Genomic DNA, 72,089 nt, shown 5'->3' on the forward strand with positions numbered 1-72,089 from the left:
ACAAGTTATCCAAATTAGAAGGAGGACTGTGACTTACCACTTTAAATTGGTTGTTGTCATCATATTATGTCCTCTCTTCATTTGACTAGGCTAGAGCAATGCACTTTCTCCTTTGTCTCTTCTAATACTCATCTTCGCGTGTAGTTTTCCTAGTTATCTTCCCTTTTGGCTTTTGCACTTCTTGAACCTTCTTAGTTGTAGCCCTTATGCTGGACTTGGTGGTAGGAACTACAGGCTTAGGTTGTGTAGGTTTTACAACCTTCTTTGGTTTACTGACTACTAGAGCTTTAGCTTTTCTTTTCTTTTTTTCTTTGGCTACAGGTACTTTATTGGCCTCTTCTCCCTCGACACCTTCATCAAGCTTGACTTCCTCTTCCCCTTGGTCTTCTCCTTGACCTTGAGTAATGGCCAATAGTGCTTGCATAGGTGCATCTTCACCTTCATCATCATCATCGTCATCAATTTTCTTCTTCTTCTACTCCTTCACCAAATTTTTCTTTGAGCTTCTTAACAATTTTGTTCTTTTTCCTTATTATAGAGGTTATCTTCAAATCCATGGTTATCTTTAACTTGGCTACATCATAATTACCAAAAGTTGTAGCTTCTTTACTTCTTTAGCCAATAAAGTGGTAATTGTTGCAGATGCCTCATCCACATTTATCTCATAACCTAGAGGCTTTAACCATCTCACCATTGGAACTACAACCTGTACATATGTGAAATCAGTATCAACTAGAAAGAAAACATAATTGAAATGCTTTTCAACTAGTGACACTAGAATCCTATGTCTTTGTTTCATTGACTTCTTAAAGTCTTCAAAGTAGCTAGTCATTATAGACTAAAAGCTTTCTCCAAGTTGCTCAACGTATTCTCCTATCTATACTGCAATAGATCTATTTCTCTTCCATGCAACTTTACCAAAAGAAGGGAATATGTTCTGCACATAGAAAAATATACATACAAGTATTGAACCAAACTTGCATTGGGCACTCTTGGTTTTCCTCATGGTTTCCAAGTTTTCTAATAATTGTTGTAACTACAACTTGGCAAGGTCACAAGAATGATCCTTCTTGACTATGTTGTAGCCTATGTCAACAAAAATGCAAGGTACATTGTTCAATCTACTTGATTGAAAGAATTTATGTGCAATTATCCTTACTACAAAAGCAATTAGGGGACCTATGATGGTGTCAATTGTCATTCCTCTCTTATTCCACATTGCCCCTGTGTTTTTCTCAATTTGCATCAATTCTCATGGTCTTAGGTCTATCTAGGGTTGGATACCCTATTACCCTCTGCACAATCCTCTTGGTGATTTTTATAGGGCCATCCTTCAACCATACAAAATTGTCATGAATTCTACTAAGAACAATCTTAATCATTTTATTTTGAACATGTTTGGAAAATCTAGGGCATGAGTTAACCCTTTTCTCTCTAAAACCTTGAATTCTTATTTCAATACACCGTTCTCACACAATTTCCCATAGATGTCTCTTATCTCCATGTCACCTATGCTACCCACTTTACATGTGTAACAACATCATACATCTTGAATCATTAAAACTTGTGGTGGTATCATAGATAACACACTAGACGGGTCTTGTTTGTATGCAATGTTAGGAATTTCTTTAAAGTTTGATTGTCTGATCTCAATGATGATTAATTGAACACTCAAAACTTCCTTTCCCTCTTTAATCTTAGAAGCATAAGAACTAGATGCCATATTTGATACCTAGGATTTGCACAAATTCAAACAATGTAGCTCGACACACAATAAATACCTTCACAAATCTTATGAATGGTGTTGAATAGTAATTGAATTTAGTCTGCAAACACTTGGAATGATCTCTCTAATTTTCCTCTTGTGCTCTCATCAATCTTGAATAATTACAAATGAATCAAAAAATCAACTATATAGCCCTTAAAACTTCATAATTAATGCTTGGTGCTTACACAACTATAAGCTCGACTCTAGTAGTGATTCTGACTCACTCGGCCTCCATATAATTTCCTTCATGCTCGACAACCACTATGAGCTTGGCCAACACTATCACTTATGATAGCTTGGCATCAACTAGATTTCACTCGAAAACTTAGGTGAAACTTTTCATGCTCAACAACAACATGAAAACTTATAGATTTCTAAGTTCTAACCAATACTTTGCATCTTACTTCATGTGTACATAATATTTTTAGAAAGAATCCTTGAAACTGATGCATGATATATCATTTAAATATTAGTCCCACACATACCTCTTAATTGCATGGTTGGGGATGGTGTGATCACTTGATCCATTGAATGAAGTGATCCCATCTGAACTTGATGTGTTGTAATCTTCCTTCTTCTTCCATGTCTTGTTCATTTGCACTTTGACTTCTTCAGCATATGCCTTTCCTTTGCCTTTGTTGAACTCATTGCTTGGTGCCTTTAACTTTGTTAGACAATGTCTACTTATGTGACCAATCTTTAAGCAACTAAAACATGTAGTCTAGCTTAACCATCTACTGCAATTTCTTTTGAAGTGTGTTCTTATGTAGTTCTCAAGAACATGTCCATATTCTTGACAATAGTGACAATTATACCTAGTATTATAATCCCAATTATAAGAGTTGTCACTGTGCTTTACCTTTGTTTGCTTGTTTGATGACCACTTGGGCTTGAATCTACACTCATATGCTCTTTGTCCATACTTCTGACAGTTATAACAATATCCTTAAAATCTTTGTGTGCTTATGGTCTTGGTTCTACATTCATGTGCCTAATGTCCTTACTTGTTGCACTTATGACTGTGACCCATGAACTTTTGCTTAGGATTCTGATTTGTAGTCTTGCTTCTGCAAACATTAGTAGTATGTCCTAATTTTCCACAAATATGACAAGTAGGTTCGAAGTTCTTACCATTGATATTCCTTTGTTCACCACTTTTAGATGATTCTCCTTCTTCAGTAGTGGTGTAACCCAATCTAGTAGTAGCAATGTTTGGTCTAGGAGATCTCATCAATTCCTCAAAATACTTGATGACTTCACTAGGTCTATTGAAACTTTTAGCAAATTCTTTTTCTCTTTTCAGACCATTTCTCAGTTGTTCATTGTACAACTTCAGTTTTGTGATTTCAATATCTTTTCCATCCAATTCATGATTGGTAATCATCATTTGATTCAATGTTTCCAATTGCATGTGAGTAATCCTATTCACCTCTGATGTCTTCTCTTCCAGTCTGTTGGTCACTATCCTTTTGTCATCCTGAATCGTGACTTTGTCTCATTCAACTTTCTTTTTCTACTCGATCACCTCCTATAGCAATAGTGATTGGAATTCTTGTTCTATCTTGAGATTTCTAACCTCTTCAGTTAGGGCTCCATTATTTTCCATCAGATCTACAATTTTTGCATCAAATTCACTTGAATTTCCATCTGCAAATAATTCAGTAGTGTCAATCTCTTGGTAATGTGTCTCATTCTCTCCAATAGCTATTTCTTTCCTTCTCTTCAATGATCGCTTCAACTCATCTCTTGCTTCATTCATCTGATGTAGGGCAAGTTTTTTTTCAATCTTCTAATTATCAATAATCTTTCCCAACTTGTAGACTTCCATCTGCAAGATCTTTACTCAAAGATGCAAACCTTTCCTTTTCCAGAGAGCTATGCTCGGATACCAATTATTGGAAATACAATATGGAAAGTAAACTTTGAGAGGGGGGTAACCATAAATTCATTCACCACATATCTATCTCACAATTTGCATATAAACTGAAATAACTAGCTAAACATATTCATCCATAGTATGAAAGAAAATAACACTCAACACATGTATGACACAAGATATTTGGTTACCTAGAAACCCTCCAATGAGAAGGTAAAACTGGGGTGGGCATAACACCCATAAAGCTCCACTACTGCAGTAATAAAGTGTATCTAATGAAGGTTGCAATGTTTGATCATGCAACATGATCTACCTTGTGAAAGGTCTACCCTATTAAAGGCTTACAAGATTGTTAGATCTTACCCTGTTAAAGGATTTTAACACCCTGTTAGAAGTGTGTCTGATAAAAGGACTTTAACTTGTAATAAAGTAAGCACCCTTTTAAATGATTTACAACAACCTATTAAGACTACTCTATTAAGAGATTTAACTGATTCACCTATTAGAATGTCCTAGTAATGATCCAGTGGTTACCACTCTGCTGCTAGATAATAGATCACCTCTTTGCATATATTCTTGATCCTCCTTTGATCAAATGTATCTCTTCTATCCTCCAACCTCTTTTCTCTTTTCTCTTCTAACTAATTATGCAATATATCTCAATTCACAATACCTTAGCCACCATGAATGCTCTGTTTGTGCATGCAAACTTCTCTCTTCACTCCTTCCACATTTCTTAAAAAGTTTAGGGTTTGTCCTCCTTAACAAGACCTAGCTGACTTAGGGTTAGGTATGAATCAATGATCATGATTCACCCATAGTGCCACTTAATCCTTCCCTTTTCCTGATTGATTGCATGTTCTACATAGGGATTCTCAATTAAGATTCATTTTTATCATCTAGGATCGCAAAACAATCCTCAAGTCAGCTCCAAAATGGTTTACATAGTAGTTTGTTCTATTACAAACAATTACATCAAAACTAGTCCTTGATGCTTGACATCAACTGCAACTTCAATGTTGTAACTCAACATCTAAATGACTCGACATCTAGATCACTCGGCATCATCTGTCTAGTCAACACTTGAGTGACTCGACACTAACTGTTTACTTGACACATACTAAGTATCTTACTCGGTATGCACTATCTGACATGTTATACTTGACATGCATTACTTGTTCGACATGAACTAAGTGCTAACTTGTAAATGACTTAAGTGTATAGACACTCATATGTCAAAACCAATATGAGATTAACAATTAAACCATTTTACCAACAATAATGTTTATTATAATATACTCTTGATTATTCTAATGTGTTTGTGAATCTATCTCCTTTAGGCTCTCAAAGTTGGATATCACCATCTCTACATGAAAGATCTCACTTGGAACCTTAAAATTTTGTGAATGAGACTCAAGCATCCCATATTATTACATAAATGCACTTGATTTCTCCTACTTTATTTATCGAGCCATTTTTTGTACTGTAATAAGGGATAATATAATTGTCCACATCTCCTTCCCTTGGAGTATTTTTCTCTTGGTCATCCTAGATTAAGGCCATTCACATGATGCATTTCCTATTTGTTCTTTCCTTGGAAAAGTCTCCATTAATATCCTTCATTTTTGAAGCCTCCTTCTAATGGAATGTCTAATTCCTCTCAAGATCCTATATCTAGGTCTATAATTTCACAAATATTTGTAGAGAAACTACTAAGAGTATCAAGTGTCCATATCAATTTCTATGATACCCCTTATCTCTTCTCCAATATGTCTCAATGCACCTTTGCACCAATACTTAGTAAGGAGGTTATCTAGTTGAAACCACATTGGAATGTTGTTCGTATTTCCCTTTAAGGGCTCAAAGTTTGGACTCCATTTTTAAACAAAAAAATCCAATTGTTCCATCATATTAAATTCATTTATCGAAGCTATCTTGTGTTTTGGAGAATTTCATCCAATATCTTTTTTTTTGGGAAGGCCCTAATATCCACTTTACCCTTACCTTTTGCGAGCCACCAATATGTAATCTTGAACCTATCAAGTCTTCTTCTAGGCCATTTGGTGTAAAAAATTTCTATTTTAGAGTTGTTCCTTTATCGATTTTAAAATGTATGAAGGGACAACAATCACCTTTCTTTCTAGCATCTCCATTTATCCATACCATTTCCTACTCACCATACTCACTATTTTTAGAATCCTCTCATCCCCAAGTCCATTTCTATTTTGAAATAGATGATGCATTGCATTATTTTTCCCTAAAGGCTCTAACATCCTATTGGCTATGAGTGAGATACGATTTACACCCTTCAAAAATAATAAACTCTTAGTTATCAAGTTTACCATTCCCCTTATAGTCCAAAGGACTCACCTTCACCATATCTTATCATTTATCTCTACATCTACAAGTTGTTCCTTCTTTGCTACTTTTTCCCCAACAACACCTTCATGTTAGTATAACACATTTTCTTATTGTCATGGTTGTTTGATCTTTTCACTAGATTTAGTTTAGGACCTCTCTAAATACCATTTAATTCAAACTATAAATTTTAGGTTAAACTATAGGGTAAAGGAACCAATAGTGAATTGAGATCCAATAGTCATTCACTTATTTTTAATCATTTATTTACCAGTAGTGTATGATTTGTATACTATTAGTTGGCCATTTTTAAAGCTTTTTTGACCCATGATTGGCTCTTTTTTGCACCACCACCATTGATTTATGAACTACTACTAGAGATCTGTGAATCGATACGAATGATTTGAGTGAATAATTATTAGTGCAATGAGGTTGAAGTATCTATCAACACTTTTTTGGACCACTTTTTGGCTCTTTCATGCATAACATCTGTTGTAGAGTGCATTATTATTAAAATAAAAAAGCTAGAATCTTAGCTTTGTGCAATTAAGTCACATACATAAAAAATAAAAATAAAAATCAAAATGTAATAATGTTTGATACCTCAATTCAACACACAAACCTAGCTATAATCACTATTGGTCCCTTTCCCCTGATACATTATTGGAAATAAAAATACCTAAAATAACATCAAACTCAACACAAGATCACATGAAGTCTCAATCATGGTTAAAATTGAGTAGTGCACTGCATGGAAAAATTTAATACATGCTATCCCTAAATCAATATCTATATCATTATATGAGTGATACCTTAGTTGAATACACTACTAAGAAGGTCGTCTTTAAATGCCTAGGTTAGGTCAATGATGCAACACCTATTATTGTATTTTTTGATATTGATAGATGGGAGCAAATGAATGCATAGGTTATCCAGGTTGATAGATAAGGATATTAGATCATAGTATGTTTTACTAAAACCATTACTTGGGTTTTCTTCTATCTCATGTAGTAGTTTTCAACAAATACTCAGGAAGACATCCATATGTGATGTATGTAATATTAGAACAAAGAGAAACATATATTATAGACAAAGCAAGTTACTTCGTAATATTTAAATCCTCTATGCATCTTAATTAATTAATTTAAATTGAATATATATTTTTGTCTTGTGTATGTATCTCCACTTTACAAATGAATTTTTATTATAACTTTGAATATTGTAAATCAAAGTTAAATTTTTTCCCTAATCACTTTATGAGGGCTACATATTTTTCTTTTTATAATTTTCTTGTTTTAGACGATTATCATAAGCATGAACAACATTGATTTTTGCAATGGGTATTTGACTCACCTCCAAAACTTGAGACCCATTATTTTGGAGGTCTATAAGAGGATCAATATTGACCTATATATTGTAAATTTTTTATATTCTTCAGTTTTGCCTCAATGTACAAAGTCTATTACCAACTCAAGAGTGCCAATCCATTTATACTTCCTTACTTCACTTATTTCGTAAGTAAGATAAATTATAGAAAAAAATCTTCTTTTTCTTCTATTCAATTTTTTTCTACATTCCCAATTAAAAGCAAAACATAAATTAAACTAAATAATATCCTCTAGATCCAATGCCACTCCAAAAATTAAGAATATTGTCCACATTCTAAATTGATGTTCGTCATTGTATACAAACCATACATTTGAAAAATCAAATCATGTATTTTAATTTATTAAAAATAAATTTCAATTTTTATAAAACTAGTTTCTATATATATTTATATTTAAACTTATTAAAGAATAATGCAACTCATAAGCCCTTTCTAAAGTTTTTGATGTCCCCATTCCAACTTACTTTTTATAACTAATTAACCTACAATTTATATTAACAATCTATTGTCCATCTTCTTAATAATCTTTTGACTTTTTTTATATATTTAATTTTTTCTACATTTCCAATAAATAAAACACAAATTTAACTATAAAATCTTTTAGGTCACATTATATAAAACAATGTTCACACAAATTTAACTATAAAATCTTTTAGGTTACATTATATAAAACAATGTTCATTACTTCATAAAAACTACACATTTTGAAAATCATATCATTTATTTTACTTTTTCAAATCTTTTTTATATTTTATAAATTTAAAACAACTTCATTTTTGCTCATTTGCATTTTAAGGTGATTTTTTTTGAGACAATCCAACGTATTCTAGAAATTTAACATTTCGACCGCCTCCTTTCTTATTCTTCACATTGTATCTGCACTGCTCATCGCTCAAGTTTCTGAACTTATTTTGTCAAAAGAAATCGGCTGTCCAGATCTGAAGCGGCAACTTTTAGGGTTTAAATATAGCTAAACCCTGCATTTAGAGATTGTTTTAGGGAAAAAGCCATTGGGGTTTGGTGAAAATGGTGTACCAAATGCAGTCTCAGGGAATGCAGTCCATGCTGAAGGAGGGACACAAGCTCCTTTCCGGCCTTGACGAAGCCGTGCTAAAAAATATTGACGCCTGCAAACAGCTCTCCGTCATTACGCGCACTTCGCTTGGTCCGAATGGTAAGCTTTAAATCGTTGTTTAAAATTGGAAAAGTTTGAACTTTTTTTTACTGCGTTTCGAAAATATTAGGTTGAGGTGCCAGTGCCGAGAATCATACGATTCGTAAATTCACCCGAGACTTGGACACCACCTGTTTGTCGGGTTATGCCGCACATAACGGGTGGGACGTGGCATGTTACAAATCTAAACAATTTTATTGCCCCTCCTGATATGTGCACCTATGATTGCATCCGGGAAGCTCCGATGCTTTAACTATTTGAGGTCATCTTGTTTGATTAAAATTTAAGATTTAACTTTAGGACAAACTTTGTAGTGAACTTTAAGGTCTGCAGAAAACCCTTTTTCAGTGGGCTCGTTTGGCTTGCAAAAATGATTTAACATTTTATCCATCTATTAAACGGAGACGTATTTTTTTCATTTTCGTTTGTTCTTTTTCTTGTATATGTATATATGTAGGGAGTAGTAGGTTATATTTAAATTTTGAAAAAAATATGATACGAGTTAATTTAATATCGTGCAAGGAAATCGAAGTATCCTCTTTGTAGGGGTTATCGAACACCTGCATTTGTTTTTAAATTAGTAAGCTGCAGCTCTAGGCTGCTGTATTTCGAGTAATCAATTTTTGCTGCCACATATTAGTCATCCATAAATAGACAGCAATAGATTTAGCTATATAATCGTGGATTTAGCATTCCTTTTGAATATTAAAGTTTTAAGTTTGTCCATTGGTACAAAATCCAGGGGACCCCCTGCTTATAAAAGATCCAAAAAGTTCTCAGCACACCTGTTAAGATATATTAGGAAATAGTAAATACCCTTAATAGGATTGCATCCCAAGTTTCTCTTTCTGTTAGTTTGATAGCATCCAGGTAATTTGCCTTGACTGAAGCTATCTCGACAAACACATTTTAAACTTGCTCCTTGCTTGGCTTAGCTAGTGAATTGATTGTGGCTACTCAGTTAGTTAAATGAGTTCTATTAAATCTTTTAAAATCTGAACATCGAGCTCCTTTATGAAAACTTTAATTGGTTTACCACTACATTCTGACAAACTTTAAAATATTGAATTATTACACTCCATTTAGAATATCCTCCTCCTTCCTTTTCTGTATATAACTTATCGCTTGTTCCATTATTATTATTTTGTATCTTATTATATACTTATTTTAGCTCAAAAGTTATTAAAAATTAATATTGTTTTTAACAAATATCCTATTCAATAATGTGTGGAAATATTTGGTCTAGGAGTGCAACTCTCTTAACCTGTGGTTTTATGCTGCTTATTTTGAAGTTTTTCCTCTGATGCCATGGTTTCTTGTGACGTGGTGTAATGTCCCTTTTCTAATTTGCCCTAGAACTTTGCTCTAAAATCACATTTGCACAAGATTAGGCTTAAGGTTTACTGTAAATAAGGTTTCTTCAATTGTGTAACCCATAATTTGAAATCCTGCAACATTGTTAGTGCTCACTTGTAATCATAATGCCATGGTTAGATTCCTTTTAATCTCAATAGATTGCTAGAATTACCTTTTAACATATACAGGAGATGTAAATTGAATCAATAGATTGCTAGAATCAACTTTAATGTTATTCAACTTTAGAGATGACAAGGTAAAATGACTTAATGAGGTGTCCCAAAGACCTCCTACCCTAGGCTCAACAGTAAATATACCATCCCTCTTGGTCTCATGTGGCCTGCGCATGAGGTGGCGTACCTTGTGTGGGATCTTATCACCGTCTCTCTTTATCTCACCAAATCAAACATGTCTCTGATGATTGAATGCCCATTCACCATGATAGGTATTGCGAGGAGCGTTCACAGCAAGGTTCCTAAAAGTCTATCCTTCCTAAGCCCAAAGGCATTCTACCTTTTCCCTCTTTGGCCCCATGGAGACTCCCTGTCACAACCATGAGGTGGCATCCTTAGAAGGCAATCTCATCGCCGTTTTACCAATTGGAAAATTGATTACAGTAATCAGGGATAAAAACTGGAATAGGGTCCAAATCACATATTCTATATGCTCACATATAAAGCAAGTCACAGAATATGAATCAGTAATATACTTATTGTGCTATGGCTAATAAATTCAAACAAGGATGTATTTAGCCTCAGAAATATGTCACTTTATATCTATGAGCAGTATAAACAGTCATTTGCAAGTAAATCATAATCACAAGAAGACATAGATAAATCCACAATGCTGTTGAGATGTTCATACCAGAGATTGCTGAGTATATGTAAATGTGCCAATAGATTGCTGAAAATATGAATGCGCTGATATAAGTCTTCCTTTCTGTTGATATCTGTGTTTTTCCTTCTTATTCGATGATTGAATGAATGAATGTGGGTATAATAGGGTGACTTGATGTTTGAATGATGAATTGATTAATTTGATGGACATTTGATGAATTATTTCTGATTCCAAGATGTGAATTGATCGGTGATGATTTGATTGCTTGTTTATTCAATTTGTTGAATTGATCTTTTGTAATTGATAGACTGTGATATTGCTATTAGGGTTTAACTGTGTGATTTTGAGTCAAACTCATTGACCCATGTTTCATGAGTAGTGATTCAACATGAATCCATCTCTCATGAGAATAAATGGAACACTTAGCACTCATTGGATCTAGGTGATGCTCACAGGTGTGAAGCACCGGGACTTCTTGGGAGGTCACCCATCCCAGTGCTACCCCAGCCTGAGCGCGCTTAACTACGAAGTTTCCTCCATAGTCAAACCCAAAGCTTGCAACTCCATTTGCAAAACCTTCGCCAAGTGTTGTGCCTTATGAACCATTCATTATAAAGCCTCTTAAGCTCATCAATTGATAAGTAGGAGATAATTTCCACAGCAAGTCAAATTGTGATATTGCTATCAGGGTTTACCTGTGTGATTTTGAGTCAAACTCATTGACCCATGTTTCATGAGTAGTGATTCAACATTGAATCCATCTCTCATGAGAATAAGTGGAACACTTAGTGCTCATTGGATCTAGGTGATGCTCACAGGGGTGAAGCACTGGGATGTCCCGGGGGGTCACCCATCCGGGAGGTCACCCATCCCAGTACTACTCCAGCCTTAGCGCACTTAATTACGGAGTTTCCTCCATAGTTAAACCCAAAGCTTGCAACCCCATTTGCAAAACCTTCACCAAGTGTTGTGCCTTATGAAACATTCATTAGAAAGCCCCTTAAGCTCATCAATTCACACAGTTAAACCCTGATAGCAATATCACAATTTGACTTGCTGTGGAAATTATCTCCTACTTATCAATTGATAGATTGTCTGATTCAACCTTTGCTGATTCATAGATTGCTTGATTTTGTGATGCATTGATGAGTGATGATGTATTGATGTTGCTTTTAATGATCTCTCCTTTGTAATCTAAAAGTGAAAGGATCACTACCTTTCACAAGATTTGGGTTGCCACTTTTCAGTGTGCCTTTGAGAATAATATATTATTCTCCCAATTGATCTCCCTTTTTGATTCCATGCCCTTCTTCAATGATTCTTCTCTTTATATCTTCTTTGAGCATATGGGGTCCCAACCTTTCATTTGTTAATGTCCATATGAAAAGGTCATACCCTTTGGTTACGGAAAGATACATTTATTTGACAACAACTGTTTCCTCCTTCACTTCTTATTTCTTACTTCTCAAACCTGTCTTTTACTCCTTTTCAAATCTGTACATATCCTAGTTTGGATCTGGATATCTTCTTCTAGATCTACATATATTATTTTCTTCTTCCTTTCTCAATTCGGATTTCAGATCTCTCCTTATACTTCTGCTCTGAATCTGCTATACTTCCTTTTCTCCATTCCATCTGATCCTTTGTACTCATTATATCTTTCGTGAGGAAGCGTCTCATCTCTTCACCATGTCTGCCCTTTTCAATGGTCACACCATTTCAAAATCACCTTGGAAGAATCACGATCCTTCATCTTTTGAAAGAGTCACTTCGTTATCTTCTTCTCTTCCCTTCTCTTCCCTTAATTTTTCCTTAATTCCTATGCTCACTCTTCTTCTTACCTGCTTTTCCTCAAATGAAATTCTTTTCTCAAACTTTTATGCGTCATGTTTGAGGGAGACACAACTCTTCCCTTCATATCTTTTGACCCTTTTTTCAACTTAATTAAATGTTAATTATTGTTTAATTTATTCTTTTATATTTTAATTTAATTTATTATTGCTTATTATTGTTTTAATTTAATTATTATTGTTTATTATTTAATCCTGTTTCAAGGGGTCATGGCACACACATTTTATTTGGTAAATTAGATTTTAGGTAGGATAGTTTGGGTAATCTGTCTTCATCTAAATTTCTATTGAATTAAACCAGGATTTGCACCTGCTCTCACGTCTTGGTCTGTGCTACTTAACATGATTTGAATGTGATGTCTTACAGTTGACCTTATTATAAGTTATCCCACCTCAAGCTATTGCGCTGGCCACTTCAGGGTGCCCACTTTTGAGAATGGAACCTTGGCCTATAGTGAAAACACTTTGCCTTTTTACTGTAAATCATTTGAGCAACTTATGAATCTGTTTATTTTTCAACATTTTAGAGTAATGCATGTACTTTATTAAATTGCTTTGATTCTTTATTTTAGTATAAGCCTTTATCTAATCTTGTTTTAGAGTGGGAATTAAATTTTTAAAAAAAGTGATTTGTTTCATGCATTATGTGGAAATATATCCAGGTTATGGCTATGCTTTTGTGAATCTGCATTTTCTATGTTATTTTTTTGAACATTTAGTTTTTCAATGTTCTTTCTATTCATTTTTTGGCCTTTTTAAATTTTATTTAGTTAAATTCTTCTTCTGAGGCAAGAACTGGCTTTGTGACCTAGATTGAAGGGCATTTGTTATCTCAAATTTAACCTCATCTTAAGTAGGTTGGATGCTGTATTCCACAAATTTCAATGCTTTGTCATATATTTTGAGTTGTGAAGAAAGTTTTTTCAAGAAAGTTTCAATGCTTTTACCACTTGAGTTCAAACCATTTTGTTATGGTGTCTAGGTCTCTGTTATTAACACAGACCAGATGATAAAAATAATCTCTAGAACATCAACAGAGATTAGCTTTTTAAAGACAAGAAGGTTTTTTAATCATTTCTGAATAATAGACTTTTGAAACTTTTAGGGTTGAATTTCCTTGCTGTTTAATGATTCACAGTCATTATTTTATATTATTTTGATGAAAGTCATTTTGTTAGGTGATGAGGGAAACACTATGTAGATGACAGAATGTCAAATGCAAGAACTAGAGTTTGAAGGCAATTTCCTGGGACTTACATTCAGCATGCTTTGTGGCGAACTGCTGAATCCTTAATCCTTAATCTCTACATAACCTTTTAATGTAGAATTCTGATTGGGTTTGTATTGAGGTCATTTCCATAGCAACTCATGCCTTTGCCACTAGACCTTCGATCAAAACCAAAGGACATTTTCTAAATTGCAATTGTTAACTTACTATTAGAAGTTTTGAAACAGTTCCTTTGTGCATTCAATCAGATTTTTCTTTCAATTTGAGTTGTTGAAGGTCCCTTTGAAATCCTTTTGTTTTCTTCATTGTCAGTCATTAAGAGTCAAAATGATGTCTTTAGAACAAACATTGGTATGCAAGAACTTTCCTATATGGCAGTTGCTTCCATTTTACTACTAAGTGCTGATCGACATGATTTTTTGCAGTTTCAGTAGGATTTATTTTTGTGTTGTTAAGGTCTCTTTGAATTCATGTATTATTCTTGATCACTGTTCATTAATACTTAAATTCATTTGTTTAGAACATAAAGTGTCTAACTGAGCCACCCTAAGATATTCTTCATTTAACTTATACTGCTTCCTGTCTTGTGAGGTCTTGTACAAGGCTCATTGAGTCATTTCGATACACATCTATAAATGCACTAAATTCGGGAGTCTATTGATATGAAACAAATTTAATGTTCATAGTAAATGTACAAAGTAAAGTCTATAAGATAAATTTGTCAAGGAGCTGTAAGATGCTTTTGCTGTTTTCTTTGAGCTACTCGCAAGATTTGCAATGCTCCACCAAGTATTGCTCTTACTTGTCTTTTGTCGCAAAGTTGGTATCATTTATTTTTGAGGGCGTAAAAGTTAGTTAATTAGCAAGAAATGAAACAATGTACAAGGCCACAGGCCCAGAAAGGATCAACTAAAATCTGACAACCAGAACCCCAAGAGAAACATGAAGAAAGGGACCAGCTACACACTCCCATCTTTAGAGCTCTTTGGAGACAAAGCTCCCAAATCACCAACATCCAAGGCCTATTTAGCCAGACAATTAGCTACTCTGTTCCACTCTCTAGGAATATGACTAAAGGAAATTGATTCCAGAGAGTGACTTGAGCCCAAAATTTGTCTATCACCAGAGCTAGCTGCCAATTAGCCCCATTCAGCCATTGCTTATTTAATCTATCCACCACAATCTGGGAGTTGGATTCACTAATAATCATTTTTCATCCAAGAGAACAACCTCTTTACACAGTATACAAAACAGCAAGGGCCTCCATGAAGTTATTCGTAAAAGTGCTGTTATAAAGTTTGGTATCATTTAACCTGATTGCAGCTAGGCATTATATTGCAGGATACCTGTGTTACCAGGTTTGGACCCTGCTGCCTGGATTTGGGTCTGGGTCCACGCAAGTCCGGATTCGTGTCCGAGTTTGCTGGAGGTCCAGGCAGGGTATGGATTTTTGACTGTGGATTCAGCCGGGCTGTGCTGGAACAAACCCAGAAGAACCCATGGCAAACCCGGGACAATAGGGTTCAAAATGCGAAATAAAACAACTTTAAAGAGTTTTTTTAAAAATATTTTTTTATGCAACCCTAAAGAACCTAACAAAAATTATTACACTCATCTAATCTCTCATGTGAAGTAGGAGGTGGATGATATAGGAGCATCTGGGACTATTGGAACCGGTATTGGGTTCCAATGATACCGATCTAGATATAGTTATAGCCGGGGATGAAGCCATTGATCTCTCATCTTTTGATGAGCCATTTGACTCTTGAAGGGCATTTGATACTATGATTATTGATAAATTACTAAACACTTGTCATTTATCATTATGTTTCAAACTTATTATTTGATGAACTAGTCCATGTTTTGCAATTTAGTAATTCAATGTATGATTTTCTTTAGAATCATGAAGATAGATTAATGAGCGAATACTTAATGTTTATCTTTGACATTTGGCATTGAGCAACGATCAAACAATATATATTCATACTGTGAAATGACTTAGCGTGCGCGCGCACACACACACACATATATATATTCACGAACCCAGATGGGAATCTAAATTTGCCTGAACCCACAAACCCGAATCTGTACCCGAACTTGAATCGGCAACTTGGCAGAATACTGATATTTGTGATGCTCAGGAGTTGAATTTTGTCCTACAAATATCATTCCAACCCTGTCTTGGTCTGCCTCAACATACACACACTGTTATTGAAAGCTATTTTATTACGAGAATAACTGCAGCTCTTTTGGAGAATAAATGCCATGTTACCTTCTGCCTTGACAGCAGAATCTGTAGCTCACCGTGTGTTTAGCAGCAATGTTAGTTTTATTTGTTGAGGTTATTCCACTTATGTCCTCTTCAACACTTTTAAGTTGTGTTTCTCCTATAGCACTGCCAGAGTTAAAGATTGCAGACTTCAATTTTAGGAGTCATAAAAATTGTAACTGATTCTGCATCTCTTATTGACTCTAGAGCATAGTCAAATGTCATTGCATAATAGTCCTATTAAGAATTTATGGCTGATGAAATTAATAGATAGTTAAAGATGTATATCTCTCAGGAAACTTGTAAGCAAATCATTTTTTCTTTAAATTTTGAGTGTTTGAGGAGAAAGAATAGGAAATTTAATGTCAATGTGAATTAACTATTGAAGTGATTTTCTGTGAAATTTATATACTGTAATAGAGCATGGTCAAATGTCATTGCATAATAGCCCTATTAAGAATTTATGGCTGACGAAATTAACACATAGTTAAAGATGTATATCTCTCAGGAAACTTTTAAGCAAATCATTTTTTCTTTAAATTTTGAGTGTTTGAGGAGAAAGCATAGGAAATTTAATGTCAATGTGAATTAACTATTCAAGTGATTTTCTGTGAAATTTATATAGTGTAACAAACATATTGTTAGAGGTGTCTAATTTTATAGGACCAGTCAGGAACTTATTAATTAGTCATTACCATATAGGATGATGTGAATTATCTTTTAAGGCCAAAATTGTGAGATACCATGAAAAATGATATTTGTGTAAGAATCAAACTAAAGCCTGGGAGGCTAGAACTATTGTTTTTGGTCCCAGATGCTTGTACTGCTGAACATGGCAAAGGTGACAAACTATACTTCTAAAGTTGAAATTATTAAGAGGGTGCACTTAAGGAATTGATTATATAGCTACGTTTGGTTACAACAAAAACTTTTTGAAAATTTTCAGGTATGAATAAAAAGGTCATTAATCACCTGGACAAGCTTTTTGTGACAAATGATGCGGCTACCATAGTTAAAGGAATTGATTATATAGCTACGTTTGGTTACAACAAAAACTTTTTGAAAATTTTCAGGTATGAATAAAATGGTCATTAATCACCTGGACAAGCTTTTTGTGACAAATGATGCGGCTACCATAGTTAAAGAACTTGAGGTACAACATCCTGCAGCAAAGCTCCTAGTGCTGGCAGCTACAGCTCAACAGGAAGAGATTGGAGATGGTGCCAATTTGACAATATCATTTGCAGGAGAGCTTCTTCAAGGAGCTGAAGAGCTCATTAGAATGGGATTGCATCCCAGTGAGATAATCAGCGGCTACACAAAAGCCATAAGCAAGGTAGATATTTTTCTTGCATGCAATCAGATAACAAATAAAACTCCAAGATATTTTATTTCTTTGGATTTACTTTTTATTAAAAATTAATAATACCTTATTTACTTTGTTTCTTGTATTGTTTGTTGGCAATAATTTTTCTTTTCTGTTCAGGCAATTGAGCTTTTAGATGAATTGGTAGAACCAGGTTCAGAAAAGATGGATGTTAAGAATAAAGAGCAAGTGACCCTCAGGATGAAAGCTCCTGTTGCCAGTAAACAATTTGGACAAGAAAGCATTTTGTGTTCCCTTGTTGCAGATGTATGAGATCTATTTCAGCATTTCTAATTGTTGTTAATGGTGACAATGACATCATTCTAATGAGGTCTTTTTTGCAGGCCTGTATTCAAGTTTGTCCCAAGAATCCAGTGAATTTCAATGTGGATAATGTGCGAGTTGCTAAATTGCTGGGGGGAGGACTGCATGACTGCACTGTGGTTCAGGGTATGGTACTGAAAAATGATGCTGTTGGAACCATCAAGCATGTGGAGAAAGTCAAGGTGTGGTTCTAAGTGGATGTAATTGCGATAATTCAAATACAGCTTTTGATCTTAATATTCTTTATAATCGAACATGGTTGCACATGATTGTGAAGTTCTCTTTGGTTTATGTGCAATCACTAATGTTTATAAATTTCAAAAGAGCATGCTGTCTTGCTTTTTCAACCTGTTTTAGTTTTTGATTGTTTTTCAGACTTTGTCCCAAGAGGCATCAGTTTTCTGAGTGATTTCATGTCTTCCCTTCCTTGCATGTTACAAAAATTCAATGGTGCTACCTTGTTTTCTCCTGTTGAACAGTCTTGTTTAATGATTTAAACTTGTAAGTTTTGAATTAAACTCATTAGATTATTGCTGGGTATTGCCAAATACCTGTCATATACAAAACATAAACAGTAGTACGCTTCCCGTCAACTATCGGATTGTATCTACGAGGAATGATTGTCTAACACAGTATGGCATAGAATAGTAAGAATTGCTTATTGTGAGGGTTTTGCAAATGGGATAGCATATTAAGTGGGCTTAACCTTGGAGGAAACTCCATGGCTAAGCACACTTGAGTTGGAGTAGTGTTGGGACTGGTGACCTCTTGGGAAGGCTGAATGCTTTACCTCTGTGAGCATCACCTAGATTCGATGAGTTGTAATGGTCACCCTAGAATGCCCAAAAACTGAACCAACTGCTGATAGGAATTTAGTTAAATAATTTGCATCTAACTCCTAATTTCTCTGTTAAATGTTTGAACCCTTTTATGGCTTTGGAAGTAAAATGTTTGTTTGTTTTTATGTCTTTGCATAGATTTGAAACCACATAACATGAACAAGAAGGAATTTATAATAATATGCAAACTAAAGATTGAACTAATGTTGAAATGATATTAATTTTCAAACCAATAAAATCAAATACATAGCAGATTTTTCAATTCACTAACTACTCCAGCATTATAACATAATATTCCAGTAATGACTTCCCATCTTGCTGCTACAGTAATATGAATAGTGGCATGCTACAGTGCTACTACAGTAAAATCCGCCTTCAATCAGTCCAAGACCCTCATAAAATCATCCCTTCACAATGGCATAAGCATCGGACAAGAAGTGAGAATGATATGAGCAAACACCCAATCCGCTTGTAGCTAGAAATGCGCCTAATCTGTCTGTTAATGAAGCTGATAGCAATGAATGCCAAAGGCCAAACCCCAAGGGAATGATGTCTAGAATGTCACAAGAAAGGATAGACGTCCTCTAATGCCAAGAATGGATCTGCAACTCGCACATCAATTTTCTTTTCATATTCCACCTACTGAACAAGCGTCACAAGCTCACCTTTTTATTTCTACTTCATAGGGTCGACCCACTTTTCACAAGCAATGTGGGATAAAGTGTTCTAAAATAAAATAAAATAAAATAACACCTTATGTCTCCCTTGGGCTTCCCTTTTCCAACACACAACCCAACATGAATAATATTAACGTAACACTTTATTATTTTCACATTTAATTTAAATGTTACTTTAATAAACTTCAGGCATTAAAATAAAATAGTCATAGGGCTCAGAATAATATGAGTGATAGCTCATTGGAAGGCTCTCATCAAGGAGCATCAAACCCAATCACTAATTCTAACATCGCCCATGCCCTGTTGACATACTAAAAATAGTAAGTTTGCCCAACACCATGTAAATCATCTTCGTTTCGGCCCGAACTGGAAATGACTAGGCCAAAACATCTCAGGATCCCACTGACCTCTTCGTTAGCATTTACGACGACGCAGAAGTAGGCTACGGTCACACAATTGGACAACTGCTAAAGTGGGGACATTACATGAGCGCTTAGTGTTCCATTCATTCTCATGAGAGATGGGTTCTTGTGTAATACTCTACTCATGAAACATGGGTCAATGAGTTTGACTAAAAAACTATACAGTTGAATCTTGACAGCAATAGCACACTATCACAATTTGGCTTGCTGTTGTAAATATCTCCTACTAATCAAGAATCTTTTATGTTTTTGTAATTGATCTTATTTATTCAAGTCAATTTTTTTAGCATAACAAAGCACTTGCCATCAACTTTTTTATCACTCCACATTGAATAGCTAGAGTAGCCAGTAATTCCTCAGTTCCTCCCTGAGCGTGTGCATCCCATATCCAATTTGGATGCATAGTTGATATGAGCCGGATGCATGTTGGATATTGTACCCACATGTGCTCAAAAATGCTGATTTTCTAATCTCACCAAATACTATGTTATTTGATTTTTTAAAAATTTCATGTAAATCTTCACAAGTTTAATTTAAAAAAATTAGTACACAAGTTTTTAATTTTATTTAGTATAAATAAAACCTACACCAAATGAGTAAGACAGATGAAATGTTTTTCTATTTCAGCAACCCATTTTTGGGTTAACTTCCAATGCAACTCTACAACTTTTGCATATTGTAGTTTTAAATTAATGTATAATAATTGATGTAGCATTTATGCGTCTATAGTACTTTTGAAGACATGTTTTGTTAAATAAATGTGTGTGTTTTATCAATGTTGTATCCGGCTGTATCCATATTGGGGATATTTAAAAATGGCCATATCAATATTCAATTATTTATATTTGTATCCATATCTGTGTTTGTGTAACTTTGGTATTAACACATGGCCAGCAAATAGTTCCGTTTTGTTCTTTCTAGCCCTCTACTGTACTTTTGAAATCCCTTCTCAGAAGTCTTATATTGAATTCCTAACTTATTTTTATTGCTAATACAATTAAAGCTGATTTTACCCAAGAATGGGAAAATACATAGATAATAATTATACACTTTTTCCTGGGTTTGAGTTTATAGAATAGAGATTTGGGTATGTTGGTAAATATATTGTTCTTTCTAGTGTAACTCTTATAAGCCCGAACCTGTGAGAAACAATTTGATACGAACAGTTGGATAATCTATCATGAGATTGATAGATTTCCTCTGAATTGAAAGGTACAACTCCCTTATCAATGATATTCAATGAATTTGTTTGTTCCTAAACTAATTGGATACGTTCTTAACCCGAGAACGGAAGAGGAAAACCAAGCCAGCCCTAGATAGAACTAACTCAGGCAGATTTTAATTCTTAAACCTATCCAATGCCAAGAACCCACAATTCCTATGACTTCTTGATACCGGTAATGCAATATGGATGCAAATTATGTGAATGCAATGAAGAAATGAAGATTTAATATTTAGATTTCTGCAATAGGAATATATGCAAATACTCTGATCTACACCACATTCATTATTTGACATAAGATGCAAGATAATGTCCAAAACTGAATACAACAATGCTCTGATTGAATATATTCAGAAAATAAAACCCAAATCCTTTGATTTGAAGCAAAACTCTTCTTTGTTTTGAACACAACAAATACAATGCTTTAATTTTTATTTGCCTGCAACTTTGGCCAAATCTATTACAGAAATCAATGCATGAAATGAAATGCATAAAATAAACTACTATCTCCCCTCTACTCCAGCAATACCTACTCTTGCAGAAAAGAAGAACCCCTTTAAATGAAAGGGTTTTACAATAAATACATTCTTTAGCAACCGTTTGGTTTCTTCCAGTGACTTTTCAGTTCTGTAATTGATCTTGTCTCTTCGACTTCTCATATTTTTCTTTTTGAAAATTGATATGCTTATTAACTTTTAAAGTTAATAATGATATATATTAACATATTTAAATTATATTTTAACAGTTGACATTTAAATATGTTAAATCAATATCCAAAATCTTTCCTTCATTGAGTGGACAGCAAAATAAATAATTCTGCCAGGTAAAAATGGGCCATTTTTCGTGGGGCATATCTTTTTATTCCACCATTGGATCGAGCTCATTTCTGGATATGTTCTTCCAAACTTAGTTTTCTGCATTTTGACCAAAACGATCGAAAAAATAATCACTGAGTCAAAAGATATGAGCTACTGAATGCTGGTCTATATGACTGTTGCAAAATCAGAATTGATAAAATAAAATTTCCAGCCACTCTTCTTTCAATGCTCTATAATTCATGTCTTCAATCTGCAAGAATGTTATCTTTCATACTTACAATGTTAATTCTCTGCTAAAATTTGGGAGAAATTCTCTCGAATTCTTATAGCAGAAATCTGATTTTTGTCTTCTCCCTTTTGTGGAAAATTGAACTTTGACTGCAAAAGGCGCAGTGAAAAATGAATTTTGCATTTCCATGTAGTGGGCACAATTTTGATGTAGATTGATTCACAAATTATTTTTCTGGAGTAATCTTGATGCTAGACCCCATATACCTTCATTGTGGATTGAAATTTGCCTTTTCTCTCCTCATATGGAAAATTGGACTTTGCCTGCGAAAGTCGTAGCGGAACATGAATTTTCCGCTACGCATTTTTACTTTTGCTAGAAAATGAAATATTTGCTTCTCCAATGGAAAATTAGAAAATGATTGCGAAAGGTGTAGTGGAAAATGAGTTTTCCACTACACTTCATTTTTCTTTTGGTGAAAAATCCCAAGTTGACTACCTCCATTGCGAAAAATTCAAAAAGTGCTTCTCCAATGGAAAATTAGAAAATGATTGTGAAAGGTGCAGTGGAAAATGAGTTTTCCACTACACTTCATTTTTCCTTTGGTGGAAAATCTCAAGTTGACTACTCCATTGCGGAAAATTCAAAAAGTGCTTCTCCAATGGAAAATTAGAAAATGACTGCGAAAGGCGTAGTGGAAAATGAGTTTTCCACTCCACTTCATTTTTCCTTTGGTGGAAAATCCCAAGTTGACTACTCCATTGTGGAAAATTCAAAAAGTGCTTCTCCAATGGAAAATTAGAAAATGACTACGAAAGGCGCAGTGGAAAATGAGTTTTCCACTCCACTTCATCTTTCCTTTGGTGGAAAATCCCAAGTTGACTACTCCATTGTGGAAAATTCAAAAAGTGCTTCTCCATGGTGGAAAAATGAACTTTGACTTCTATTTGCTTCCACATTTGCATATCTGGACTCAGAAATAATTCAATCCTTAATAGAAACTTTGTTAAGCATACTAGGAACAATTTTGGAAAATTCTTTATGGGAGGCAACTTTAAAAGTTTTAAAAATGGTGTACTGAAAGTGCATCTACAAGGTAGAACTTATAGAATCCAAAAATCTTAGACACAAAATAATGCTTTGCCTTCAATTCACCATAATTTGTTTGTTCATTCATTACATATTTATAGGAGTGTTCCTATTACAACTCTTTAACAAAGATGAGTTTTTTAACAGCTCATAATACAAGCAAATATTCACACAAGCAACATTATTTAGATGATATTTTAACAAACCATAAAAAATACTCACAGGTACTATCAAATCAAACAGACTAAACGTTTACACATTCTAAAAACTCACTAACAAACCTAAAGAAATGGGAATGATGTAAAAATACTATCAGTTAGAACAACAATAATAACACCATCACCAAAATGCAATCATTGCTTGCATAATCATAAGTCAACATTGGACAGAATAGTAGGAGGAGAATCTAGGGAATGATGGCCTTCCTAGCACATCTTTCTTGGCTTTCTAATTGTAATACTGAGGTAAGCTGTGCTTTATTTTTCCTTCTGTGATATGTGATGACGAGTCAAATGATTAAAAAAGTTGCTGTTTACACAAGGCTTTTTCCAGGCATGGGATTTGGACCATTGATTCTCCCGGGTATGTCCATGGACAATTTATTCTTGTGCATGAAGTCCATGCCTTACCTGCATCCAAAGTGGACTGGATGAACCTGGATTTGGGGTTTTTTCTTTGCCTATTAGTAATATAGAAATAGTGGGAAGCCAGTCTTAACACACTCTATTTACTCACTTTTGTGGAAAGGCATCTGGGCTTGCTTTGTGATGGCTGAACAGGTTCTTTAACTTGATTAAAGGAGACGTGATGGCTTTCATAGCAGATCCATTTGGGAAAATATAGTTTTTGTTTTCTTCTTAACCTGCTTTTTTCTACATATTGCTTGCAGATTGTTGTTTCTATGATGATAATTTTTATTTTATTATTAGAGCACACCCTTGCACCTGCTATGAATGTTATTAACTTGCTTTTCCTGTTCTTTTGATTTGTCAGATTGCAGTGTTTGGTGGAGGTGTGGATACATCAGCTACAGAAACTAAGGGTACTGTCCTTATTCAGAATGCTGAACAGGTAATTTTTTTGTTGGATCTCCTAGGCTGATTACTGAGCAGTGAGAAACATAACAAATAGACATAATTAATGTAAATGGATGGGTCAGATATGTTAGAAAAAGGTGTTAGATTTTAGCCCAGAAATCAGAGAAACAGCATAAAGGAAATCATAAAGCAGATACAAAATACACTAGAAAAGATGCAAGAGACACATAGAAATATCCTGGGAGAACCTTTTGAGAATGAAGGAAAAAATCCAGCCACACACAACAAAAGATCATTTTATTGAAAAAAAAATTCAAGTGTATAAATCCTTTACGTTACAACGGAAGGCGTTTTAATTTTTCCAAAACATAAATTCTTTATTCTAAATACAACTCTATGTATTTTTATGCCTCAACACATGTAGAATGCTATGTCATTATATTTAATATTACAATTATCATGAACGTCCTGTTCAGCTGAAGGTGACTAACGGAATTAATGTCCATCTTTCTAGAGATAAAATCTCCATCACAGCTACAAACTCCAACACTCCCTCCTAGCGAGAGATAGATCTTTAGCTGAACCCCCAAGGATGCAGCCAAAATGTCAATGATAAAATCTAATCATAAAGATCCTATGAAAACCCAGCAAGAAACATAACCAGCTTTTATCATGATGTTGTTATGAATCTCTCAACATGACACTAAGAGAACAATATACTCATGGTCAATAATCATGGAATCAGTCAACATGATAGTCTTGTAATAATGAAGTCACTTGACATGATAGACTTGTAAGAATCACAGCTAAATCACAGACTCTCTCAACGTGAATGTCATGGAATCATTCAACATGACATCCAACTCCTGCATGGATTCTCTCCACGTGATGTCATTTTGGAATCTCTCCACGTGGCGATCACTCCCAGAATGAAAGAGTTATCATAGCTGATTCTTACAACCATATTTATTCACACAAGAATAGAAACAGGCATAACAAAAACAACACACAGTTCCATTCAAGTCTTAACTTTTACAAATACCACTAGCATTACAAGCATACACACATATGAGAATGAAGGGGATTCCATAAGCACTCCCTCTTAATTATGAAGCCTCCCTTTGAAGCACAAGCTCCCTCTGAGTTTCATATCTGAATGCAATTATGTATCTTTGATCCAATTCAGCAAGAAACATCATCATCTCATGATTCTTGTTGCATCCTGAAACCAATAGAGATTAAATCAATCTATCATAAAGAAATACATATACATTAATGCCAAAAATCAGACATCATTTTCCATGATATGACAACAACTAATTATTCAGGGATGAAGAAAAATTTATGTCATGTTCATCTTTTCTAGATTTTGATCTTCATAAAATGGCAGATACTAAGCCACTACCCAGTATTCCAATTTTGCATGTTCCTGCAATAATCTGCTACAATTCTATTGATGATTGAATGCGTCCGAGTGAAGATATGCCCTGGCTCGATCTCTCACAGGGATTGTTGCCCCAAGATCAACTTTTTTATGACGATACAAATTCTCTGCTTTACAGAATCTACACCACTTACCTGCTAAGACTGCCTGTCGCTAATAGGAGCTTTCAAAAAAAATGTGATTGATCAAGTCCATTTTATTTATTTTTCAAAGATATATCAAACTAAGAGACTTGAGTCGTCAATGAGCTGACAGGAATATGAAATGGAAAAGATAAGAAAACCTTCGGTGACGATAAAGCAATAAACCATCTTGGCACAATATCCGAAGGCAAGCATACTCAAGATATCGCTATTGGTTGAGTGATTGATTCCAAAGAAAGAAGATTCTTTCCCAGTTGATTAAGCCTGATATTGATCTTGGTGATCTCAACAAAGCCCGGATTCAACGAATCATGACAAGAGGGCTTTTCTTGCTCCGGAGAATTCACCTGGATTTATACCGCTTCCATTCGACACTATAACTTGTCCGAATAAACAGGGATTTGAAAGAGCGAATACAACTGAACAGAACCCACAGAGAAGCTAAACGATCATGAGCTGAGTAATAACAACACGATAAGCATGTGATTGAATTATACAATCAAGACACAGGTTGATCATCAATCACTGTTCATGAACACTCGAAAATATGAAAGAAGACTTTGTGTCAAAGCCTTCAGGTGAACGGACAGAGACTGAGAAAATACGATCTTGCTTTCCTGCTAAAATGCCATTATTGCTAGCTCTGGTCATATACCCTCTGTGTGTATATGATTCGATCAAGCACTCTTGCATATATGCATCCTGAGCATGCACTGCTTGAAGGAAATGAGTGAGTCAATCACAAATGTTACCATAATCTCAAAAAAAAAAAAATATGAATGATGAAGGGTGAATACGAACTGCACATCAACAAACTTGAAATGCTTGAAGCCCAAGCAAGTGAAGCCAATAAGAAGATTAAAAAAAACAGTGAAAATAAAATCAATCCTCCCGACAGAGAAGGATAACAAGGCGGCATGAGAGTGAAGTTCTGCCAAACATGACCAATATATGCAAAACACGATGAAGCTGCCCAGACATCGAAGATGAGGACAATGCAAAGAAAATCACAGAGATAACAGTTATACAGAATCGAGACTTGACCCAGCCCACTATATGATATACGGATTATATAAAATAAATGCTTCAACTGCCAAGTACAAACATATACTAGGGAAAAAACAAACAAACCAAAAACCAGATAAAAAAACTGCATGCACCCAAACACCAGAATGATGTTACATAGCCTGCAATACATAGGAATCCATTGGACAAGAATATAAGCCGTATATCACAAATTTCTGTGAGCATGATAGATAGCCTGGAGAAGATATGATGTTTGCAACTAAAACACAAGCTAGAGAGAAAAGACTTCCCTAGATGCTGTAATCTAACCATGCTCTGTTACAATATTAGATTTTAGCCGAGAAATCAGATAAACAGCATAAAGGAAATTATAAGCAGATATTAAATGCACCAGAAAAGATGCAAGATACACACAGAAATATCCTGGGAAAACCCTTTGAGACTGAAGGGAAAAACTCGGCCACACACAAATAAAGATCATTTTATTGAAAAAGAAATTCAAGTGTACAAATCCTTTGTTTGATGTGATATATATGACAAGAAGAGAGAACCTTTACATTACAACGGAAGGTCTCTAAATTTTCCCAAAACATAACTCTTTATTTTAAAAAACAACTCTACATATTTCCATGCCTCAACGCATGTAGAATGCCACATGTCATTATATTTAATATTACAATTGTCATAAATGTCCTGTTCAACTGAAGGTGACAAACAGAGTTAACGTCCATCTTTCTAGGGAGAGAGATCTTTATTGCAGCCAAACTGCAACAGAAGGAGGATCCATGGGAAGTTAAGCCTTATTGGTGATTATACTGTTAGATTCCTGTATATAGTATAGGAAGGCTTCAATGCAGCATGCATATGATATGGCTTGGTTGGGTTAGGTTTGATTTGTAATCAAAGTTGTTAGTACCACAGGCAATGAAACTTTGGTGGAAGAAGTGATAAAGGAATGCAAACAGGAACCAGCTGTTTATAATCAAGCAAGAGTCCAATTGTAATCTCTCTCAAGAGACATTCTTCTTTTCAATTATTTTTATTCTAATATCTAAAAAGGAACACAAGAAGAAAATTTAAGTTTCAAAATATATTGAAATATTCATAGTACATATTGAAGCGTGTGTGGATTATGTCTTGGATTGGTGTATAATAAAGATTTTCATTTGAATCAGCAGATCTCTTAGGAGTAAGGCTGTTTGTGAGTTGTGCTATTTTCTATATTAAAGTTGTCCTTTATCACCATGCAGAGTGTTTCATTAACTTATTTAGTATAATTAAATGTGAGCATACCACAGTATCCATTTTTATCCTTAGAATTGATTCTAGAAAATGAGAGGCCTTTTTTACTCTTATACATATTGATATCCTGATAGCTTTATATTTCATTTCAGTTGCAAGCAAGATTAAGTTTGGGTACAGATACAGGGGTCCATAAAAATTCCCAAATCTGTTGCTGTGTACTTTCTGTGGTGTTAAAGTATAGTTTAAACTTCGCTCATTTTGTAAAATTAATATATAGTGTTCAAATGTTTATGACATGGTGCGTTGTAAAGTTTTTACTTAGTGCATGATTATTTGTTCATTACAGCTAGAGAATTATGCAAAAACAGAGGAGGCAAAAGTAGAAGAACTGATTAAGAGTGTTGCTGATTCTGGTGCCAAAGTCATTGTGAGTGGAGGATCAGTTGGCGAGATGGCATTACATTTTTGTGAACGATACAAGTAAAAGCGAAATCTTGCTTTGTGATTATCTGTCTTTCTTGTAGTAGTGGTTGGTAATTTACATGCTAGATCATGTTGACAATTTCTTACCTGCTTTAGTTTTTGAAGTTGCAAATAAAAAATGCAGTATTAGAAATAAGATTGCACATTGTAATGAATATCTAAGCATCATTTCTTATTATAATTCAAAATTGGTGCCTGCCTGTATGTTTGATTCAGTTGTGTTTTCTTTTGGCATATTTTGTCTGCAATTTAACAGAATCATTCAAACATAATATTTTACCAATGAAAAATTTTACTTAAAAATGAGTGTTCTGACGAGAAATCTCTATGCTCTAAAGAAATGGGTCAGTGGAAACACAATAAGTTATTTCTTAAGGAAATTCAAAGGAAAAATCAAACCTATTGTCAACAGAATTTGACCTTGACGTGGAATATTTACTTCCAGTTGTTATTAATCACTCGATGTATTATTTTTGATTAATATTTATTTCAATAGTCCATTAAGACCAACAGCAGGGGAATATACTAAATAAGTTGCTTCAGCAGTTTCAAATCTTATATTCATAGGAAAACCACAGAAATACTGAGGGATCAATGAAATTTTAAAATGGCTAAGTTGGACCAATATACATTTAAGGCTATTTTGTTAACCAAGTTTACCCCTTGAATGATATAATATTTTGTTAATCAATTCTTATTGAAGATGTTGGTTATTCCATTCAGGCTCATGGTTTTGAAGATAAGCTCAAAATTCGAACTCCGCCGATTCTGTCGTACAACTGGTTCTGTGTCATTGGTGGGTATTACTATACTGACTAGCGATTGTGAATTCAAGATTCACAGATTTTTATGAAGGCATGCATTGTATGTATTTGCAGGTGAAGCTTGGCCAGCCAGGCCCAGATGAGTTGGGATTTGCTGACTTAATATCTGTAGAAGAAATTGGTGGTACCAGAGTAAGTTCAGTTTCCATTTCGAAGTTCCCAAAAATAATCTATTTGTTCTAGAGGAATGCTTTTTTCTTGGCTTTATTTTTATTTTGTTTGGATTCCACAAAACCTTAATTTTCAGCTTAAGACACCTGAGATGTAGTCAATATGCTTCAGGTAACTATTGTGAAAAATGAACAAGGTGGAAACTTGGTGTCGACAGTAGTATTGCGTGGAAGTACAGATAGTATTTTGGATGATCTTGAGAGAGCAGTTGATGATGGTGTGAATAGCTACAAGGTATTTTTCTGGGATTGTTGTTTCAAGGTTAACTCATCGATTTCACATACTGCTTCCTTTTTGTAGTTAGTTTTATTGGATAGCACCATTTTCATTGTCTGGTTTATCATACATTGCCTTGCATTTCCATCTTTCCTTTTCCTATATATGCAAATCAATTTTAATTTCTATACTTCTCCAGGCTATGTGCAGAGATAGTCGCATTCTTCCCGGGGCTGGTGCCACTGAGATTGAGTTAGCTAGAAGATTAAAGGAGTTTGCATACAAAGAGACAGGGTATGCATTACAAGTTTACAACCATAAACCTCCTTGACTTAGTGATCAAGGATTGGTCTTCATCAGTATTGTGAACCTTTTATATTCAATAATTGTAAAATAGGCCTTTCTGAACTGAGCTGATTTATTTTTTGTCTTGTTTGTTTCTTTTATTCAAATGCAATTGTAAAAATGCATTGTATAGTTGCAGTATACTCAATATTATAAGACCGCTTGCATGTACTTGTCAGATAGTTTGCATAGAAAGGCAAGCCTATAAGACAAAAAATGTGGAAGGTGGTACCAGGTTTAAACTGTATAAAATATCTGATTTCCCCTTTAGAAGTGAATGATACTTTAGGTGGAGCTTATACCCTTCTTTCAGAATTTTATTCACAAGGCAAATATCACTGAATTCCAAGGGTTGGATGTCTTGTATCCATGTATTTGTAACATTATACAGAGTCTACCATTGACGTCCAAGCAGGAAACCTTTTGAATGGACAGAAGGTTGTTGTTTAATTATTATTTTATCAAATACTTTACATTTTTCTTGTAAAATTATTCTTTATTACTAAAGAAAATGTTATAACTTGAAGGGCTATTGTTTCCCCCACTCCAAACAAAGCAAATGGCTTGAATTGGGTCCTTGCTTTAGCAGATGGTGTCACTGGAACAGAAATGAAACATTGAAACTCTAGAATTCCATAAATCAGTGCAAGCTAGATTCCTGAAACTTTTTCTTTTCATATTGTGAAGCTCACTTTCCATCTGATTGAGAAGACAAACTTTGATATTTTTGAATTTATCTGTCTACCACCTGCATCTGTACCTAGGTTTTATCTTTTGAAAATAGTCACCTGGAAAATCAGGTTGAATAACTGGACCCCAGTCTAGAATTTGCTCGTGATTTGATTTGAATTTAATTTTAGTGTAATGTGAGCATCTCCTTGTGATAATATTCAAATATTATATAGCTGTACCCTTGTTCAAACATTCTTGGACACTCATTAAAATGCCTTTCTCCTCTGCACCCACTTATACAATGTCGCATGATTTATATAGGTTTTTGAAGTTTAGGAACTTAGTGTTGGGTTTGTAATGAGAAGTTTTTTAAGGCTTTTAATTGTAATGGACAAGGTAATGCATGCAATCTTGAAGAGGAGTTATTAAACGTGATGCTTTGGACTGACCAGATCAATTCTCTGACATAATTATGATGTTCTACTCTATATATTTGTTTTCATATGCATGTGTGCTCTTATCTATGTGTAAAGCTATTGAAGAAATGAAATGGTGAAAGAATCAAGTTGTGAATTGTCACCGAGAATCGTCTTTCCCTTTATGTAAGCTTTTCTCTGCAAGCTGTGTGATTTGAAGCAGTAAATTGATGTTTCATGGCATGTAGTGAAAATCTTTCTTGGGATTTATTTGGTCAAAGCAAAAGATGAAAATTTTAATTAATCGGGATTTTTAAGAGGAAAAAATCATTTAACCAGAAAAACTCTTTATCAAAAATGCCTATGCCTGTAAAATCACTATTTTGTAGATGACAAACAGGATTGTCTTCTTTCGGTGATTTTCTTTTGACATGAGATTTTGGAAGTCTGCAAAAAAATTGTTCATCTGATCAGAGTAATCTGAGTCTGATTGACTCACTGATCTATTCTGATTGCCTCCTCAAGTAGTCTAGGCCACAACTGCTTGTGAACTCATTTTTCTTTTTCCAGACATCTACTACTATATGCTAAGAAATTTAGTAAGTGATTTCTGAGGTCTTACCCTAGTTTGTATTACATTGGTTGCAGATTGGATCAGTATGCAATGGGAAAGTTTGCTGAGAGCTTTGAGATGGTTCCAAGGACTCTAGCTGAGAATGCTGGATTAAATGCAACTGAGATCATCTCTTCACTTTATGCAGAACATGCAGCTGGCAATGCCAAAGTTGGGATTGATTTAGAACAGGGAGTATGTGGAGATATGACAAATGAGGGGGTCTGGGATCTTTTTCTTACAAAGTAAGTGGGTAGCTTGTATTGGCTGCTTCAATCTGAAAATTCTAACTTCTGTTTGAAATCCACCATTTGCTTGTTTTTCATGTTGGATTCAAAGTTCATAAAAGTTCACACTGTAACCATAGTCATCAAGATCTCATCTTTAGTATGGTTCTGCCACGGTAGACTCTTAAATTTACATGTAGAATAATTTGCATTTAAAAAAAAAAGTTCTTCCATATACTCAACCTCTATACCTGCTCTTCTTTTGCAGGTTTTTTGCTTTGAAGTACTCAGCTGATGCAGCTTGCACAGTTCTCCGTGTGGACCAGGTAAAATAAATCTCGATATTTTTCTTTTTTGATCACTTAATAAATATGGATTAATAACTGAATGTAGCAGAAAAATATGCAATTAAATTTTTTATTCTGTTCAATACTTCTTGCTTTCTCGCAGATTATCATGGCAAAACAAGCAGGCGGTCCAAAGATGGATAAACCAGCACCTGCAGATGAGGATTGAGTTTTAACATAATTTTTCTACCAGGGAAAATTCTATTATGTGGACTTTCCATATTTGATCTGAAGTTCAAAATTGGCCCATCCTATATTCTAGATTTTCTTGGGGTTACCATTCTGAGATAATTTGTGTGCTCATTGGAAAATCCACCAGTAATGTATCATTCTATGATGAGGCTATAAGCTAATGTTTTGCTAACTGTGATAATGGAAATTGTACTGTTTAGCAGTCCATAATATTTTTGAAGCCTATGTTTGTACCTAAAGGCAATTTTGAATAGATTTGGATATTTTTAAAAAAATTGAGAGATATTTTTGGTGACGAAAATCTAATTTTGTTATCCTTGTAATATTTCAATCTTAATATATTTGTGCAACATCCATTCTTCCTAGATATTAGATGTGGTATTGATATTGTACATTTTGTTGACGTCTAGAACTGTTGACCCATGCAGTTTTTTAAGTGTACATGTGCAGACAATGCTTTGTGTAGCATGTTTGCTTTTTCTACTTCTGCAAGGAAGATATATATTTTATTGTCGACTTTAACTGAAGTTTTAACTTTAGATCACTCGGATAATTGGGCAGTTTTGTAATTTTTTAATTGATCAGTTGTGGTAAGACTGAAAGTGCTCAGCATGGCAACAAATAGTATGTTCCAGGAACTAATAATTCTATTGGAAAGAGATTCAAAGAGTGAATAATCTCCATAGTTGAAATAGTATTCTGATAATGCCATTTATCAGCTAGATGCTTCAATTGTCATTTCAAAAAGAGTACTTTAAGTTTAAACAATGTACTTTAATTATGCCAAAAGGTGTACCCTCGTAAGTTTAAAATTTAAAAAATGCATTTATGGTCCAAAGTTCGCTAGATATCATTGCACGATGATTCAAGTTAATCTGACGGTCCATGACTTTTCACCACGTATCCCCCTTGACGGTCCATGACTTTTCACCACGTATCCCTGATGAGCGGAAGTTGTGTCGTATGGCTTCTGTGATTTGGGGATAAGCTTGTGCAATTACTGTTTAATGACAGACACTTGTTGCAGAGGAATGACACCACGACTGGTTCGTGAAAAACTGTCCTGCTTCCGTGGCGGTTGGCTTGTTCGTAGGCATTTGTTGCAAGATCTATTGCATTTAGCACGACCCCACATTCATTTTACAAGAGGATTATTGAGAATGGCACTTTCCTAATCTTTGGCTGGTTTGTTTATGGATTTTTGTCTACCTATTTTGTGTCTGTTAATTATCCACACGCTCAGGTATATGAGCAGGGTGCGTAATATAGTTAACTCTCCGGATGTTCGCGTTCCTCACTGTATCTAATGATTCTAATTGATAATAGTCCCTCGCAGGCCGTTAGACTTTTTAATTTGACCATGGAAGGGGATCATTCTCGAAATCTATTCTTCCACACTCATTGAAGATCTCTGTGAGGGCAGAAAGCCTGAAGAGGCTGAAAATCTCCTCTGAACAATGTTGAACAAAGGACTACTTCGAGATGCAATAACCACCAATAAATGGATACATCAGCTCTGCAAGGAGGGCCAAACAAGCTGTGAATTTTCTGATGCTAGTGCTGGAAAAGGTTTCAGCACAATGTGCAACATATAGCATGCTATTGAGCTTTTGCAAGCAAGTCTAGATAAGGGCCACATGCCCAATTCTGTTATTTACAATACAGCTGTGGGATGTCTTTGCAATGGAGGAAAGGCTGAAGAAGTCACTGCCCTTCTACAATGCGTAATGGATAAAGGCTACAATCTCAATACATTCAGTACCATCAATAATTTGATGTACATTCTCTGCAAGAAAAAGTTCTCTGATGCAGTGCAGATATTCCCGATAATGTTGGATAAGGGTCACATTAGTGATAAGATCACCATTAATAATTTGATCATGGGTTTTTGTGAGGACTGCAGGACAAAGCAGGCTGCAGAGGTTTTGCATAGAATACTGGCGAAGGGCTGTGACCCAGGTGAAATTTTCATTGGTAACCTTGAGTGTTTTCTTTGTGACGAAGGGTGGGTATCATCTAATCTTGGGCTTAGTGCATGATATGTTGCGAGAAGCATGTGCTTTGATTTCCATTACATGTAATATGTTGACAGAATTTTTTTTGTAGGAAAGGTAATTCATAAGAGGTTATGAAGGTTTTTCATCATATGTTGGAGAAAGGTTACGAACCTAATATTTTTACATATTCTATAATGATTGTCTGGTTGTGCAAACAAAGGAAGTTGCAAGAGGCTAGGGATTTCTTTTGTGGTATGCTAGACAGAGGTTACTGTCTTGATGTCATTGCATCCTCAATTCTGATCAACTATTTTGCAAAGAAAGGCTTTGGGAAACAGCCTTAGATCTACTGCATAAAATGGCAGGGAGAGGACTTATTATCAGCATTAACACTCCCACTTTTGTTGTCCTGTTAAATGGATAAGGCGCGAAAGGCATGTCTCGTGAAACCACAAATTTATTCACAAAAATTGTTGTTGGCAGTTGCAGATCTGATCAGCATGTTATGTCTACTGCTTTTGTTTATAAGCTTTCAAGGCAGTCATTCTGATGCAAAGTTTATCTTGAAGGAGATTTCAGAGAAAGGCCAGAAGCCTCCTTTTATGTCATATGCTCACCTGATAAACTGTATGTGTGTAATTCATGCATGATTTTTGAAGCCAGCAAACTCTTTAATGATATTTTGGAGGATGGTTATGAGCCAAGTACTATAACATACAATATTCTATTGAATCAAGCAAGGTATGTTGGATGATGCCAAGGGACTGCTAAAAAAATGTCAGAGAGAGGACACAGTCCTTATGTTTTGGCATACAAGACAGGGTTGGGTGCCCTCTTTGAAGATCAGTTGTTGCAAACCCATCTTGAAGATCAGTAGTTGCAAACCCTTTTTGAAGATCAGTAGAGGCAAAACTATCTCTTCAAAAGTTGTTTAAAAAGGATCAAGGTTTGTTTGAATAATATTAAACTATAGAGGCTTGGTGAATAACCCCCACAAGGCAGATAAGTGAATTTTGTTTATATACTTAAATTTTGTCATTAGAAATGGGGCTGATGAGAACATCTGTATTGGCAAAGCAAATTCTGTGGTGCCCCATCGAAATTGCAGGCAGAATAGTTGTAAGGGAAACTTGGCTTGGATAATTTATGGGCATGTTGTGTTGATTCATTTAGATTTTCGAAAGAAGACTTATTCTTCACCATTATTTCAAGGTTGGTTCATTTCCTTGGGGATCCTTCTGTGTCTACTCACTTTTAAGCCAAAATTGCAGTTGCTTGCATAAAATGATTACTATTTCTAACCTACGTGCTTTGGGAAGCATTGATCTCTTGGCTATTGTGTTGTGTATAGAGGTACATAATTTGCATTTTGTGTACCAGATTTAATGTATTGATTCGTGTGAAATAAGGATTCAGCAATTTATTATTAACGTGAGTGCTTGATAAGAAAATAAACAATGCCATAATATTCTGATTGGGCACATCTTACTGGTTTTGTAGTCTATTTAATTGTTACCTTAAATCAATCTTCATTAATTCTTGGGTTCCCCTTCACTACTCGTACAGCTCTATAACTTCAACTAATTTTTACATTTCTTTACATCTCCACAAATTTCTTTGGCGTACCTAGTTTATAGATGTTAACAATTTAAACGCAATGTCACAAAACAGTGTAAATGATGGCCCGTCAATAAAGACTATAGATGGAACTTGGTAGATCGAAGCTTTTCTCACGGCTACATGGACAAAAAATTTCTTTATCTCAAATTCTCTCTACGATGACTTTTTTGTACAAAACAATGTTGGGTAGCTTTTTAATGTCCCACTCAACCAAATTTATAAACCCTTTAAATGACTCGACCTCTTCATGATTTAACGCACACCATTTATGTTGCTTGCTAGAATATAAATTGGTCACATAAAACAATGCAAGAACAGAATATAGCTCAGTTAAGAGTAATTTGACAAATAACAATCTGAGCATCACTTTATATATTTGAAATACATTCTAAAGTTGACCGAGCACTGGCAAATCTAACTGCTACTACTTGATAAAACCATATTGATGAAATGACCAACTTGCTAACATATGACGATGATTGTTCATTATGGATCATGATCATGTAAGTGAATGATCAACAATGGAACTGGCAGAAGAACTTTGACCCAAACATACTCTTACACAAGAACATCACGCATGGGAGAAAGCAATAACAAGAGACAATATGGATGTGCAGATGAGAAGTATTATTTTTAAACGCATGTTAATGCATCATATATATTCAATAGGCAGTACACATCACATATCAATAATAGAAGTTTCTGCAAATTTGTGATTAAGTGAAGGGAAAGAAAAGTAAATGATTAATATAAATCCTAAAATTTAAAGAAACAATGCCATTAGATTGATAATTCCATAATTATCTCTAAAAGATTTTAAGAAACATAGTTCAATAGTCAATGTACAAAGCGTTGCATATCTATAGCAATGCGTAAGGTAATAAACAATAATAGGAATAGTATTACAATATTAAACATCAAATGATATATTACTAAGTTTGTACAACATCAAAAAAATTGGTAAAGTCTAGGGGAAGCTTTAGGCACATCAACAAAGGCTTGTTTCAATAAAATGTTTCTTTCAATAAAAAAATTAAGGCTTGTGTTGGTGTTTGAAAACGTTACCCATTCCAATTATCCCCATGAGAATATGACACATCTATGGGCAGCTAACTCCCATTATCAACATATCATTTCAGACACAGGGCCAACTATAAGGCAATGACCCTTTTTCTTCTTCAGGCTCTGCAAAACCTAGACGAGTGAACCTATAGATTCCTTATATGGTACCAGTCATCAAAGCATACACTAAATCTATTATGAAGCAGATAAAAACCCCTTATATCTCCTAGAGACTTAATGCAATAACGAAGATCTACAATAGCTGAATGAAAATCTATGGAATGCACAAGCTGAGTGAGGGTTTGACCGTTCTAGCTCTTCAACATAAAATGTAAAGATGATTTGAATTTGATTTGATTTTATGTGGGTGGGGAAATTAGATGAAAACCAAGTATGAATCAACAACTTAATGATCCTGTAACTGATCAGTGCCCGATCCATTGGGCAAACTTATGAATCTCCCTCATGCATTTTAGATATCCGATACTGATTTATATATTCAGATATACGATCTATACATTTACCTTGTAAATAGACATCAATATTCAACTTAAATCTCATTCTTACCTAAGATCCTTCTCAGTAAATCTGCAACCCTGTTGAATCTATGAAGCATTTACACAACTCCTTGAATTATCAGCGACAATGAAACAACATACAACCTTAAAGGACTGCAACTATGACCTGGGCTCTTCGTTCAAAGATCATAAAACATTACAACTTACTGAAAATGGAGACAAGATTCAAACTGAAACTCACATTTTCTGTTCTTTGTATTGATTTCCTTGAAACAATACATGAAAATGCAGGAAATTAACTCACAAGCTACCTAATAAAAACAGACTGTAAAATAACAAATGTTATCATACAAGAGAGAAATTGGCAGGAATGAGAAGCTGATTGGATGGGAAGGGTGTATCATAGCCAAAGCAAAGCTTCATGGTCTGGAACCAGCACATCCTAGGTTTGCCGCTCAGACTTCATCAATTTCAGGGCCAATTCTGCTAAGTGTTTTCCATCCCAGAGACTTTCCGATATTTTCCAACCCTTACAATGAAAGAAAGAAAGAATGATATAGGATGAATGAGTTCCCGGATCTGATCTTTACTTGACAAGTGTCCACTTGAAATTCAATCTTCTGGCAACTGAAAAACCTCTTTCTTCTTTCCTCCCATCTTGATCTGATTCTGTTCTCATCATTTCTTGTAACAAACTTGAAAATATCTCTACCTAATGATGAAATTCTTTGAATCACCGAAATATCTGATTTGCCTCAATGAAATACTGATGAAATTGAGATTCAATTTGATTAGAAAATGGTTAAAATTGCCTCAAATCTCATTTTCACTTCCTTTTAATCGTATTCAGGTCATTTCCATGCTAGAAAACAACTTTGAATATTGACACCTGAATTCGGTTGCAATCTAGGAACCTGAAAGAAAACCTCCTATAGCTTGAACCAGCTACTACCTGTGCAAAAACTGACTCCAGAATCGGATAGTTCGTCTTTTTCCGATTTTGGCGGTATATTGGAGTCCATGTTTTGCTTACAGAAAACCCCTAGAATCTTATTTCAAAAAATGCCCCTCTGCTATAAGTATCAGGTCTGCATTCCTTTTTAAATTTAAAATTTGAAAATTTGAAATTTATCTAAAGTTAAAACTTTAGAATAAAATGTCCCCTTCTGCAAATTTTTTAAATCTGACGTGCATCCATTATAAAAACAATAATAAAATATTATTATTTTTTATTCTTCAATTGCACTTGCCTTTCAATTCGAGTCAACACCAACCTTTCTGCCACATGGCGGCCTCTAATTGGCCGACCACTGCTCTCAGACGCCACGTCAACACCGCAAGGACCCAGTGCCACGTGTCGAGAGTGCGCTTCCCCGCATTACTTAAATCCCTACAACTCCATATTGTGGGGATGCGCGAACCGTCAGATCTTGCCACGTGGCAAAATCCTGTGCCTTCGTTTGAGCTGCTCGTTTTGAACTGCGACCTGGGCCCACTGCCATGTGGCGCCTAGGTGCATCCTCGCATTGCTTAACTACTGCGCAACTCTTTTTGCGAGGATGCGCATGCCGTCGGATCAATCCACGTGTCGAAATTTGCTGCGATCTGCTCATCAACTCGCCATGTCATTAGCTTTGTTTTTGCGTTAAAAAATTTGTCTTATTTGCCTCCTGTTCACTGGCTGACGTCATCCACAAACCACGGGGTCCACGGCAAGGTCTGCGCCCTTTCCCTTCAAAAATGCGTGTCTTTAATACACAACATAATATGTGTTTGAGTATTTAAATATCAAAAAATATTCTCACACTGGCGATGTGGGATAAAAGACTTTAAAGGTTTTCCCTTGCGCTCATTGTTTTTCTTCATCTTGGTTCCTCTATTTCGAATGGGCGACTCCCAATCTGCTTTTTCTTGGCGTGGAACTTCTTCTGAATGCATGGACAATTGGTTTTGTGTCCCTTTGGCACGTTCCCTGCCTCCTCTGCAAGGTCAACGTCCTGCTTTCCGCGGTTTCAAAGCAAAACGTGAGGACCCCTGCGAAAAGGTGAACTTCCACAAAACACGTTTTCCCTCTTATGTGCTATGGCTGGGCGGTTCTTCATGTTGCTTTTTTGCACTAAACAAGTCTGCTATGGCATAGGCGTGAATGAATACATTTCTTGTTTTGATTATTCTTTATTGCCTATGCCGTCTTCTTCTTGTGTTGGCGGATTCTCTGTTCATAGACGACTTGGTCTTTTGTATTACTCTGTAGACTGTCTTCATAGCACCTCTCCACGAAATGGCTCTCCCTGTTGTGTTGGCAGCTTGCTAATGGTGTAGATTTTTGGCGTAAATCTTCTTTGACTGGCTGCGTTTTCCATTTGCTATGGAGTGTCCTTTATTGGCGCCTCAAACTAACTTCTCGCTACAGGCGTTGATTACTCTTCTATCATACCAGTTTGTTCCACTCCTTCATGGCGCTGCTCTGACGTTTCATGTTGCATAGGGTCTCTTTTATGAAACTTGCGGCTTCTTCATCTCGTGGACGCCCTTTGCTCTGTTGCGGCTTCTTTTTGTTCTTGGCCAGCGTGATACATTTTGTTACTAGTGCTGACCTCTTCTATGCGTTAGACTTCTTCCTATTTCATTTGATGTCCCCTGAAGCTTGGAAATCTATGCATCTTTAGCTTTGACTTCTACCCTTCTCTTGTCGTTGATTACTTCAAACACATCAGGTAGATTCTTAATTTCATTGATGCGCTGAATATAAGAACATGAGTTAAATTATTTATCAGAGGTTTCCTTGCTTCTTGTCTCTTTCCTCCTTATGGTGAGCGTCTCTCTTTGGCTCCTTATGCATGGAATGGATGCTTGAATGGAAAGAATCTTTCTCTTACGTGTTCCCCTGTTCTTCAAATTGCCTGCCTACTTGTGGATACCTTCTATTCATGAAAATACATTTTGTTTGCTTCCTACAAAATAGAGTGATGAACACGAACAAACTTCCTCACTTTTGCATCTTCAAAATATATCTTTTAAATAAACAATATGATGCTCACAACATTGTTCATACCACATCTCAATTTCAAGTATCACATCACTCTGACAAGATTGGTTGGGCCCCAAAGTGGGTCCGGCTAAAATTTTTTTCGTTCCCAAACAACTAAACCTTCAAACTGATTCACTGACCTTTTCAGACTGATTGGGAACCAATTCGAGCACTAAATGATCCTTAAAAACTCATTTTTCACTGATCTGCACACTGTCAATTTAGTGCTAGAAGGTCTGTTGACTGGCCTTAAAAACTGATCCAAACAGATAACTGGGCTTTAAGATCAACAGTACTGAATCTCTGTTCCTCGTATTCCTACCCTGTTGAATCTCGTCTTACGACGAATTCAGGGTCAAAAGATATTCGTTGTTAAAGTTGCCTTCTCAGAATTACCTGCAAACAAACATGTCAGAAAACCATAAACTGGGTTTGGATTTGGCCTGGAAAATTGGGCAAATGAGCACTCGAAAAAATGAAACTTGGGGCGTTGGTTCTCTGTCATGAGGACAGTATGAAAATGTGATTTGGGCTCATAACGAATAACAGGACGCAAGTGGCGGACGTTCAAAGTGGGCTACTCAGAATTTGCAGACTGGACATGCTGACAAAAAGCATTTTTTGCGAATGGAATTGACTTGGAAAAGTGTGCATACGGATTCGTCATGATTCAAATTTGGAGCGTAGCTAGTCTCTGACCCCTGGAATATGATGCAATAGGAATTTTATCATTTGGGTCAACTGGTCAAAAGTTATGATATGTCAAACAGGGCCACCCAGAAATATGCACAATTTGCAGATTTACAATAAAGGAAACTGACCAACTTTGAGAGGTTCGGAACCTAGTCTAACGGACTCAAAACAACTCAAAATCTTAAACATAGGTTCATTGGTATGGATACTAGAAACTCTCAAAGGGGTAAGTCATGACGCATTTATGGGTGTGAGATATTCATTGGCAAATATAGCCTCTTGTCACTGTTTGACACTTGGGCAGGATTGCAAATTTTGACACTAGCTCAAAATGGGACTTCACAAAATGGTTCAAAATGTCAGTTTAACTTCATAGAACACATAGACGCACTAAATGAAAGGTGTTAGAAACATTAAACACCTCTTAGGCCTCAGACTGACAACCAAGTACAATATCATTTAAAAGCATTTAAGGGCTTGCTTTTTTCAATGGTTCTCAAAATTGACCATGCAATTTTTAGTCCCAACAACTTGTTTAAAAATTAAATAAGAAAAATAAGTTGAGAAAAATGTTGGACAATCAAGGCTAGGTAAGAAGCATAAACCTTTTAATACTAAATATAACGTAACATTGAGCATTGGGCTTATTTATACAATAAGTGAGAGCTCAAATTTTATAGCAATTGCATTAATCCCCCATTCGAAACATAAGATTTTCACCACAAAGATTGAAAGAAAGTGAGAACTTTGTCACATTGTTTCATCAAAACTACAACATTCACATCCAGGTTTAAATTTCCAAATTCCTTTGGTCTAATTTACCTCACAACCAATGTCTCAAATGATTGGCAATGGCTATTGGTAAACCATTAAGCTAGGTTATATCACAACCAATGCACATATCAGACAATCAAATTGTCACAGACTAGTTTATATCAAATCTTTTGAAAATCAAGATTCACAAAATTGAACATGTTGCACTTTTTGTTTTGTTTTATTTTTTTAATAATTCTTAGTGGCTTTTCTAACCATAAAATATAAAATAAATCCAACAAAAATATCTTTAATATCTTAAAAAATTAATTACATAATATAAGTATCATTATTCTCTCATAATGTTTTGATTGTTCTACATGCATGTTTAGTGAATATTTGGAGGTAGTTGAAAGTTTGGAATGCTCTATCAATTTCACCAACCTCTTTGTAAGATAATTGTTTAAATCTCTGTGTTCTTTACTGGACTTTTAAATGTGTCGAAGTCTAAAATATTGCTAACATCTGTTCAATGCTTCCGACAACTATGATTGGTAAGGAAGGATTTCTTGATTAGTCTTCTTATCACCAGTTGAATACAATTATTGCTTGGCTTTTCTCTCCTTTAAAAAAAAAAAAAATCAGAGATGAAGATAGACCTTGTCAAGCAAACATATTTACACGAGTCTTTATGGTTTAGTTCATAATATTGAGTCCCAAAGTTGGGACATCACTTTTTCCATCTTGTAGGGAGCTCAAATTTACCTCACACATTTTATTGAAGGTATCTATCATGAACACTTTCAAACAAAGGGTTACCCTCGTTCGAAAGGTTGTGTTTTATTTTTTAAAAACATACCATTGTTCAAAGGATATTATTTCAATGGGAGAAATGAAATGTTAATAAGTCATTTCACAGTATAGTATGAATAGTGCAATTGCCATCCCTTTTGCAGATTGATTTCTCAATGCAAAATAAGGGGTCTTTAGGTACTCATTTGTCTTGCGCTCATCTCATGTGGCTTTGAATGGATGTTTGATGTCCATAGGTTTTTTGTAGGTTTTTAATAATAGGAATGTTAAATACAAGGTTTGTAATGTGTAATAACCCTATTATTTTAAGGCAAAACATTATAGCAAACAATAGCTGCCACCTTATGTGCCACTTATAACTTATTTACATGATTTAAAGAGCTACTTTAACCCAAGAAGTTGAAACCTAAATGTAATTGATTCAAAACCTCAAAAACATATTTTTGAGCCCTTAAATATTTAACTAAAGCCTTAAATAGCTATTTTAAATCCCTAAACAATAATTTTGAAACACTAAAATATCCAATGAAACCCTATACAACTGATTTGTAACCTTAAATGACAAATTGAAAACCTACAAAAAATGTCAAATTTTATAAAATAAATTCTTGCTAAAGTGGTCTAAAAGGATGGGATATCAACTCAACTCCCTCACATCATTACCAGTTTCACCTAGGTCTTATGGTAAACCTTCACAAGAGATGAAACCTTCTTCTTTAGCTATGACATTATTTGACACATTTGTACAATTGTTAGTGCCTATCCAAGATGAGAAAGAAGATATGGCTGTTAGAGATTGGATTTATAGAGAAGAGAATTATATGCACAATGAGAACTTTACTCCCTCTCCTAAAGCTTATGAAAGAGGGTATACTTTTGTCAAGAATATGAGCTATCCTGGACATGGCCCTCTTAGTAATAGATTGGATGCTAGAGCCAAACCCCTTGATCATGGTCTTTTTATACACAAGCCTAAGAAGTCGGTTGGCCTAGGATATGCGAATCACAATAAGAATGTTGCTTCTATCCTTGATAAGTCGGATAATGAAGAAGAACAAGAGTACATACCTAATTTGGAAAATCAACAAGATATGTGTGAAGATTGGGTCCCTTCTACCAATCTCCTTTGGCAAGATTCAGATAGTACAGTATCTCATGAGATAGTTGCAAATTTAGAACAAGGGAGTGTGATCCTTGATGATATTGAGGCTTCCACCTCCAGTCGTCCCAATTAGCCTTCATGGTGCAAGCATCTTAGTCGAGATTTAGAAACAGAGTCCAATGAGTATGAATGGAACTCCCTCTCGGAGCCTTCTACAGTTGATATGGATATTGATGTTGTTCATACATATAGTTCTCAACCTGAGTTAGTCGATAATTTACGTGTAGTATTAGATGATTTGAACTCACATGTTACCTTAGTGGATGATTCTTCACTCGTTAGGATGAATCCTAGTTTGGGTAGTTTAGGAAGTCACTTGATGAACTCTGACTCTTCGGTCACTAGAGATATCATTCATTTTCATAACCTTGAACTAGCCATTGATTTACCCCTTGTTCATCCTGATTTGATTGATTGGTCCCAACACAATCATGAACCTGAGCTTTTAATGTTTCAAAATGATTATGAGATAGCCTACTATTTGAATGCCATTGAACCCATAGTCTCTTCCACCAGTGAACCAACTACCAACATGACAGAGCTAGACATCAAGTACCTTAGTCACAAAATAAAAAGAAAAGAAAAGAAAAAGAATAGGAGTTCTGACGACAAAAACCACTATGTGGTGGTGTCAAAACCAAAAAAAGTAAAAAGAAAGGATGTATTCGAGGGGGAAAACCTTTTTGACGCGCCTGAGGATGAGGTACTTGATCGTCTCCCTATTTATTTAACAAGATAGATCTTTAGTGCTTAGTGAACCAATGCAAGGAGTCAATTTGGGTATGGATGAAGCTTTAACAAATGGACTTAAGATGTCTATAGAATGGAGAATTACATAGTTACACATCTATGGGGATTCACAACTGATAATCAACCAAGTCAATGATGATTATTTAACAAAAAAAGAGAAATTGGCACCTTACAAGAAAATGGTTGATTCCTTGAGACAATACTTCACATTTGTCTCATTTAAGCAAATCCCTAGAGCAGAAAACATAGTAGCTGATGCTATGGCTACACTTGCTTCACTTCTTCAATTAGAGCAATGTGAATCAAGATTTGAATTCCTGGTGGAAGAGCTACATCACCCTATCTATGATTCCCAAGAAAGTCATGTTATTTGTACCCTTGTTAGTTGTGAGTCATCCCATTACGGTGCCATTTATTCATATCTCCGTGATGGCATTATACTTGAAACCTTTAACTGATTTGAATGCAGAGACCTTATTCAAAACACCTTTCACCATTCCCTTATCTTTGGTGATTTGTATGGGAGGGGTCTAGATGGAACACTTCTTAGATGCTTAGAAAAGGAAGAATCCAATCAAGTGTTTGTTGACATTCATGAGGGCATTTGTGGGGGATAGTCCAATGGTCTTTCCATGGCTCTATGGTTGCTTAGGGTAGGGTACTATTGGCCCATGATGCATATTGATGCAATAGCTTTTACAAAGTCATGTGAAAAGTGTCAAAAACATGGTACCCTGATACATACTCTAGGCATGGAACTTATTCGTTCTATCTCTCATTAGCCATTTCAGTGTTGGGCCTTTGATCTTGTTGGGCAGATTCATCCTAACTCATCATGTGGACACAAGTTTATTACCACTACTACTGATTACTTCACTAAATGGGTAGAAGCTGTCCCACTTTTTGTTGCCTCGGGCATGACAATTTCTTTGTTTATTCTGAATCATATTATTTGTAGATATGAAGTTCCTTCCAAGATTATCACTAAAAATGGAGACCAGTTTAAAAATAAGGACCTTAAACAAATTTGTAAGAAATTCAAGATAAATCAACATTGGTCCTCCATTTACTTCCTGCAAGGAAATGGTCAAGCAGAAGCATCAAATAAAACCATTCACAAAATCTTACATAGAATAGTTCATAAGAATGGTAGAGATTGGCACTTATAGATAAATCCAACTTTGTGGGCCTATAGAACGAGTATTCATACTCCTACTGTGGATACTCTTTTTGTTGTTACATATGGTGCTAAAGTAGTGTTACATATGGTGTTGAAGTAGAGACTACAGGTTCAATGGTATTCAAATAGCAAGCTATTTCATTATCATTTTGTAACATTAAAAGCTCAGGTTCGTGATTACATTGGGACCAATCAATCAAATTAGGATGAACAAGGGGTAAATCAATGACTCATTCAAGGTTATGAATATGAATGATATCTCTGGTGACCGAAGAGTCAGAGTCCATCAAGTAACTTCCTAAACTACCCAAATCAGGATTCATCCTAAGAAGTGAAGAATTGTCCACTAAGGTAACATGTGAGTTCAAATCATCTAACCCTACACGTGAATCGTCGACTAACTCGGGTAGAGAACTATATGTATGAACAACATCAATATCCATATCAATTGAAGAAGGCTCTGAGAGGGAGTCCCATTCACACTATTTGAAATTTGTTTTTGAATCTTGACTAGGATGCTTACACCATGAAGGCTTGGGACGCCTGGATGTGGAAGCCTCAATATCATCAAGGGTCACATTCTCGTGTTCTAAATTTGCAATTGTCTAATGAGATACTGGACTATTTGAATCTCTCCAAAGGAGATTAGTAGAAGGGACCCAATCTTCACACATATCTTGCTGATTTTCCAAATTAGGTATGTACTATTGTTCTTCTTCACCATCCAGTTTATCAAAGATAGGAGCAACATTCTTATTGTGATTTTCATATCCCAAGCCAACCAACTTCTTAAACTTGCATCTGAAAGACCACGATTAAGGGGTTCAACTCTAGCATCCAATCTATTACTAAGAGGGCATGTCCAAGATAGCCCATCTTCTTGACAAAAGTATACCCTCTTCCATAAGCTTTAGGAGAAGGACTGAAGTTCTCATTGTGCATATACTTCTCTTCTCTATAAATCCAATCTCTAATAGCCACATCTTCTTTCTCATCTTGAATAGGCACTGAAAACTGTACAAATGTGTCAAATAATGTCATAGTTGAAGAGGAAGGTTTCATCTCTTATGAAGGTTTACCATAAGACCTAGGTGAAACTGGTAACACTGTGAGGGAGTTGAGTTGATATCTCCCCATGCTAAGGTCTATGGATTTAAATTTGTCTTTATATTCAGCTAAAGTTTCATCAAAAGCATCTGCTTCTCTATTGAGGGGAACATGAGTACTTGTTGAAATTGAGGTAATAGACAAAGTATTATCCCTAGGTATACAAATCTCTGTTTCATTGTAAGGGAACTTAACACACCGATGATAGGTAGACAACATTGCTTTCATATCATGAATCCATGGTCTACCGAGTAAAATATTGTATGCAAGGGGTCCAACATAAAATATTTGGGATAAAATATCTTTTTCAATAGGACCAATCCTTATGGGAAGGACACCCAACCCCTTTGAATTTCTCTTTGCCTCATCATAGGCTTTGATAATAATCTTCCTTCTAGTATAAATAACTTGTTCAAAATAACCTAATGTCTTTAAAAGACTCAAAGAACAAATATTAAGCCTAGCACCCCCATCTATCAACATGTGACTAGCATAGGTCCTATGGATCATGACCTAACTATGAAAGGCAAGATTGTGCAAATGGCTCAAAGATTTATCATCTTCCTCTCAAAAGGAAAGGTAATGAGGGATAGCAATATAATTAACCATGTTCTGGAATTGATCAACATCTAAATTGTTGGGGGCATTTTCCATGTGCAAAGCATCCTCAAGGACTTGTTTGTGTCTTGGAGACAACTCTAAAAGCTCAAAGATCAAAATTGGAGCGGGGGTTCTTTGCAATTGATCAACAAGATATAATTCAACCTATGATTAACCATTGGTTTTGAAGGATACTTGGATTGCACTTGTTTTGGCTTACTTGGTTGGTTTGAACTAGGTCCTTTGATGACAAGGGGACCTTGACTTCGTGTAACAAAACTGAGACTTTGGGAAGACACTTGCTTAGGTTTACTTGACTGGTTTGAATTGGGTCCTCTAATGACAAGGGGACATTGATTTGACTCTCTAGAGTGAGAACCCCTTAGCACCAAAACATATTTTTCACCAAGGATAGGAGAACTCAAATTTAAATCATAACCATTGGGATCTTTATCTTCCATCATGTCGACACTTTCTTCTACAACCTCAAGCATATTGACAACATTTTCTACATTTGCATAAGTGCAAATGATTGTATCCTTCCCATTCTTAGGTTGGGAAGCCTCCCCTTTCTCATACTTGGGAAAAGGCTCTTTGAATGTTGTGTGATCAACATTGTTATTTGATCCATCTATTTCAAGTTTTTTATTCTCAATAAGATCTTGAACAATATACTTAAATCTCCCGTAGTTTTCAATATCATGTCCAATACCATTGTGAAGTTTGCAATAGGCCTTCTCATCCCACCACCATGGCTTAACTTCAAGTATGCAGAACATTGTGACATCATAAAGGCACACAAGATTACAAGCAAGGAGCTTCATGAATATCTCTTCATATGACTAAACCAATTGTGTAAAGTTATATTTCTCTCCTTTAGGCCTTTCTTGATAGCTTGGCTTGTTACTTTGTTGATTGGCAGTAGCCAAATGGTGAACAACTTAGTCTTTAGGCTTAGAGGAATCCACAACTCCATCATTAACCACTAGTTTGTTTTTATTCCAATATGTGTTCTTTCATTTATCCTTGTTATTGTTGTTTCCATTTTTTGTCAAAATACCTTACTCTCTCAAAACATCTTCAATTCTAAATGTGGTTCCAACCATGGTATCAAAGGACTCAAAAACCATCTTCTTAACTTTGTACTTCATCTCAAGAACCATGTTACTAATGAGGATTTCAATATTTTCTTTCTCAAGAATAGTCCTAGAATAGCAAGAGCACTGCCATCTTCATCTTTGAAAGAAAGTAACAAAGGATTCTTCTTGATTTTTCTTTGTGTAACATAATCCAATAGCGAGATAGATCATGAAGGATTGTATGCAAAGTGTTGAACATATCTCTGAATTAATTCAGGGAATGTCTTAACAGGAGGAGTTGTATTGGTAAACCATTCCATTGCTTGACCCTTAAGACTCCTTGGAAATAATCTCATAAGGTATGAGTCCTGATGATGAAACTTAAAACTCATAGTATAGAACTAATGCACATTATCATTCAGATAAATCTTTGAGCCATCCACACAATCTTGCCCTTCATGTTATTCTGAATAGATCTATGATTTCCAAGAAAGTCATGTTATTTGTAACCTTGTTGGTCACGAGTCATCCAATTATGGTGCTATTTATTCATACCTTCACGATAGCATTATTCCTAAAACCTTTAATTGATTTGGACATAGAAACCTTATTTGAAATGCCTCTCACTATTCCCTTATCTTTGGTGATTTGTATAGGAGCAGTCTAGATGGAACATTTCTTAGATGCTTAGAAAAGGAAGAATCCAATCAAGCGTTAGTTGAAATCCATGAGGGAGACTTTCCAATGGTCTTTTCATGGCTCAAAGGTTTCTTAGGGTGGAGTACTATTGGCCAACGATGCAGATGGATGCAGTAGATTTTGTAAAGTCATTCGAAAAGTGTCAAAAACATGGTAACCTGATACATGCTTTGGGTAGGGAACTCATTACTTCTATCTCTCATTAGTTGTTTCAATGTTGGGCCTTTGATCTTGTTGGGTAGATTCATCCCAACTCATCATGTGGACACAAGTTTATTATCACTGCTACTGATTACTTCACTAAATGGGTAGAAACTGTCGTTCTTTCTATTGCCTCGGGCAAGACAATTTCTTTGTTTATTTTGAATCATATTATTTGTAGATATGGAGTTCCTTCTGAGATTATCATTGAAAATAGAAGCTATTTTAAAAATAAGGACCTTAAATAACTCTGTAAAAAATTCAAGATAAAACATCATTGGTCCTCCATTTACTTCCCACAAGGAAATGGTCAAGCAGAAGCATTAAATAAAACCATTCTCAAAATATTACATACAACAACTTATAAGAATGGTAGAGATTGAAACTTATAGATAAATCTAGCTTTATTGGCCTATAGAATGAGCATTCATACTCCTACCGGGGCTACTCCTTTTGCCCTTACATATGGTGCTGAAGCAGTGTTACCTTTAGAGGTTGAGATTCCTTCACTCAAGAGTTTCCCTCAAAGGTCTAGTTAAAGATGAAGACTACCATGTCATGATACTTCAAGAGTTATAACTTCTAGAGGAGAAACCCCAAGCATCATTTGACCATATGAGGGTTTATCAAAAGTGCATGTCAAAAGCATTCAACAAAAAGGTTCACCTGAGAGAATTCCAGGTGGGAGATCTTGTCCTATGTGAAAATCCTAAGAATCAACAGAATAAAGATGAAAAGGGTAAATTTGAACCTAATTGGCTTGGACCTTACATTATTATAACAACTTTTGGGTCTGGTGCCTATTTACTGTCTACAACAGAGGGAGAGTAGCTCCCTGATCCTATCAATGTCTTGCATGAGAAGAAGTTCTATCCATGATGCCCATTTTGTCTGGGGGCATCTTTGTACATATTTATTGATCTTGAAAAAATACAAAAAAAATGATATATTTCAAAAATCCAAAAAATGATATAATCTCAAAATTCTAAAAATTGAAAAATTTCTTGAAAAAATGATCATCTTAGTAATAATCGCTTTGATGTATCTCCAAAAAAAATATATATCCCAAAAAGAAAAAAAAGAAAAAAAATAACATAATAATCCAAGGTGCTACTTGAGGTCTTTGCATCCCTGTTTCTTAGCATGTGTCCTCGACACTTGGCCTTTCTCCATCATGCCTTGTCCTTGTTTCCTTAGTATGGAATTGGTCTTTGTCTTTGTTTAGGGGGCATAACTGTGTTAGCTTTGGTTTCTTGGCTACGTTATTCTTTAGGACACCTCGAAAATGGTGTTTTTCAACACCACCCCAATTGTATTTTTTAATACAACTCCTGACATTGAGTGTTTTTCAAAACTTATCGGTTTGGTCTTACCTAGTTTCGTCATGTGATATTACCTGCTTGCAAACATTCGATCCTTATCCTCAGAACTCAATATCAGTTAACACACTTAAATTTTTAGACATAAACACTTAATGCTTGACCTATGTCATGATCTTTTCTTTGTGTGCTCACTATTATTGATTTTTGTTGAGTGTCCTTGTCTGATAAGTCTCTCTGGAATGCATAGCTAGAGGACTTGGGGCATGTTTTTATTTTTTTTTCTACTTATGGGTGTGGTCTTGAAACTCTAGAGTGTCTCTTGTTGTCCTCTTGAAACACTTAGGAGATTGGAGGCATCATCCTTGATTGCTTTTGCACAACCGTTCTTATGGTCATCCTGGCATCTATGCCTTGATGCGAGCATGGTTTTGCTAAATTAAATTGGGTAAGCTAACATCAAAGTCATCTTGATCTTTATGTCTTTGATACTTATGTTAGAATCTTTCCACATTCCAATATGATATAAATCACATTCATATCTTCATAGTTGCGCTTGTAATTAGTGATGATTGTGTGATTTTTTGACGTCCGTTAATAATGGCTCAATGATGAAAATAAGTTCTTTTACATTCTCTAATGAATGATGAACACAAAATCCTACATTATAGTTGCCCTATTGTAAGTACACCTTTGTATTTTCATGTAGCTTGCATTATTAGACTTCATGTTAGTTTACATTTTTAGGTTGCATTATGAGTTTGAGAGGATTTTCACTTCATCTTTCTTATGGACTTTTAATGATTTCTTGTGATGACAAAGACTAAGCCAAATGTACCATTTTTAGCGCTTCATCTGTACCCAAATTAACTGCTTATATTGGTTCAATAAGCACTAAACATCTATCGTGAAAACAACTAGGGAGACAATCAAGTACCTCATCCTCAGGTGCCTTAGAGAGGTTTTCACCCTCAGATATGTCCTTTCGTTTTACTTTTTTTTGGTTTTGACACTGCCAAATAGTGGTTTTTCGCCGTTAGAACTCCTACTCTTTTTTTTTTAAATTTTTATTTTGCGACTAAGGTACTTGATGTTTGGCTCTATCATGTTGGTAGTCAGTTCACTACTAGAAGAGATTATGGGTTCAATGGCATTCAAATAGAAGGCTATCTTATAATCATTTTGAAACATTAAAAGCTCAGTTCGTGATTGCGTTGGGACCAATCAATCACATCAGGATGAACAAGGGGTAAATCAATGACTGGTTCAAGGTTATGAATATGAATGATATCTCTACTGACTGAAGAGTCAGAGTCTGTCAAGTAACTTCCTAAACTACCCAAATCGAGATTCTTCCTAACAAGCAAAGAATTGTCCACTAAGGTAACATGTGAGTTCAAATCATCTAATCCAACATGTGAATCGTCGACTAGCTTAGGTTGAGAACTATATCTATGAACAAAATCAATATCCATATCAACTGTAGAAGGCTCTGAGAGGGAGTCCCATTCATAATCATTGAAATCTATTTTTGAATCTCGACTAGGATGCTTACATCATGAAGGCTTGGGATGCCTGGACGTGGAAGCCTCAATATCATCAAGGGTCACACTCTCTTGTTCTAAATTTGCAATTGTCTCATGAGATACTAGACTATCTGAATCTCCCCAAAGGATATTAGTAGAATGGATCCAATCTTCACACATATCTTGCTAATTTTTCAAATTAGGTATGTACTCTTGTTCTTCTTCACTATCTGACTTATTAAGGATAGAAGCAACATTCTTATTGTGATTCACATACCCCATACCAACTGACTTGCATCTGAAAAGACCATGACCAAGGGGTTCTGCTCTAGCATCTAATCTATTACTAAGAGGGCCATGTCCAGGATAACCCATCTTCTTGACAAAAGTATACCCTCTTCCATAAGCTTTAGGAGAGGGAGTGAAGTTCTCATTGTGCATATACTTCTCTTATCTATAAATCCAGTCTCTAACAACCACATCTTCTTTCTCAACTTGAACAGGCATTGACGACTGTACAAATGTGTCAAATAATGTCATAGTTGAAGAGAAAGGCTTCATCTCTTGTGATGGTTTACCATAAGGCCTAGGTGAAACTGGTAATGCTATGAGGGAGTTGAGTTGATATCCCCCCATGCCAAGGTCTTTGGATTTGAACTTGTCTTTACATTCAGCTAAAGTTGCATCAAAATCATCTACTTCTTTATTGAGGGGAACATTAGTATTTGCTAAAATTGAGTTAACAGACAAAGTATTATCCCAAGGTATACAAATCTCTATTTTTTTGTAAGGGAACTTAACACACTGATGATAGGTAGATGAAATTGCTTGCATATCATGAATCCATTGTCTACCATGTAAAATATTGTACACAAGGGCTCCAACATCAACTATTTGGAATAAAATATCTTCTTCAACAGGACCAATCCTAATGGGAAGGACGACCAACCCTTTTTAAATTCTCTTTGCCTCATCATAGGCTTTGATAGTAATCTTCTTTCTAGTATTAATATCTTGTCTAGAATAACCTAATGTATTTAAAAGATTCAAAGAAAAAATATTAATTGGACATTCACCATGCACAAAGCATCCTCAAGGACTTGCTTGTGTCTCGAAGACAACTCTAAATTCTCAAAGATTGAAATTTTAGCGGGGGTTCTTTGCAATTGATCAACAAGATTATAATTTGACCTAGGATTAACCATTAGTTTTGAAGGAACATACTTGGATTGCACTTTTTTTGACTGGCTTGGTTGGTTTAAACTAGGTCCTTTGACAACAAGGGGACCTTGACTTCGTGTAACAATATTGAGACTTTGGGAAGACACTTGTTTAAGCTTACTTGACTGGTTTGAATTGGGTCCTCTAATGACAAGAGGACCTTGAGATGACTCTCTAGAGTTAGCACCCCTTAGCACCAAAACATGCTTTTCATCAAGGATAGGAGATCTCAAATTTAAATCATAACCATTGGGATCTTTATCTTCCATCATCTTGAAACTTTTTTCTACAAGCTCAAGCATATTGACAACATTTTCTGCATTTGCATAAGTGTAATTGATTACAACCTTTCCATTCTTAGGTTGGAAAGCTTCCCCTTTCTCATACTTGGGCAAAGGCTCTTTGAACGCTATGTGATCAGCATTGGTATTTTATCTATCTATTTCAAGTTTTCCATTCTCAATAAGATCTTGAACAATATGCTCAAATATCCCACAATTTTCAATATCGTGTCCAATGCCATTACGAAGTTTGCAATAGGCCTTCTCATCCCACCACCATGGCTTAACTTCAGGTATGTGAAACTTTGCGGCATCATAAGGGTGCACAAGATTATGAGCAAGGAGCTTCGTGAATATCTCTTCATATGACTAACCCAATTGTGTAAAGTTACGTTTCTCTCCTTTAGGTCTTTCTTGATATATTGGCTTTTTACTTTGTTGATTGGCACTGGCCAAATGGAGAATAACTTGGTCTTTAGGTTTAGAGGAATCAATAAATCCATCATTAACCACTTATTTATTCTTATTCCAATATGTGTTCTTTCCTTTATCTTTGTTATTGTTGTTGTTATTCTGACCATTGTTGTTGTTGTTTCCATTTTTTGTCAAAATATCTTGCTCTCTCAAAACATCCTCAATTCTAAATGAGGCTTCAACCATGGTATCAAAGGACTCAAGAACCATTTTCTTAATTTCATACTTCATCTCAGGAACCATATTACTAATGATTATTTCAATCTTTTCTTTCTCAGGAATAATCCTATAATAGCGAGAGCACTGTCATTTCCATCTTTGCAAGAAAGTAACAAAGGATTCTCCTTGATTTTTCTTTGTGTGACATAAGTCCAATAGCGAGACAAACCATGAAAGATTGTATGCAAAGTGTTGAACAAATATTTGAATTAACTAAAGGAATGTCTTAATAGGATGATTTATATTGTTAAACCATTCCATTGCTTGACCCTTAAGACTCCTTGGAAATAATCTCATAAGGTATGAGTCCTCATGATGAAACTCAAAACTCATAGTATAGAACTGATGCACATGATCATTCAGATCCCCATTTCCATCATATTTGTCATATTAGGGGATCTCAATTTTTCTATGAAAATATTTCATGTCAACACTCTTATCAAAAGGATTAGGACAAATAGAATCAAGTGAAAAGGAACTCTTGGGTGCCGATATTCGCTTCAACTATTTTTTCAATTGGTCAATTTCTTCTTTCATAGAGGGATCATGCTTTTGAATCTTTTTGTCTACATCAAAGTTGTAAGGGGCCATAGAACCCTTCTTGATTAAATTTTGAAAGCATACATATCTATTTTGTCCCATATATGCTTCCATATGTTGCTGAAAATGTGGGTCTTGTTGCATAGCCATGAAATCATAAGAACTGTGGTCAAAGTTCAAGCTATAACCTCCATATTGTGAGCCATGATGAGCATGCTATGAAGGTTGTCTTGAAACTCTAGGAGGTGTTGGTATCCTATAATCATCATGTCTTGAATCTCTCCTTCCTCTAGGACTAGGAGATGGTGAAGGTGTTCTCCAATGTTTTCCATTTTGTGGAGTCTCGAAAGGAATGAGTGGAGGAGAGTTGTTTCCACCACCAATGTGCACATTGTTGAATTTATTGTCAAGTTGCAGAGCCATGAGAAGGCCATGTGCTTCTTTATATGCTTTCCTTTCTATCCCAATCATAACTTGTCTTTCTTCCTCTAGGCATCTAAATTGTTCATCCTTCTTAGCTTGTTCCTCTAGAAGAGCTTTTCTCTAATGCTTTAGTACTTTGAGTTTGTCACTCACATAACCTAAAGGTGTCATGAGCAGTGTACATGGTCTTGACTGTCTAAACCAATTACTAGTAAATATTGCATTCACACGAGTGCTAGAAGGCTCACTAATTTGATCATCATATTGGGATTTATCTTCTTGATAGGTATAATTCCTACCTTTCTTAGTCCTTTGGTGTGCATCCAAATATCTATCCTCAATATGGGGTGAGGTTGGTCTATTTTCATGAGCAGGATCATCACTCAAAAGGTCAACATAGTATTCACCACTTTGATTCTTCTTTTGTGGAGCCATTGTAAAATCCATATCCATATCTGAGTGAGGTGATGCTAAGGGTGTACTCAACTCAATAAGGTCACTACTAGGGTCAAACAAAGCTTCTAAAATATTCTCAGGTGATTGAACAAACACAAGTTCTTTTGCCTTACATCTTTAACGAGTTTGAACTAAAGGTAATTGTTTAAAGATGAATTGAGGTCACTTTCCTTGATCTACTTGATATCTTGTTGTAACCGACATGAAAGAAAAGGTACTAGGTGATAGGATAACCTTAAGAAATGTCGGTACCAAAATAGGATAGTAAAAGCACTCACTTGTCCAAAAGAGATGTGATAAGATAGAATTTTGCAATAGGCATAAACCAACATTGCCACAGAGGTGCCCAAAACTTTGGGTGAATACCCTAGCAAATGTGGATCAGGAGGATGATTTTGCCAAATTATAAATAATTAAAATTGATTTTTTATGAAAGTGGATGGATAAGAGATTACTAAGATTCTTTAAGCATAGTATCAAGGAATCCAAAGATATAACTTTCTCAACAAGGATGGTCTCTAACTCACTGACTCCAAACAAGGTTGTATGCCTAAAATGTGGGCACACTTCTATGAGTCATTATATTCAAGATTTCTAAAAAATGAGGTCTCAAATGGCGACTCAGAGCTCCCTATTCATGGAGTGCAGGGGTTTGTAATGGAGGCCCTTAGTCTGATCTAGTTTGTGCCCATGCAAGTACACCACGAAACAAGAGATTCAATGATCTAATATGCATGCAAATGGAAATGAAAAACTAATCTAAATGATAACAATGCAAAACAATGCAAGAAATGAAATCTAATCTATGAAAAGAAATAACAATGCAGATCTAATCTATCAATGCAAGATCTAAGCTAACATGAAAATCAAAGTATGGATCATGATGATGGAAACCATGCACACAAGAGAGAATGAGACAAGAAGATAGAAGTTCTCCACAAAAGCTTTAATATTCAAAACTCCTTCAAAAAACACTCTCCAAACTTGCAACATAACAATAGCATAATAATGGGTGTCTCAAAAATGAGGAGAGGGCTCTCCCTTATAAAAAAGATTGGACGATCTAGATTGAGAGGAAAAAGATTTAATCAAGGGTGGAGAAATAATGATCCATGGGAAATAAAGATCTACCAATGAGAAAAGTGGAGTGGTTGAGAAGAAAGTGGAGAGAGGATGAAGATAAGTCCCATATTCAATGTAGATAAAAGATTTATTTTATTTTTTGTTTGCTTTAACTCTTTTTTCATCAAAAAGAGATTTAAGTGGGATATTTTATTTAATTAAAAGGGAGCAAGTTCTTTTAATTAAATTAAAAGAGGGGTTTTTCTTTTAATTAATTAAATGTAGATGAATTATTTAATTAGAAGAGAGGTTTTCTTTTAATTAAATGGAGACTTATTTTATTTAATTAAAAGAAAGCAAGTTCTTTTAATTAAATAGAAAATATTTAATTAAATTAAAAGAGAGATTTTTCTCTTAACTAATTAAATGTGGATGAACTATTTAATTAAAAGAGAGCAAATAGGAAATATATTAAAAGAGAGGTTTTTCTTTAATTTAATTAAAAGAGAGCAAGTTCTTTTAATTAAATAAGACTTAGGATAAAATGATCAACCTTAGAAATAAAACAAATTGAATTTGATCAAGGAAATTGATTTGAATTGATTTAATAAAATATTGCAAACTATTGATTCAAGAAATTGGATAATTGATAAATTAAATAATGGGGCCCATAGTCTAGGCAACCATTTTAGGGTGCATACATTTGAAAAAATGTATGCCTAAAATGTGGGCACACTTCTATGAGTCATTATATTCAAGATTTCTAAAAAATGAGGTCTCGAATGGCGACTAATAGCTCCGTATTCATGGAGTGCAGGGTTTTGTAATGGAGGCCCTCTTTTTTGAGAAATCTTGAATATAATGACTCATAGAAGTGTGCCCACATTTTAGGCATACATTTTTGGCGCCCACCATGGGGCAACCCACCTTTGCTTGCTGGATTTTATGCAAATATATTTGCAGACTCAAAAAAACTCTAGATTTGAAAGATTTGATCATATCTTTCAAACGACTAAGTATTTTGGTCTAAATTTTTTTTTGTAGGGCTTTGATATATTAGGAAAGCTTCAATCCAATTTTTAGATTTTTCTAAAATATTTTCTATTTTTTATGATTTTTCCTTGATTTTTCATAAAAAATCATTTTCGGGAGTAAATTAGCATATTTTTTGAAAAAATTTACAATTTCAGAAAGCTCTCTGAATTTTAAACAAAGTTAGTTCTTTATGTTTCAATTTTAGAGGTCATATCAGGGGTCAATAATTCGAGACTTAAAGAAACCCTAGATTTGAAAGATTTGATCATATCTTTCAACTGGCTGGGCATTTTGATCTGAATGTTTTTTTGTAATGTTTTGATACATCAAAAAAGATTTGATCTGATTTTCAAATTTTTCTGAAATATTTTTGATATTTGATGAGGTTTCATTGATTTTTCATGAAAAATTATTTTTGGGAGTAAATTAACATATTTTTTAGAAAAATTTATAGTTTCAAAAAGATCTTAGAATTTTAAATAGAGTTGGTTCTTTGTGTTTTGATTTTAGAGGTCATATTAGGGGTCAATAATTCAATTTTCAAAAACTGGTCTGTTTTAACAAAATGACTCCCTATGGCACAAATTAAAAGATCTTTTCAAAATTCTGACATTTTAGCAAAGCTCTCTGATTTTTGACAGGGGTCACTTTTCTGTATTTTGAGTTTTGGATCCGAGTTCATATCATATAGATCCGATCTTTATGACTAGGTTAAAAATCAATTGAAAAAAATGGCATTTAATGAATAGGTTGCATTTAATTTTTACAATGAATCAATGCATGATGTGAGCTTTCATTTGGGTTACTTGCTGATTATTATCACTCTTAAAAATCAGATTTTTAGATCTAACTCTAATTTTGCATGAGTTGACATATATTGCATATCTTGTGTTTGCTTGTTTTGTTTGTTGCTTTGTTCGTTGCGAGCGAGCGTTCAAGCGTAAACAAAAGGTACAACAAAGAAAAGATGCGTTGCAAGGATTACCCTTTTTTTTTTGATCTCTAAAAAAATTAGATTTTGGATTAAAATTAAACCTCTCATGTGTTTGGCTTGAGTGTTTTACATGCTTTCATAAAACACATTTCAATTGATGCTCTTAATGGAAAATGAATGGACATAGATTTGCTTTCATACAAGTTTGTGTAAGTGAATGCTTGTGTTTAAACCTTAAGTAATTCTTGGTTCCAATATCAAATATCTCATTAAGTGATTGAGGGCATGGATTCATTCCTTGTTTACATAGGGAGTTGAATGCACCACTTTGTGGACTCACTCTATGTTTACTTGGAAAGTTAAATATTCCATTGTTCAACCCTTTTTCATTTGTGATTATTATTGATTAGAAATCTTAGATTACTTGTGATTGATCTAGATTGCTATCTTAGGTTATTGGACTCGCTAATCCACCGGCCCTTCATTTTCGCCCCGTGGTTGCAAGATCAACGCCACATTAAGGGGGAGGGGTCTATAGGAAAGAAGCGTTAATTGCTCCACTAGGAAACTCTTTTGTGCTTTTTGGAACTCACTTGTTTTCTAAGGTGTGGACTCACTTTGAGTTGGTGTGAAGAGTTAAATGTTCCACTTTTGGACTCACTTTGAGTTTGTGTGAAGGGTTAAATGTTTCACTTTTGAACTCGCTTCACATTATTTTAAAGGGTTAAATGTTCCACTTTTGGACTCACTTCACATTTACTTGAAGAGTTAAGTGTTCCACCTTTAGTGCTCTAAATACTTTTGATAGTGAATTATTTAGTTTTTATTTCTAGGAGGCTTGTTTGGGGATTTCATCGCCCCTTGGGATGACCTCAACTCCTGTGTTTCGATCGAGTATAAATATCAGGAGGTGAATCCAAAGACACCTCTCTTGGGAATTGAGTTTGATATCACTGTTGGCTAAGCCTCAAAGAACTTTATACCTTTGAGAAGTGAAGGAGGAGATTTAGGTTACCGTCTCTCCCTGGCTGTGTGATTTTGGATTCTTTTCATCTATAGATTTGGGCCTCACGTACCTTGCGTATATCGAGGAATCCTTTTAGAAAGCCACGTATATCCTTGTAGACAACTTGATAAGGTGTTGTTGTGTTCTAAGTGCTTTCTAAAACATTGTCAAGAACATACACAAGTAGAACCTTTAAGGAGTTGAAATACTAAGTCACTATACTTGTTCATGAGTAAGGTTGCTTTGCCCCTTGCTCATTGTTTGAAGACTGTTTGCTTGAAATCCCTGTTTGCTATCTTGTGTGCTTGGTTCATGATAAAGAATCTATTGATACATCAAGTTGGATATTTAAAATGAACAAAATCTGAGTTCTTGAGTTGAGACTTTACGATCGAATAACTTTGTTATCCCATTATTTCTAGTCTACTTAGGTTGGTCCTAGTTGGATTAGGCTACTTGCCCCATTGTTAGAAGCCTTTTTGCACCTTAGGTTATTGTGCTTTGACCTCTTGAATTAGTAGTCATTGATTTCACAAGAGGTCTTGTTTGGAGTTGGTGAGTTAGAAACCGTCCTTGTTGAGAAAGATATACACTTGGATCCTTTGATATTACACTTGGAGAGTCTTCGTAATCTCTTGTCCATTCACTTTCATAAAAAAATTAATTTTAATTATTTATAATTTGGGTAAATCATTCTCCTGGTCCATATGTGCTAGGGTATTCACCCAAATTTGTGAGCACCTCTGTGGCAGTGTTGGTTTATGCCTATTGCAAAATTCTATCTTATCACATATCTTTTGGACAAGTTAGTGCTTTTACTATCCTAGTTTGGTACCAACATTTCTTAGGGTTATCCTATCAATTAGTACCTTTTATTTCATGCCAGTTACAACAAGATATCAAGTAGATCAAGGAAGAAACCTCAAGTTGTCTTTAAACAATTACCTTTAGTTCAAACTCATAGAAGACATAAGGGAAAGGAACCCGTGTCTATTCAGTCACCTGAGAGTGTTCCAAAATTTTTGTGTGACTCTAGTGGTGATCTTATTGAGTTTAGTACACCCTTAGCATCAACTCATTCAGCTAGGGATATGAGTTTTACAAGAGCTCCATACAAGAAGAATCAAAGTAGTGAGTATAATGTTGATGTTTTAATTGGTGATCCCACTCGTGGAAGTAGACCGACTTCACTCCTTATTAAGGATAGGTATTTGGATGAACATCAAAGGGAAGAGAAAAGTAAACATTATGCATATCAAGAAGAGGAATCCCAACATGATGATCAAATTGGTGAGCCTTCTAGTGCTCGCATGAATGCAATATTTACTGGTAATCGGTTTAGACAATCAAGACCATGTACACCACTCATGACACCTTTAGGTTATGCAAGTGGAAAACTCAAAGCAATTGATCATGAAAGAGAAGCCCTTCTAGAAGAACAAGCTAAGAAGGAAGAACAATTTCATTGCCTAGAAAAAGAAAGGCAAGTTATTATTGAGATGGAAAGAAAATCTCGTCAAGAAGAACAAGACTTTTTCAAGACTTCACAACTTGACAATCAATTCAACAATGTGCACATTGGTGGTGGAAACAACTCTCCCCAATCTACCCCTCCCAAGACTCCACAAAGTGGAAGATATTCAAGAACATCTTCCATATCTCCTACTCCTAGAGGAAGGCAAACTTCAAGACATGATTATTATAGGAGACCAACATCTCCTAGAGTTTCAAGAAAACCTTCATAACAAGCTCATCATGGTTCACAATATGGAGGTGGTAGCTCCAAATTTGAATATAGTTCTTATGATTTCATGGCTATACCACAAGATCCACATTTTCAGCAACGTATGGAAGCATATATGGATCAAAATAGAGATGCATTATTTCAACATTTAATCAACAAGGGTGCTAAGGTCCCTTACAACTTTGATGTGGATAAAAAGATTCAAAAGCACGATCCTTCCATGAAAGAAGAAATTTATGAATTGAAGAAACAAATGAAGCAAATATCGGCACCCTAGAGTTCCTTTTCATTTGATTCAATTTGTCCAAATCCTTTTGATAAGAGTGTTGACATGAAAGATTTTCCTAAAAAAGTTGAGATCCCCCAATATGATAAATATGATGGAAATGGGGATCCAAATGATCATGTGCATTAGTTCTATACTATGAGTTTTGAGTTTCATCATGAGGACTCATATCTTATGAGATTATTTCCAAGGAGTCTTAAGGCTCAAGCCATGGAATGGTTTACCAATATAACTCCTCCTATTAAGACATTCCCTGAGTTAATTCAAAGATTTGTTCAACACTTTTCATACAATCTTTCACGATCTGTCTCACTATTGGACTTATATCACACAAAGAAAAATCAAGGAGAACCCTTTGTTACTTTCTATTAAAGATGGAGACGACAATGCTCTCGTTATTCTAGGACTATTCCTGAGAAAGAAAAGATTGAAATCCTCATTAGTAATATGGTTCCTAAGATGAAGTATGAAGTTAAGAAGATGGTTTTTGAATCCTTTGATACCATGATTGAAGCTACATTTAGAATTGAGGATGTTTTGAGAGAGCAAGGTATTTTGACAAAAAATGGAAACAACAACAATAATGGTCATAATAACAACAACAAGGATAAAGGAAAGAACATAAATTGGAATAAGAACAAACAAGTGGTCAATGATGGAGTTGTGGATTCCTCAAACCCTAAAGACTAAGCTGTTCTCCATTTGATAGTGCTAATCAATAGAGTAACAAACCAAGATATCAAGAAAGGTCTAAAGGAGAGAAACGTAACTTTACACAATTAGGTGAGACATATGAAGAGATATTCACAAAGCTCCTTGCATGTGATCTTGTGCACCCTTATGATGCTACTAAGTTCTACATACCTGAAGTTAAGCCATGGTGGTTGGATGAGAAGGCTTATTGCAAGCTTCACAATGGCATTGGACACAATATTGAAAAATGTGGGAGATTCAAGCATATTGTTCAAGATCTTATTGAGAATGTAAAACTTAAAATAGATGGACTAAATATCAATGCTGATCACACAACATTCAAAGAGCCTTTTCCCAAGTATGAGAAAGGGGAAGCTTCCCAACCTAAGAATGGCAGGGCTACAATCAATTATACTTATACAAATGCAAAAAATGTTGTCAATATTCTTGAGGTTGTAGAAGAAAGTGTCAACATGATGGAAGATAAAGATCCCAATGGTTATAATTTAAATTTGAACTCTCCTACCTTTGGCGAAAACCCTATTTTGGTGCTAAGGGGTGCTCACTCTAAAGAGTCATCTCAAGGTCCCCTTATCATTAGAGGACCCAATTCAAACCAGTTAAGTAAACCTAAGCAAGTGTCTTCCCAAAGTCTCAATGCTGTTACACGAAGTCAAGGTCCCCTTGTTATCAAAGGACCTAGTTCAAACCAACCAAGTAAGCCAAAACAAGCACAATACAAGAATGTTCCTTCGAAACCAATGGTTAATCCCAAGTCAAATTTTAATCTTATTGATCAATTGCAAAGAACTCCTACTCAGATTTCAATCTTTGAGCTTTTAGAGTTGTCTTCGAGACACAAGTAGGTCCTTGAGGATGCTTTGTGCATGGTGAATGCCCCCAATAATTTAGACATTGATCAATTCCAAAACATGGTTAATCATATTGCAAGCCCTCATTATCTTTCCTTTTCAGAGGAAGATGATAAATCTTTGAGACATCCACACAATCTTGCCCTTCATATTGAGGTTATGATACATAGGACCCGTGTTAGGCGTGTGTTGATAGATGGGTGTGCTGGGTTTAATATTTGTTCTTTGAGTCTTTTAAAGACATTGGGTTATTCTGAACATGTTATTGATAGCAAAAGAAAGATTACTATCAAAGCTTATGATGAGGCAGAGAGAAGTTCAAAGGGGTTGGTTGTCCTTCCTGTTAGGATTGGCCCTGTGGAAAAAGATGTTTTATTCCAAATAGTTGATGTTGGACTCCTTGCATACAATATTTTCCTTGGTAGACCATGGATTCATGATATGCAATCAGTACCATCTACTTATCATCAGTGTGTTAAGTTTCCTTACAATGGAATAAAAGATATGTATTCTTGGGGATAACACTTTATCTATCAACTTGATTTCAGCAAGTGCTCATGTTCCCCTTAATAGACAAGTAGATGATTTTAATGCAATTTTAGCTGATTGCAAGAACAAGTTTAAGTCCATAGACCTTGGCATGGGGGGATATCAACTTAACTCCCTCGCTGCATTACCAGTTTCACCCAGGTCTTATGGTAAACCTTCACAAGAGATGAAACCTTCCTCTTCAACTATGACATTATTTGACACATTTGTATAGTCATCAGTGCCTATTCAAGATGAGAAAGAAGATGTGGTTGTTAAAGATTGGATTTATAGAGAAGAGAAGTATATGCACAATGAAGATTTCACTCCTTCACCTAATGCTTATGGAAGAGGGTATTCTTTTGTTAAGAAAATGGGTTATCCTGGACATGGTCCTCTTAGTAATAGATTGGATGCTAGAGCTGAACCCCTTGATCATCAACTTTTTGGATGCAAGTCTAAGAAGTCAGTCAGCCTAGGGTATGTGGATCATAGTAAGAATGTTGCTTCTATCCTTGATAAGTTAGATCGTGTAGAAGAACAAGAATACATACCTAATTTAGAAAACCAACAAGATATGTGTGAAGATTGGGTCCCTTCTACTAATCTCCTTTGGGGAGATTTAGATAATCTAGTATCTTATGAGATAGTTGCCAATTTAGAACAAGAAAGTGCGACTCTTGATAGTATTGAAGCTTCCACATCCAGACATCCCAAGCATTCATGGTGTAAGCATCCTAGTCGAGATTTTTAAACAGATTCCAATGAATATGAATGGGATTCTTTCTCAAAATCTTCCACAGTTGATATGGATGTTGATGTTGTTCATACATATAGTTCTCAACCTGAGTTATTTAATGAGTCATGTGTAGGACTAGAGGATTTGAATTCACATGTTGCCTTAGTGGACAATTCTTCACTTTTGAGGATGAATCTTGACTTGGGTAGTTTAGGAAGTTACTTGACAGACTTTGGATCTTCAATCACTAGAGATATCATCCATATTCACAATCTTGAACCTGTCATTGGTTTATCCCTTATTCATCCTGACCTAATTGATTGGTCACAACGCAACCAAGAACCTGAGATCTTAACATTTCAAAATGACTATGAAATAGCCTGTTATTTGAATGCCATTGAACTTGTAGTCTCTTCCACCAATGAACCAGCTGCTAGTATGATAGAGCCAGATGTCAAGTACCTTAGTCACAAAATAAAGAGAAAAGAAAAGAAAAAGAAAAGGAGTTCTAATGGCAAAAACCACTATGTGGCGGTGTCAGAACCAAAAAAAGTAAAAAGAAAGGACGTATCCAAGGGTGAAAACCTCTATTAGGCACCTACGGATGAGGTAATTGATTCTCTTCCTAGTTATTTTCAAGATAGATCTTCAGTACTTATTGAACCAACACAAGCAGTCAATTTGGGTACAGATGAAGCTACACAAATGGTACATTTGGCTCAATCTTTGTCATCACAAGAAAAAGAAGCCTATACTAAATTCTTACAAGAAAAGAAGATTAATTTTGCATGGACTTATTTAGATATGCCAGGGTTGGACAATAATCTTATTATGCATCACTTATCCATAGCTCCAAGTGTTAAACCAGTTAAGCAAAAATTGAGAAAAATGCATCCTCACATAGCTCTCTTAGTCAAGGAAGAATTAGAGAAACTTCTTGGTGAAAAATTCATAAGAGCTATTGCCTATGCCAAATGGATATCAAACATTGTACTAGTTTCAAAACATGACAAAACCATTCAAGTTTGCACAGATTTTAGAGATGTTAATAAAGCATGACCAAAGGATGATTTTCCACTTCCTAATATAGACATGATAGTGGATATGACTGCGGGTTACGAGATTTATTCCTTAATGGATGGTTTTTCTGGATATAATCAAATTAAGATAGCTCCTAAAGACCAAGAAAAGACTACATTTACTTGTGCATGGGGTACCTATTGTTGGAATGTTATGCCTTTTGGATTAAAAAATGTAGGAGCTACCTATCAACGAGCTATGACAACTATTTTTCATGATATGATGCATAAAAACATGGAAGATTATGTGGATGACACCTTGGCCAAGTCTAAGAAAAGAGATACATACTTAGATGATTTAGAAGTCATTCTAGATCATATGGAACAATTTCAACTAAGGTTAAATCCTAAAAAGTGTACATTTGGAGTCACCTCTGGAAAATTACTAGGATCCATTATTTCAGCAAAAGGGATAGAGGTGGATCCTGAAAAGGTTCAAGCAATTGTGGATATGCCACCTCTTAAAAACATTAGTCAAATGAGGAGTCTTCAAGGATGTCTTCAATCTATAAGGAGGTTTATTTCACAATTGGCAGATAGAGCTCAACCTTTCAACAAAAACTTACATAAAGGAGTCAAATGTATATGGAATGATGAATGTCAATAGAGCATGGACCAGATCAAGAAATACTTGGCAAATCCTCCTATTTTAATGCCTCCTATCCCAGGGAAACCACTTATCCTGTACATTTCAGCAACATAATCTACCTTGGGGGCATTATTAGCTCAACTTGATGAACATGGGAAAGAAAGAGCAATATATTACATTAGCCATGTTCTTGTTTCATATGAGGTTAATTACACCAGTATTGAGAAAGCTTGCCTCGCAGTTGTGTTTGCTTCCCAAAAGTTGCGACATTATATGCTTGCACACACTATACACCTCATAGCAAAAATAGATCCACTCAAGTACTTACTATGTAAGGCTGCCCTCACAGGTAGACTTGCTAAATGGATGATGATCCTTTTAGAGTTTGACATAGAGTACATTGAGCGTAAAGTAATCAAAGGACAAGCCATAATAGATCAATTGGCTGATTTCCCACTACAAGATGATGCACCTATTCAAGTTGATTTCCCAGATGAGCACCTCATGTATATGATTGAAAGAACATGGAAGATGTTCTTTGATGGGTCCTTTATGCAAAGTGGTTCAGGAGCTGGTGTGTTGTTTCTTTCTCCTCATGGGTACACAATTCCTATATCTTACAAGCTATTATTTCCATGTACAAACAATATTGCTAAATATGAAGCTTTAACCAATGGACTTAAAATGGCCATAGAATGGAGAATTACAGAGTTACACATCTATGGAGATTCACAGCTGATAATCAACCAAGTCAATGATGATTTTCTAACAAAAAATGATAAATTGGTACCTTACAAGAAAATGGTTGATTCCTTGAGACTCTACTTCACATTTGTCTCATTTCAAAAAATCCCTTGAATAGAAAATAAGACAGCTGATGCTATGGCTACACTTGCTTCACTTCTTCAATTAGAGCAACATGAGTCAAGATTTGAATTCCTAGTAGAAGAGCTACATCACCCTATCTATGATTCCCAAGAAAGTCATGTTATTTGTACCCTTGTTGGTCATGAGTCATCTCGTTATGGTGCCATTTACTCATACATTCATGATGGAATTATACTTGAAACCTTTAATCGATTTGAACATAGAAACCTTATTCGAAATGCCTCTCATCATTCCCTTATCTCTGGTGATTTGTATAGGAAGGGTTTAGATGGAACACTTCTTAGATGCTTAGAAAAGGATGAATCTAATCAAGTGTTAGTTGACATCCATGAGGGTATCTGTGGGGGACATTCTAATGGTCTTTCCATGGCTCGAAGATTTCTTAGGGCGGGATACTATTGGCCCACAATGCAGATTGATGCAGTAGCTTTTGCAAAGTCATGTGAAAAATGTCAAAAACATGGTAACTTGATACATACTCCAAGTAGGGAGTTCATTCCTTCTATTTCTCATTGGCCATTTCAGCGTTCAGCCTTTGATCTTGTTGGACAAATTCATCCCAACTCATCATCTGGACACAAGTTTATTATCACTGCCATTGATTATTTCACTAAATGGGTAGAAGCTTTCCTACTTTCTGTTGCCTCGGGTAAGGCAGTTTCTCTATTTATTTTGAATCATATTATCTGTAGATATGGAGTGCCTTCTAAGATTATCATTGATAATGGAGGTTAGTTTAAAAATAAGGAGCTTAAGAAACTCTGTAAGAAGTTCAAGATAAAACAACATTGGTCCTCTATTTATTTCCTGCAAGGAAATGGTCAAGCAGAAGCATCAAACAAAACCATTCTTAAAATCTTGCATAGAACAATTCATACGAATGGTAGAGATTGGCATTTACAAATAAATCCAGCTTTGTGGGCCTATAAAATGAGTATTCACACTTCTACTGGGGCTACTCCTTTTTCCCTTACATATGGTGTTGAAGCAATGTTACCTTTAGAGGTTGAGATTCCTTCACTTAGAGTTTCTCTCAAAGGTCTAGTTTTAGATGAAGACTACCATGCCATGAGACTTCAAGAGTTAGAACTTCTAGATGAGAAATGACAAGCATCATTTGACCATATGAGGGCCTATCAAAAGTGTATGTCAAAAGCATTTAACAAAAAGGTTTACCCTAGAGAGTTCTAGGTGGGAGATCTTGTCCTATGTGTGAATTGTAAGAATCAACATAATAGAGATCAAAAGGGTATGTTTGAACCTAATTGGCTTGGACCTTACATTATCACAATAGCTTTTGGTTCTAGTGCTTAGTTACTATCTACAGCAGAGGGAGAGCAGCTCCCTGATCCTATAAATTTCTTGCACTTGAAGAAGTTCTATCCATAATGCCCATTCTGTCTAGGGGCATCTTTGTATATATTTATTGATCCTAAATTTTTTTTTTTTTTTTTGATATATTTCAAAAATCCAAAAAAATGATATATTGTAAAAAACTCTAAAAATTGAAAAATGTCTTGAAAAAATGATCTTCTTAGTGACAACCTAGCAATAGGCACTTTGATATATCTCCAAAAAAATTATATATTCCAAAAATTCAAAAATAAAAATAAAATTAAAAAAATTCAAAAACAAAAAATAAATAGAAAAATTGCCTTGGTGAAAACTTGGAAACAGGCGCCTTGGTTGCAAAAATACAAAAAAATTATAAAAAGTCCTGGAATAAAATTAAAAGAAAAAGAAAAAGAAAAGAACCCAAGTGGTGAAAACCTGGAAACAGGCACTACTTGAGGCCTTTGCACCCCTATTTCTTAGCGCATGTCCTCGACACTTTGCCTTTCTCCATCATACCTTATCCTTGTTACCTTGGTTTAGAATTGGTCTTTGTCTAGGGGGCATAACTATGTTAGATTTGGTCTCTTGGATGTGTTAGTCTTTAGGACACCTCGCAAATGGTGTTTTTCAACACCCATTAACTTCAAGTGTTTTTCAACACTTATTGGTTTGGTCTTACCTAATTTTGTCATGTGATCTTACCTACTTGCAAGCATTTGATCCTTATCCTCAGAACTCAGTATCAATTAACACAATTAAATTTTAAACGCAACACTTACTGCTTGACTTATGTCATGATCTTTTCTTTGTGTGCTGACTATTATTGATTTTTGTTGAGTGTCCTTGTCTAATAAGTCTCTTCGTGATGCATAGCTAGAGGACTTGGGGCATGGGGCATGTTTTTATTTGTTTTCTACTTGTGGGTGTGGTCCTGAACTCTAGAGTGTCTCTTGTTGTTCCCTTGAAACACTTAGGAGATTTGAGGCATCATCTTTGATTGTTTTTGCAAAACCATTCTTATGGTCATCTTGGCATCTATGCCTTGATGCAAGCATGGTTTTGCTACATTAAATTGGGTAAGCTAACAACGAAGTCATCTTGACCTTTATGTCTTTGATTCTTATGTTAGAATCTTTCCACATTACAATCCGATATAAATTACATTCATATCTTCATAGTTGCTCTTGTGACTAGTGATGATTGTGTAATTTTTTGATGTTCGTTAATAATGGCCCAATAATAAAAATAAGTTCTTTTACATTCTCTAATGAATTATGAACACAAAAATCCTATGTTATAGTTGCTCTTTTGCAAGTACACCATTGCATTTTCATGTAGCTTGCATTATTAGACTTCATATTAGTTTTTATTTTTACATTGCATTATGAGTTTGAGAGGGTTCTCCCTTCATCTTTATTGTGGAATTTTAATCAACTGTGGTCTTGTTTTGATCTTCACTTCCTTATCTTCTTTTGTGATCTCAATCAAAATTTCTATCTTAAACAGTTGATTGATTTTGGGGCATTTTCTTTTCTTCCTTCTATTTCTTTCCATATCTTCCAAACTCCTATCTTCCATTTTATTTTTCCCCCACTTCTTTTCTTCTAAATCACCTTTGGGGCATAATAATTCTTGCTTGATCTACCTTAGTTCTATGATTCTTATATCTTTCATCTTACATCAAGAACTTTATCTTTTGTTTGATTTGATCAAATTTACCAATTTTTTTGTTTCTCCTCTATCTCATTTCGATTTTGATCATGATGGGGTAGTAATTATCAACTTCAATCCTTGATTTAGATTTATCAATTTTATCTTCCACTTTTTCAAGTCAAAATTTATTTGTGTTGTTTCTCCTGATGTGTTCCCGAATTGACCACAAATATGGGTTGTTTTGTGATCCCAAATTGACCTCACACTTCAATTTCTTTCTTTGCTACATGTATTCCCAAATTGATCACACATTAGTCAAAGCGGGGCAAATGTATGCACCCTAAAATGGTTGCCTAGACTATGGGCCCCATTATTTAATTTATTAATTATCAAATTTCTTGAATCAATGGTTTACAATATTTTATTAAATCAATTCAAATCAATTTCCTTGATCAAATTCAATTTGTTTTATTTCTAAAGTTGATCATTGTATCCTAAGTCTTATTTAATTAAAAGAACTTGCTCTCTTTTAATTAAATAAAATAAATCCCCATTTAATTAAAAGAAAACCTCTCTTTTAATTAAATAGTTCATCCATATTTAATTAATTAAGAGAAAAACTTCTCTTTTAATTTAATTAAATATTTCCTATTTAATTAAAAGAACTTGCTCTCAAGGCGGGGGCCCTAGCTTGGTTGGCTAAATCTTCCTTGTTGCAGGGGGTTGGTCATGGGTTCTAGTCTCCCCTATCCCTGTGGTACCGGTGGGCATGTCGCGTCAACGCTATCGATCACGTTAAAAAGTTTACCCGACGCACTACACTTTATAGGGGGGGCCATGTTGCACTCGATTTCTGCAATCTAATTAATGTTTAAAAGCGGGGGCCCTAGCTCGATTGGCTAAATCTTCCCTGTTGCAGGGGGTTGGTCATGTTGGATACAATTGATTTTGTATTGTCTTTGATGTTACACAAATGTCATATCAGCCATCAGACAGAGTCTACCAAGCTCAGACGGTCGATAGAGCAATTTACAGTGTCTACCAAACGTTCCTGAACATTACACAGTAGATTAGCTCTTACTGAGCTCACTCGAGCATTAAAGGATCTTGTAGCAGAAAGTTAATGTCAACCGAACTCCCAAGGTTAACAAAGGAAAAGTCAATGTTTACCGAGTTCAATATCTACCAAGTTCACTCGGTCATCAAAGAGAAAGTTAGCTTTTACTAAGCTCACTCAGTAAGCAAAGGAAGATTAGCTTTTATCGAGCTCACTCAGTAAATGAAGGAAGGTCAGTGTTTATTGAGTTAACTCGATCTTCGAAGAAAGTTGCAAGGATTGCAATGTTTACCGAGCTTCACTTGGTTAACACTGGGGATACCATTCTGGAGCAATGGTCACCGAGCTGGGTCGGGTAGCAAAGAATTTTATTGT

At 35.1% G+C, this 72,089-nt stretch overlaps 1 protein-coding gene across 1 annotated transcript; it reads left to right on the plus strand.

The window, feature by feature from the left end:
* Positions 1 to 8,249: 8,249 nt before the first annotated feature.
* Positions 8,250 to 32,855, plus strand: LOC149575315 (TCP-1/cpn60 chaperonin family protein). The gene is made up of 13 exons (XM_089815088.1): positions 8,250 to 8,563; positions 17,177 to 17,439; positions 17,590 to 17,736; positions 17,814 to 17,975; positions 24,083 to 24,160; positions 28,331 to 28,464; positions 29,191 to 29,263; positions 29,346 to 29,423; positions 29,574 to 29,696; positions 29,878 to 29,972; positions 31,760 to 31,969; positions 32,220 to 32,277; positions 32,402 to 32,855. The coding sequence occupies exons 1-13, from the start codon at positions 8,416 to 8,418 to the stop codon at positions 32,465 to 32,467; spliced, it is 1,635 nt and encodes a 544-aa protein (XP_089671214.1). The 5' UTR covers positions 8,250 to 8,415; the 3' UTR covers positions 32,468 to 32,855.
* The last annotated feature ends 39,234 nt before the right edge of the window (positions 32,856 to 72,089 follow it).

The sequence above is a fragment of the Cupressus sempervirens genome, chromosome 2 (assembly GCF_028749045.1).
Source record: "Cupressus sempervirens isolate cs-2001-9-10 chromosome 2, ASM2874904v1, whole genome shotgun sequence".
NCBI classification, from domain to species: Eukaryota; Viridiplantae; Streptophyta; class Pinopsida; order Cupressales; family Cupressaceae; genus Cupressus; species Cupressus sempervirens.

Coding starts and splice junctions, on each gene's coding strand:
- LOC149575315 (XM_089815088.1), top strand. CDS start 8,416: ATGGTGTACCAAATGCAGTCTCAGGGAATGCAGTCCATGCTGAAGGAG. Junction 28,465..29,190: donor CATTTTTGTGAACGATACAA/GTAAAAGCGAAA, acceptor TATTCCATTCAG/GCTCATGGTTTTGAAGATAA. Junction 29,973..31,759: donor TTTGCATACAAAGAGACAGG/GTATGCATTACA, acceptor CATTGGTTGCAG/ATTGGATCAGTATGCAATGG.